This window comes from Poromitra crassiceps (assembly GCF_964638095.1).
Source record: "Poromitra crassiceps genome assembly, chromosome: 21".
NCBI classification, from domain to species: Eukaryota; Metazoa; Chordata; class Actinopteri; order Beryciformes; family Melamphaidae; genus Poromitra; species Poromitra crassiceps.
Window position 1 is genome coordinate 16240713 of NC_139638.1, and position 52500 is coordinate 16293212.

General features: G+C 43.5%; 3 protein-coding genes across 3 annotated transcripts in view; all 3 read left to right on the top strand.

The window, feature by feature from the left end:
* Positions 1-40, top strand: part of swi5 (SWI5 homologous recombination repair protein) — a gene marked incomplete at its 5' end in the record, with an annotated part of 21642 nt that extends 21602 nt beyond the window's left edge. Inside the window, one exon of the mRNA XM_083657345.1 lies at positions 1-40. This exon is cut by the window's left edge and continues 88 nt beyond it.
* Positions 41-6484: 6444 nt separating this feature from the next.
* On the top strand, positions 6485-39476 carry slc27a4 (solute carrier family 27 member 4; the record flags this gene model as incomplete). The annotated part of the gene is made up of 13 exons (XM_083657913.1): positions 6485-6645; positions 17961-18171; positions 21965-22148; positions 26873-27031; positions 30480-30549; positions 30661-30752; positions 31161-31270; positions 31436-31645; positions 34118-34244; positions 35382-35519; positions 35683-35847; positions 38674-38820; positions 39319-39476. The coding sequence occupies 13 exons, from the start codon at positions 6485-6487 to the stop codon at positions 39474-39476; spliced, it is 1932 nt and encodes a 643-aa protein (XP_083514039.1).
* Positions 39477-48910: 9434 nt separating this feature from the next.
* Positions 48911-52500, top strand: part of ptgdsa (prostaglandin D2 synthase a) — an 8091-nt gene continuing 4501 nt past the window's right edge. The window contains exon 1 of the mRNA XM_083657904.1: positions 48911-49070. Coding sequence (XP_083514030.1) covers positions 48975-49070 — 96 coding nt within the window. The 5' untranslated portion in view covers positions 48911-48974. The remainder of the gene's footprint in view (positions 49071-52500) is intronic.

A 52500-nucleotide genomic window follows, 5' to 3' on the forward strand; every position in this document is an offset into this window, starting at 1 on the left:
ACAGAGGAGTGAAGTTATTCCTCACAGCAAAGAGAGGCGGCGATACAGACAACTTGGGATTTGGACTAAAGATGTGACTACTGGTCCACTTGCTCCCTCAGAGATTGTGGTTTTGCCCTTTTTCTTGGTGATATTTGTGTGGATTAGCCCTTTACAGAGAAAGAGTGAAGAAGAGCAGCAGTGAGAAGAACAATGTGAAGAGGAAGATGTCAGCGAGCGCAGGAGGCGGAGCCTGATGTTTACACAAACCATTCACTTAAGCCTGGACCAGAACAGGAATGGAAGGAATGTTTGGACCACTCCTCTTCAACCCACCACCTATCTTGGCGGTACAAGAATGTAAATCATATTGAGACACTAAGCAGCTTTCATAGGACTTTAGTTTTGCATTGGAATGGAGCTAAATGGAGCATGCGTGATGTCTGTCTGTCTATTATTTCTCTGACTCTGAAATGTTATTTGACAGAAAAGAAGAAATGCTAGAATCTCAGCTTGAACGTAACGCCACCTGTTCTTATTTACTTTGTACACAGACAATAACATCTCAAATGCAAATAGACCCTTCTCACGGGGGCCATTTTGTGTCTAAAAGGCAGGGTAAACACAGGTGCAAGCAAAACACTAATGAGGGCTTCCAACTTCCATGATTGGAATTTGGAAACACACATTATTGTTTTGCTTGCACCTGTGTTTACCCTGCCTTTTAGACACAAAATGGCCCCCGTGAAAAGGGTCTATTGGTTAGTAGGTGTTGGGTCTGTATTCTTTGTTTTTTGTATGCTTCTCTCTTTCTGAAAGGTTCCACATGTTTTAACGAGAGAATGAAGACAAGAAGTGACAATACACTGGGTGTGTCGTTATTACAAGTTCCCATTTGACAGAGGATTTTATGCAAGATTTGAATACAGCACAAGCAAGGTTAGTCAGGAGGTAGTCTCACACAGTCAGAGCCACCGTCGACGTCAGCAAGCTTCCAGCGACTGAGGTAGATATCATCTACAGCTGGCACTGTGACACTAGTCAGGAGGGAGTGAAAGTAAGTGCCATAAGGCTCAGTTCTGATCCAACAGGACATAGGTCATACCAGGCAGTGCCTAGAGCAGTGCTACTCAACTTTGCCCTACTCACGAGCCACACTGACCAAAAAACAACTTTGCAAGAGCCACAATCCAAAAAAAAAGTCCCTTTCCTCCCATTATTTAATTAGATTTTTATTTCTTTCTTTCTTTTAAGTAGGACTTCAAAGAGCCACAACTACCCATAAAGGAGCCACATGTGGCTCTAGATCAGGGGTGGGCAACTGGCGGCCCGCGGGCCCCATGCGGCCCTCGACCTCAGTGACCCTGGGTCCATTTCCTTTTTTATTTTTTATTTTTTACAAGGCGGACGTTTTTGGTTAGTTAGACCACCAAAATCTGTGTTTTTATTTTACTGTACAACCCAGAACATGGCGCTAATGGCGTTAGCATTGTCCATCCACATACTGTTTAACATTAGCATTTGAGCTAACGCTATTGTAACAAACTATATCCCGCATGCACATGCAACATTACTAATCTGATTAATATCACATATTTTGGTGATGTACCCCATCAAATTGTTGTAGTGGGCTGTTTTAAAGCTAGAGAAAAGTGTCTGGTGTCATCTGAATGGAAGAATTACTAAATTTGAATATGAAAAATATAAATGTTAATATACTTTGATTACCAGTCCTTTTCATCAAATGAGTAGCTATAATTGGGAGTGATGGTGTTACAGTAGGCTACTGGTGGAAGTTCACGGTCACAATCTGGCCCTCTGGTAGCGAGTTTTTTTTTTGTGGCCCTCTATCATCAAAGTTGCCCATCCCTGCTCTAGAGCCTCCGGTTGAGTAGCACTGGCCTAGAGGCTTAGAAGGTTACACAGTCCATTTCCACTTATCTGTCTGACAATCACTGATAGTGTTTTGTCTTGAGCTGATAGCAGAAGAGCTTCACTGCCGTGATGATGCGCTCTGAGTTTAGGAGTGTCTTTACCTGAATGTTTAACCCAAAGTGCGTATGATGAAATGGACAGGTGTGTTATCTCCCTCCCACAGGTCAAAGATCATCCTGTGTCCTTATCCTAACCTAACCTTTACATCAGATATTCATGCACCAACACACGATGTTGTGGAGATAGTTTTTAGGATATAAATATGTTTGATCAATTAGAACAGACGAGCTGAACTGTGCAGCCAAACACTAAGGTGTAAAAAAAAGTTTAAAACAGCTGATAATTTGATCACTTACAATGGAAAGACACCATACTAGTACATGCTGATCAAGATACTCTCAGAGGTTCAACTGAAAGTCCATGTTGTAGTGAACAATCTAAAAGTTTAATAAAGGGGGGTGGTGAGTAGGTTTCATGTTACCCCACAACTTGTCCAGAAACAATAAGGGTAGTGCTAACAATTTGAACTCACAACCACATTTGGCAAATAAATTAAAATAACTTGTGTGCTGTTTTGTGATTGACCTACACCACAGTTTGTTTCAGTGAGTAGAGCGTCTGTAATCTGCCCTTTATTATGCAATATATTTCATGACATGTCATATTGTTGTCATGAACACTGTGTGAAATGTCAGACATTGCGCTATCCAAAAATAGCCCTATAGCTTATCCTTTGCCGGGTTGAGTTTAATTGTGGGCAGCCAGTCTGTCCAGCTCCAGGCTGAACATTGCTGCAATCAGTAGACCGAGAATTCTGTGAATTGAGTCCAGAGGGGCTGAAATGTGGCATAGCTTGGCACAGGTTTTACAGCTGTACTAAATAGTAAATTCACAAATAAATTCAACCAACATTCGTCCTATAAACTTGTGTGTATAAATGAATAAGTATTAATTGGCTAACCTATATTTTCAGGCAAAAGCTAATTGGTTTCCAATCATGTGCCCCTGACTGTTTTCATTTGAATAATAAACAAACCGGTCATGACCAAGGATGCTTTATGCAGGCACATGATGGGAAACCACTGCTCTAGTTTAGTCTACTGATCTCATGTTTTAAACCAGTGGTCAAAGTGGGGGTCTGGGGAGTGGTGGGGACCCCCAGGTGGGGGGTGTTGTTGTAGCGGGGGGGTTAACGCAATCAGTTCACCCACCACTTTGAAATGAGGCTGGTAGTTTACTCATCTATTTTCAATTAATGTTCACTATAATTCCATCCTTAACAGAATATGACTAATAATAGGCAGCCTACATAAAAATAAAGTCTTATCAGATACTCTAATTAATTTGTGTCAGTTAGGGCCGTTGACGTGGAAACAGTTAGCTGTTGCTGGCTGAGTGCAGACCATTGACTGTATATAGCGCAGAGCCATGAATGGAATGAATGTGGTGTGACACGCAGATTAGATCCACCCACACAGCCAGGCGCGCACGCCGAGGCAGCAGGGCCGCATCATCACTACCGGGTGCAAACAGGGTGCAAACCGCCGTGCTACTCGCGGGTGCTCGCCTCAGCAGCAGGGCCGCATTTGCTTCAGCAGTCCCCGCCCCTATCGGATACGCTGTGTAGTCTATGGCCAAAGAGTATTGACGAGTCGACTGCTTATTTTGACAACGGCACTGCCGCCATTTTGGCCTGGGGCTAATCGACCAACAGCCCAGAAATATGACAGCCAATCAGAGGCATGGCCTTCAGGCCAAAATGGCGGATGTTGCTGTGCGCGGATGTTGCGTTAGCTGTCACTTCTTATCAACGACAGTTCTTTGCTCTGTAGATATACGGGAAGGCGATTGGGCCTCGCACCCGTCCATCAGCGCTGACACTGTCGGATGCTAACGGTGGTGGGCGGGCGCAGCTAAGAAAATTATAAGGTCATTTGAATTACGCTGGCGAGCGAGCTTAACGGCTACAATGAAGCCAAAAACGATATCGGCGGTAACAAATGAACGGATGATGTTCACGGGGGCAAAGTCCAAGCGCGGGGCCAGGCGATTTTGACTCCAATCCCACCGGAGGAGGAGGAGGACGTTCTTCTATTCCAGGAGATCCCGGGCCGGGTGTGTGTGTGTGTGTGCGTCTGTGCGTTTCTGTCAAGCCAGGCGAGGAACAGGGGGACCTGGCTACTAGCCTATAAGCCGATCAAGGTGGAATCTCACAACACAACGAGGTTGACGTCTGGAGAGTCTCTGCGCACATCATACACAGCGTGACTGCAAGGTATGTGGAGCGACAATGGTCACTCACAACAACCCGCGCCGACTGTCAGTGCGCACTGTTTAGTTTACGGATGGGTCCAAGAGAGGAAGGCAGAGGCGAGCCTGAGCTCTCTTGTCCTCTGGCAACCTTGTTGTCAGTGACCAGCCTGTTGGACAGACTGGGGAAATCAGCGCATTCAGCATTGCCACCTCATCTGACTGAGAGGCTACTGCTGTAGCCTGTCACACCGACCATCCGCTCCCGCTATAAAGCCGATGCGCGCAATATAGGCTGCGCACCCAGCTGCCCAAGCGGTCCCTGCTGTCACCATAATGTCAGTGGGCCCGCTGTGATGGCAAGTGTTTAACCGAGTTATGTGTCTAAAGGGCCGCGGTCCTAAAAGCGCACATGGCCGCTGGTACTAGTGAGCTGTGAGGTGTAGCCCCAAAGCAGCAGCAGTGGGTTGAGCCTCTCTCGGTCCGTCCCAGCCAGGCACTACCGCAATATGATGCTAACGACGCGCCTTTACTAAATTTCCGGGTGTAACGTTTATAGCGGCAGCGAATGAAGCTATATGTTTTCCTATGAAGTGGCGTGATCTACCCTCTATAAATCAATTTGTTTCACTTAACGTTCTGACGTGTTGGCGATTTACTGTATTTAATGTCATTGAAACGTCTAAACGTGTGAGCGGGGGTCTGCATTTTAAATGAGTATTGCCAAGATATATATAGAGGCGCCGCTAGCCTATTCGTCGTTATTAAGCATGTGCGCAGAGCGATACTGCTGGGCTGTCATCTTGACTGTTATAATAATAATAACGGTCTGTAATCATAACACGACAATGGACAGTCATTTGTTCCTAATAGGCCGCTGCATCCTAGAAATAAGAAGTGTGCGGGTTTGTTTTACAATGTAATGAATAGATAATAGTCAAGCAGCCATCTAAAACCTATCGTTTACTGGTTATAGGCTCACCTTCCTATAGCTATCAGGTAGCACTGTGAACACCAAAGTCAACGTGCTGTGTCCTCTATGCTGTCAGCTGTGCCTGTAGGCTGCTGGCTTTGTGTCAGGATTTCCTCAAGGTTTCCTGGCTGCAAGGGCATTTTTCCATAAGTGAAAAAAAGATCAAGGGACTGACTTCATTTTATTCGTTTTAAACCATCGACATATAAATATATAAAAACATATAAAATATATAAATGTTTTAAACGCTGCTGCCCTGCCCTCATAGTAAACAGTATTGTAAAGAAGGCTGCAGCCGAGTCAGTGGATTGGGACAGGATGTGTGGAGACAAAATCATAACAGATCACATTCTTCTGTTAAGTGGCTGTCTGTGAACAGCAGCAGTGTGAAGATGCTGATTCATGACCTGTTTCGCTGACTTCACTACACTTAACCTTTCTCCTGATCAACTGCTGTTTGGTTTGTAACAGCCTGGTCACCACAATAAAACGTTGGCATTGGAAGTTTCTGTAATATCCACGTATACGTAGAATGAACCAAAACGCTTCTGAACAAAAATATGTTGCATCTCATTTCCAGTGTCGGCTATATCAACATGATAGAGTCTGCTATTGACATAGCAGCATGGTGGCCTACTGGCCTGTAACCTTGGGTGTTGTGGTCGGGTTGGATGGAGGACGTAAACACTTGCCTTCCTTTCACACCGGACGGAGAGCGTGTTCAAGGTTGACATTTTAGAAACATAAATGCAGACCTTTTGTAAAATGCAGATCTTTTGAGGCCATTTACACCTGGCGTTAACATGCGTTTTCTGCCATCAGATTGCAATCAGATTGTATTTTAACACTTCAGCCTGATTCCATTTACACCTGGCGTTAACATGCGTTCTCTGCAATCAGATTGCAGAAATGGTTGTCCTCTCAATCCGCATAAAGTTGCTGTATCCAGATGAGGACACATTGCATTTACACTTGTGTTCAATGTGTAACACAATGCATCCCTGACCACCTCCGGAGGTGGTTTGGCCGATCAGATTGCAATCCTTCTTCAATGCGTTTTGGGGGTGTTTACACCTGGCATTTCAAAATGCTGATAAAACACAATCTGATTGCAATCGGATCACAGAAAACGCATGTTAGCGCCAGGTGTAAATAGCCTCTTTGTTTAAAATGTACGTTGAGATTGTATGTATCCCTGGTTTGCAGACACGCAAAATGTCAACGTTTTATTCTGACGACGGGATTGGTAGTAAACATGAGAAACCAGGAGTTACATCCTCCAGCTTACACAATCTATTTCCTGTGTGTGTGTGTGTGTGTGTGTGTGCGTGTGTGTGCTGTTCCAGGATGATGCGTCTGGCGTGTTGCACAGCTCTCCTGTTTGTGCTGAAGCTGCTGGTGGGCTTGCCCTGGTTCCAGGTCCTCCCAGCCATCCTCATCTTCTACCTGGGATCTGGAGGATGGAGCTTCTTGAAGATCTTCGCGAAAACAATCGGCAGAGACCTACAGTAAGCAGGGGGGGTGTGATTTTGTTTGTGTGTGTGTGTGTGTGTGTGTGGGGGGGGGGGGGGGTAGGCATTCGTGTGTGTGTGTGTGTGTAGGTCATAATGTGGGTGCGTGTGTCACGAAAAGTCATGGAATTGAACATTGTGTCTAGGCCTGGAAAAGTCATGTGTCTTGAGTGATTACTGTGTTTGTCAGATGCTCAGTGTGTAGCTCTAAGTGTCTGCTGTTACATAATGTCTGCTAGTCTCTGCTGTTACAGTTTTAAGTGGCAATAGCCCAAAATAACATTGTGTCCTCATAAACAAAGTGGCTAGAGATGATAAATTGTAGTTACATTATAGCCATAACCCAAATCAACAAAAGTGTGACATACAACAGTATGCAGTTTTCACTGTCCGTGTAGGGTCAGGGCCGGGCAATAATACAATGATTATTTATTGTCTTTCAGTGCAATCATATGATGGTGAAATGATGTTGAGTTATCATGATTAGCCTACACAGTTCTGTTAATTAATGATAGAAAAGAAAACAGTAATTCAAATTTCACACAAAATTTGAGCTGGAACCTTAAGGAATGTTATTTGAAAATGAAAGTTTCATCAATCACTGTGATGATGAGCATCAATTTGATTACAGTAGTTTAAGTGTGATTTTGCATATTTTAAATAATTTGTTAGGATTATCGTGATGTTAATTTTGTCCATATCGCCCAGCCCAACGTAGAGGGAGGAATAATGTGCAGGCAAAGTAAGTGTGATGTGTGTGTATAAGCTTTCATCTTTGAAAGCAACTTTGAGGAATTCAGTGGTCAAGAAGACCTGAGTCTCGTCCTCAGATTGAGTTTGAATTAAATACCTACAGTCACAAACTAGACCTGAGTCTCCTCCTCAGATTGAGTTTAAAATACCTACAGTCATAAACTAGACCTGAGTCTTCTCCTCAGATTGAGTTTAAAATACCTACAGTCATAAACTAGACCTGAGTCTTCTCCTCAGATTGAGTTTAAAATACCTACAGTCACAAACTAGACCTGAGTCTCCTCCTCAGATTGAGTTTAAAATACCTACAGTCATAAACTAGACCTGAGTCTCCTCCTCAGATTGAGTTTGAAATACCTACAGTCATAAACTAGACCTGAGTCTCCTCCTCAGATTGAGTTTGAAATACCTACAGTCACAAACTAGACCTGAGTCTTCTCCTCAGATTGAGTTTAAAATACCTACAGTCACAAACTAGACCTGAGTCTTCTCCTCAGATTGAGTTTAAAATACCTACAGTCACAAACTAGACCTGAGTCTCCTCCTCAGATTGAGTTTAAAATACCTACAGTCATAAACTAGACCTGAGTCTTCTCCTCAGATTGAGTTTAAAATACCTACAGTCATAAACTAGACCTGAGTCTTCTCCTCAGATTGAGTTTAAAATACCTACAGTCACAAACTAGACCTGAGTCTCCTCCTCAGATTGAGTTTAAAATACCTACAGTCATAAACTAGACCTGAGTCTCCTCCTCAGATTGAGTTTGAAATACCTACAGTCATAAACTAGACCTGAGTCTCGTCCTCAGATTGAGTTTGAAATACCTACAGTCACAAACTAGACCTGAGTCTCCTCCTCAGATTGAGTTTAAAATACCTACAGTCACAAACTAGTGACTCTCTGTGAGGACAGGTAGACCTTCAGCCCTTGGACCTTCAGCCCTTGGTGAGGGCAGGTAGACCTTCAGCCCTTGGACCTTCAGCCCTTGGTGAGGGCAGGTAGGCCGAGGTTGAAATGCATTTTAGACAAAGGACAAAAGGAGTGTCGGGGGAGGGGCCCGAGGGGGTGGGCTAAAGCTAAAGCTAATATTTACACTTGGGGGTTTCCATGGTATTTGTTTTGTGGCCGACTTCCTTTTTCCCTCAACAGCGTTGTTAACGTTGTTAATGATAAAACAGGAAATAGTAAAATGCGGCCTCGTTTGACCCCTCCATGGGAAATGAGCTGCAGTGACCTGACAGACAGAAATGAGCTCAGAAAATGACAGTTTTTTTTCCATCATCCATGGCTTTAAAAAAGCCTCTGTCTTGATTGTCAAGTTTCTACTTAGCAAGTTCATATTTGAAAAAAGGGTCAGCTAATGAAAGTAGTGCAAAATGATTTATTATTTCTTCTTTACACCTACTGTTACTATGCATCATCAGCTAGCTTGTTGGGTGCACCTGCTCACAAACTCTGCTGCAGATGAGAGGACCCGGAACCTTAGATACAGTCAGTACATCCTGGACAGTTCTGATGATCAACTTTTCATACAGGGACAATGTTTGGCACAACTGACTGTGGAATATTCAGTGTATAAATAAATAAATAAATAGAAAAAAAATAATATATATATATATATATAATACACGTATATATACACACAAGGGATCAGCCGAGCAGCATTTTGGTAAACAAACCACGTCACTGGGTGGCAACGGCAATGGAACCCTATGGAGCGTGAGCTTGAGCGTCTGACTCTAGCCATCTGACTCTAGCCATCTGACTCTGTTTACATTTAAAAAACTGCGACAGTTCACACAACTTTAACACGACATGCATGCATTATACATCAAACTCTTGAGCTACTTCTGCTCTCACTCAGAATGTCAAAATATAAGCGATGTGATGTATGGTTTTTGAGATATTAACGTTTGTTTCGAACGACTCATACTAGTTAACTGCCGCGGTGTTCCGTATTTCTAGGTGGCTGTGACGTCACGCTGATTCGTCCTATATAAAGTGTATATATACTATTAGTCGGGGATCCACAGGCCCAAAAGCTCAAGAAAATGGGTTGAACCTGACATGGCATGCTATACTTTTTTTTTGTGTTTTATCTATTCATTTGGACATTAAGGTCCACTGAATGAGAGGTCTGCTCTGCCGGAAACCTCGCGAAAAAAAGTTGTGGCCATTTTTGGATATGAAGCCTTTATTTTTTGACCGAAAAATGTGAAAGAGTTTTTTTTCCTCAAAGTCCTCAGTGGGTTGCGTAGGCTGTCAATAAATGCATCCCAGGTACAACATGTGTGTTGACAACACCAAGTTAAGAAATACACTTACAAAACCTTTCCAAATGATTTATAGCCATTTTCTATTACAAAAAAGCACTCGTTTTTTGAATTTTCTCCATTATTTTCATCTTTACTTTGTTAGTAAGCAATTATATCCTGAAATATGACATCAGCCAATGTGTCATTCTTTTCAGCAGATATTATAGTCATTCCACACTAAAGATGATTAAAATCAACCCAAAATCAATGGATCTGTGTTGATTTTATTACCTTTATGCTCGAAATTCCTCAAGACATGTTTTTAGTTTTAACAAAACCCTGTACCCCAAAGACAATACTTGTAACACAAGAAATTCAAAACGACAAAATGATTTTAATCACAAAATGTACACTGCATGACAAGCCAAGAAAACAATTATTGTTATACAGCTTTGGATAGATTGTGACCAGTATCTAGAAAACATTAAATTAAACATTAGCTGAACAAAATTATTGAACACAACACATTAAAAAAAGAAAGAAAAAAGACTGGCAACAAGGTCTATAATATAACAAAATTAACTTTGCAATGAACAAAATAACTCAATCACTGTCACTGTCTTCAAGTGTGAGAAATAACTCAATCACTGTCACTGTCTTCAAGTGTGAGTTAATTCCTTGAACATTTGTTGGGGTCCCCATGTGCAGAGACATGCGGTGACACACTTGACATTGGCTCTCACACAAGAGCATCCTCGGGCAAACATGCTTTTCTTGCAGTGACAGTATTTGGTGTGTTTGAATTCTGCAGGTTTTGCCTCCTTCAGCATCATGGTTGCCATCAGCTTACCACTGACAAGCTCTCTGCCGAAGTCAGTGGCAACAGGGTAGGTTGGTTGAGACATGTGTACTCGCTTGCATACAGCCAACTGATGCAGGGCTCGGCAAAGGTGTAACTGGAACGAAGGCATCTTCGGTAGGTGGAAGGCAACGCATGTCTCCTTTGATATTGCCAAAGAGATGGGCTCGCAGTGCATCCAAATTACCACTGAAGTCACTCCTCTCATACAGTGACACCATGTACCGCCTAGCCGCTGTCACAACATCTTTTTTAACATCCAGGCTTTCCCCAGGGTTACCGTATCTGCACAGGGGCAGAAGGTCTTCCAGGTGATCAACGGCAGTTTTGTAGGCGTGCTTTTTTCCTCTTCTGTAGAGATAGCTCACTGTGTCACATCCAGTAGGTGCTGAGGAGCATGGAGGAAAGATCTGCAGCTTGAACATCATTGTTCACTGCCAGGGCGTTTGTGATTGCATGAGCAGGTAGATATCCATCTTCTTTACCCACAGCTCCTGCAGGCCATCCATGTGTGCAATGTAGTATATGCACATCATGATCACGTCTCTGTCAGTAGCCACCACTACAGCCCGTTTGTGGTGCAGATGTTGTAATGAGTATGCAATGTGGGCAAACATCCTGGTATCTGCCTCCTCATGCTTCTCACAGGATAGTTCTGGAAGCTCAACCTGACAATCTGCTTTTAACAGAACAGTGCGACCAGGATCACGGAAAATTACATGGATGGCCTGCAGGAGCTGTGGGTAAAGAAGATGCAATTGCAGACGCCCTGGCAGTGAACTATGATGTTCAAGCTGCAGATCTTTCCTCCATGCTCCTCAGCACCTACATATTGACTGGATTCAAGATTCAAGATTCAAGATTTTTATTGTCACTCCGTAGTACAAGTATCACGTGTGAAATTATTGTGCTGTAGGCTCCGTTACAACATAGTGCAGTATAACAGTGCAAAAACAGGGCATATAGATGCAAGCAATAACAGTAAACTTTTCCTTTTCTTTTCTAGCGTAGACACCTTAAAACATAAATAAACATTCTGTTTGCACAGGTGCAAATAACATAGGCATAATTATCATATGTAATGGTAGCAGCTGCTACATGATTGTTTATTTGTGTGTGTTAAGGAGTCTCGTGGCCTGCGGGAAGAAACTGTCCCTCAGGCGATTTGTTCCTGCTTTTGGGACCCTGTATCTCCTCCCTGAGGGTAACAGGGAGAACAGGCTGTTGTGGGGGTGGTATGTGTCCTTGATGATCTTCAGGGACCTCCTGAGGCACCGCTGATTGTACAGTTCCTGCAGTTCTGGTAGCTCACATCCTGTTACGTGCTGGGCCGCGCGCCTCACTCTTCTTAGTGCCCTGCGGTCCATGGTGGTACAGTTCCCGTACCAGGTGGTGAAGCAGCCAGTCAGCAGGCTTTCAATGATGCCTCTGTAGAAGTCCCTGAGGATTTTTGGCCTTAGCCCAAATTTCTTCAGGCGTCTGAGTCCGTGTAGTCGCTGTTGGTCCTTTTTGACAACAGTGGCGGTGTGGCTGGCCCATGTCAGGTCCTGGTGGATGTTGACTCCCAGGTACTTGAAGCTGTCCACCCACCACTGTGCCATTGATGGTGATTGGGGGGTGTGCACCCCCCCCCCCCCCCCCCTGTAGTCTACAATGATCTCCTTGGTCTTGGATACATTTAGAGAGAGGTGGTTGTCCTGGCACCATTGTTCCAGGGCCTCCACCTCCTTTCTGTAGGCCGTCTCTTCGCTCCTGGAGATCAGCCCCACGACTGCTGTGTCGTCTGCAAACTTCACGATGGTGTTCGAGGTTTGAGTCGCCACGCAGTCGTGGGTGTAGAGGTCGTACCAGAAGGGGCTGGAGACGCATCCCTGGGGCACTCCTATGCTGATGGTCAGTGGGGAGGAGGTGAGGTTGCCCACTCTCACCACCTGGCGGCGGTCTGTCAGAATGTCCAGGATCCAGTCACACATTGCTGTGTTTAGTCCCAGGACCTTGAGCTTGTGCTGTGACACAGTGAGCTATCTCTACAGCTAGCTCTACAGAAGAGGAAAAAAGCACGCCTACAAAACTGCCGTTGATCACCTGGAAGACCTTCTGCCCCTGTGCAGATACGGTAACCCTGGGGAAAGCCTGGATGTTAAAGAAGATGTTGTGACAGCGGCTAGGCGGTACATGGTGTCACTGTATGAGAGGAGTGACTTCAGTGGTAATTTGGATGCACTGCGAGCCCATCTCTTTGGCAATATCAAAGGAGACATGCGTTGCCTTCCACCTACCGAAGATGCCTTCGTTCCAGTTACACCTTCGCCGAGCCCTGCATCAGTTGGCTGTATGCATGCAAGCGAGTACACATGTCTCAACCAACCTACCCTGTTGCCATTGACTTCGGCAGAGAGCTTGTCAGTGGTAAGCTGATGGCAACCATGATGCTGAAGGAGGCAAAACCTGCAGAATTCAAACACACGAAATACTGTCACTGCAAGAAAAGCATGTGTGCCCGAGGATGCTCTTGTGTGAGAGCCAATGTCAAGTGTGTCATCGCATGTCTCTGCACATGGGGACCCCAACAAATGTTCAAGGAATTAACTCACACTTGAAGACAGTGACAGTGATTGAGTTATTTCTCACACTTGAAGACAGTGACAGTGATTGAGTTATTTTGTTCATTGCAAAGTTAATTTTGTTATATTATAGACCTTGTTGCCAGTCTTTTTTCTTTCTTTTTTTAATGTGTTGTGTTCAATAATTTTGTTCAGCTAATGTTTAATTTAATGTTTTCTAAATACTGGTCACAATCTATCCAAATTAAGCTGTATAACAATAATTGTTTTCTTGGCTTGTCATCCAGTGTACATTTTGTGATTAAAATCATGTTGTTGTTTTGAATTTCTTGTGTTACAAGTATTGTCTTTGGGGTACAGGGTTTTGTTAAAACTAAAAACATGTCTCGAGGAATTTCGAGCATAAAGGTAATAAAATCAACACAGATCCATTGATTTTGAGTTGATTTTAATCATCTTTAGTGTGGAATGACTATAATATCTGCTGAAAAGAATGACACATTGGCTGATGTCATATTTCAGGATATAATTGCTTGCTAACAAAGTAAAGATGAAAATAATGGAGAAAATTCAAAAAACGAGTGCTTTTTTGTAATAGAAAATGGCTATAAATCATTTGGAAAGGTTTTGTAAGTGTATTTCTTAACTTGGTGTTGTCAACACACATGTTCTGTGTACCTGGGATGCATTTATTGACAGCCTACGCAACCCACTGAGGACTTTGAGGAAAAAAAACTCTTTCACATTTTTCGGTCAAAAAATAAAGGCTTCATATCCAAAATTGGCCACAACTTTTTTTCGCAAGGTTTCCGGCAGAGCAGACCTCTCATTCAGTGGACCTTAATGTCCAAATGAATAGATAAAACACAAACAAAAAGTATAGCATGCCATGTCAGGTCCTCTCAAATTTTGGGTGACTGGATCCCTGACTATATGGTGATGGTGGTCATCTACAAATGGCAGCTATCATCACTGGTGGTTCAACGTGCATAAAATACGCGTTTGTTGTCCGTTCAACAATTGTAATTGCGTTTAGAAAAAAGTTGGATATTTCCTTAATGATGCAGGGCAGTTTGTTGCCAATAATCACCACTCAAGCAGGTAAATATAGAAAAACAATTTGAAATGCACGTATTAAATATTTTGAAATGCACGTATTAAATGTTAACAGTATATAATCAAAACCATTCTTTTATAATGGGCCTTCCCAAAGAACAGTAGGATAATAATAGGGCAAACTAATAATAGGTCTTATGAATAGCGAAATCAAAGAACTGAATAGCTTGGTTAAATCCATTTCATCCAGCTTTCCCATTGTAACACAAACAAAATAAGCCCAGAATAAACATGGTTGTTGGAGCATGTTGGCACAGTGCACAAAGCCTTTACTGGCCAAATGGCTTTGAGATAACCGCACGATGATAATATATCTGTTGGTCCTGGACCAGCACAAGTCTAATCTCTTGTGTAATGCATCAGATAAATATCATCCTAATCATGACGTAAGTCTCATCATTAAATGACTGTTTGCACAAAGATATTTCCGATCTTTCAGTTATCATTTAAAGCTTAATTGCTCGCTATCTTTTACACCATGCATCATAAATGTACTCTGTCAAGTGCGAGATTATGAAGAGATTTGAATAGTCGACTTTGCCCACTGGACCCACCCGTCCTTCTCTGTTGTAACTGTTTACAACCGCACACTGTGCCTCCTGCCATAATGTGTTGCACAGTATAGGCCTATCTAGTAGACTAAGTAGGCCTATGTAGTGTGCACTATGTAGGTCTATGTAGGATTATGTACTATGTAGGCCTGCACGATATGAGGAAAATCTGCAATGTGCGATAACATTGTTCAATATAGCGATGACGATACGACTTTTGATAAATAAACAAATATTAAAGTATGTATATTAGCTATACAGTTCCTATGTCTTTCTGCTTTAATAATGCTAACATAGACCCCAAACATAGCCTGTGCCCACTGAATAAAGAAATGAAATACACACTGACTCTAGCTGAAACTACACACAGCGTGTTTGGGCTTTGGCAGAGGGGCGGAGCGCACTGTTGCAAGGGAAAGGTGTACGCTGGATTTACAACACAAGACAAAATGATCAGATGCTGAGTGGGAATGCATGACGCATGTGAATAAAACCACTTTTGTTATTCATTGCGTTTCATGCAGTCTTTGCGATGTGTTTGTTGCACATGTTTATATTGCGATGACGATGAAAATACAATTAATTGTGCAGCCCTAGTACTATGTAGGTCTATGTACTATTATGTACTATGTAGGTCTATGTCATATCTGACCAACTGGAGCTGATATGCTTCAGCTTCCTTTAGCTTTGCTTACTGAGCAGTGTCTTTAAATGAGGTGTCTTAGCATTTAGCTCAAGAGGAAACAGCTTTTTGGCATCATTTGAACTGGCTGTTAAAGGAATAAAGTCTGATCATTACAAACTCACCTTGATGTCAGTTGAAACACTGGTGGACTTTGTATGTCAGTATATCACACAGAGCAGGTGAGCCGGCACAGCTTTTTAGCAGCCTTCTCCACAACAACTGGATTGAATGGTGACTATTTCTTTCTTCTTCCAAAAAGGGGAAAATTGCCATAAACGTACAGCAGACAGCATAATCCAAGTGTTCTGAAGCCAAATGCTTCAGCACTCTGGGTCCAGAAATCCAATATTTACCTCATTAGCTCCTAGATTCTCCACACTTGTTCTGCACTGTGCTGCCAACCGTCACTACAGCACCAAGCAGACGCTGCCTTCGAATGCTTGGGAGTAATGTAATTACAAGTAGAACTTTTGTGGCATGCATAACAACTTTTACCCAATGAATGTATTAAAATATCAATTACAAATTTTATAAAAATGTACAAATTAAACACTGATGTGAATATTCTCATCTTCATTCTGCCATGGCATTGGCAGCACAAAGTAACGCTGTACCACTTGGTTTCTAAAATAGTCACCAAAAATGTTGTTATTTCTGACTAAAAAGTATTTGACGACGTGGCAAAGTTGTATACTTTGTGCTCCAGCAATTACCTTTTTATTGACCGGCTACATAATGATTATTGATCATAAACGATGTAGCAATGGCATGGTGTGTGCTAGCTAGAGCACCTATCATTGTTTGACTGAGATTCCTCGCACACCGGTTGGGAACAGCTCACCCCTGTGGTGGTAACTGGTATTTGTATGACACTGTAAAAGTCAGAAGGACAAGGTGGCGACCAGATCAGTGTAGGGCGAGCAGAGCTCCGTGACTGACTGGGCAAAGTGGAGATCAGGGATACTCAACTTGCTTTGCCCAGGGGCCACCTTTGCAAAAATGACAGGAGGCCAGCGGCCAGTCAATAAACAAACGTTAATATTACGTTTTCTGTAGCGGATTCTAGGTTTTTGGGCTGTTAGCCGGAGTTTAGTCTCACAATGTTTTGCACACTGGATATTTAGTTAGTGAAGTTAAGTTAAGTTAGTTAAATACATATACTGTAAGTGCCTGGGTGGCGAGCAGACAGCCATATTTGACAATTTAGCTGGAAAATGGTCGAGAAGTACTTCTCCACTGGCTGCAAAAATAAGTCAGATTGCATAGAAGTCAATGGGACTTTGTTATCTTCCTACTTCTTATCTGTGTATATTGATGTGACCGCTACGCTGCATACAGACACTAAGACAAACTCCTCGTATGTAACTTGCATACTGTGGCAATAAAAGTGATTCTGATTCTGGAAAAAAGTGATTCTGATTCTGAAAATGACCCGACTTCTCACTTGGTTTATGACCTCAGTAAACACGTTCCTAATGAGTTGATGGTCTCGAGCGCAAGTTTCAAGTCTTCTTCAATACAGCCTGATGTTCATTTAGTCAATTATGGTCACATTTAGACTATAATAGATGACAAAGTGTCAGGGTTTTGGGGCGTGATTGACAGGTCGTCTGTCCAGTGATCGCACAGCTCGCCGATTGCGGACCAATAGCAGGTGACGCTGGGGCTCTGTGGGAAACCCCTGGTATCACACGAGCTGCTTCTGGCTCCAATTAACCAACATGGCGACAGTCAAAATGCCAAACTTTCCATATTTATTATTCACCTTATGTTCCAACACAGGGGTCAGCCAGTTACTTCCTATAGAGAGGCAAAGTTGAACGTCACTTCCTGCTTCAGCACTGTACCAGAGATTTTCATCCGCCATTTATTTTCCCATAGACAGTTCGCAAAATGATTATAAAATAGTTGTACTTCGTCAAACCAAACGGTTCAGCTAACGCTATAATCGGGAGAGACCATAGAACATTTCACTCGGACCAAAACTTAAAAAACAACATTGAAAAAATATTTTCTTTAAACCCGCATTTCTTTACGTTTTGGTCCCAGTGAAATGTTATGCGATCTCTCCTGTTTCTAAATATATCTGTACCGTTTGGTTGGACCCAGTAAAACTATTTTTATACGCATTTTACGAAATGTCTATGGGAAAATAAATGGCAAGCTGAACGTTCTCTGCTCTTCCTCCTCAGTGCGGCGTACGTTCTGCTGTGGGTCAAGCTGAACGTTCTCTGCTCTTCCTCCTCAGTGCGGCGTACGTTCTGCTGTGGGTCAAGCTGAACGTTCTCTGCTCTTTCTCCTCAGTGCGGCGTACGTTCTGCTGCAGGTCAAGCTGAACGTTCTCTGCTCTTTCTCCTCAGTGCGGCGTACGTTCTGCTGTGGGTCAAGCTGAACGTTCTCTGCTCTTTCTCCTCAGTGCGGCGTACGTTCTGCTGTGGGTCAAGCTGAACGTTCTCTGCTCTTTCTCCTCAGTGCGGCGTACGTTCTGCTGTGGGTCAAGCTGAACGTTCTCTGCTCTTTCTCCTCAGTGCGGCGTACGTTCTGCTGCGGGTCAAGCTGAACGTCAAGCGCCACCTCAGAGAGAAGAACACCATCCCCAAGATCTTTGCCGAGACAGTGCGGCGCTTTGGGGACAAAACAGCACTGATCTTCGAGGGGACCGGGGAGCGGTGGACCTTCCACCAGTTAGATGAATACACCAACAGAGTGGCTAACCTGCTGCTGGAGCGGGGCTTCAAGGTAGGCCTACAAAACCTAATATTACATGAGTATAGAAAAACACATGTTTGGCTGGAATCATGGTGGAGCCATTTTGGTGCCGATCGAATCTACTTTAGCTACTTTTTAGCTGTTGCTATATTGGTCTCTCTGTCGGTCTGTGTGTGTGTGTGTGTGGGTGTGGGTGTGTGAGTGTGTGTTCATCCAATCAATGCTGTTACTGTATGCTAATAGATAAGGAGTGAGGATAATAATACAGTACATGCTTTGAATGCCTTAGTTTTAGCTATGCAGTGTTCTAAGCAGACTGGATGACATGCAGGGATGCAGCAGATGATAGAACGCTCATCCATAAGAGACTTGAGACTTGACTTGGACTTGCCGCTCAAATAATTGATATTTGACTTGGACCTGAGCTCAAAGACTTGAGACTTGACTTGGACCTGAGCTCAAAGACTTGAGACTTGACTTGGACTTGCAAAAAATGACTTGTGAGCATCTCTGGTTCATGCCAATTGGTTAAAAGGGGGGATTTCAAAATGCAGGGTGACAGAGGCAGAGTAGGGTGGGCTGCCCCTGCCATCCTGCACTTTGGAAATCGGTCATATGTGGTCGCAGCAGCTAGTGCGAATTGCCACTTGTTTTGTCATCTCTTTGGTCCGGTCCTAACCTGACTCCGCCAGATGGGGCAGTGTTGAGTTCACGAGTTCACAACAAATAAATGTGAAGCAAACCCATCCATCTGGCAGCATCAGGTTAGTCCGGTCTAGTGTCCTCTAGAGGGAGAGTGGCGTCAGCGGAGGACCAAAATGCGAGACTCATTAGCCAATGAACAGCCAGGAATGGGTCTCGCACTGCTTTTTCATGCTAAAATAAAGCTGATAATGTACAATTTGATTCAAGGGATGAAAAACCCTTTCAAAGTACAACACAAACTGTCTATTTTGCTGCAACTCGACAGTGCTGCTTTTTTTACTCAAGAGTTCCAGGACCTTACTTCCTGGAAAAAAAACTGGTCCATTGGAGTGAATGGAGATATCGGAACTCTTCTATTATACGGCTCTGGTCCGGTCCAGTAAAAAAAAAAGTGTCTTTACTGCATAAGAAATGACCAAAACACTTCATGAATTAATCATCACCAGAAGGACAGAAAAATAATTTCCAAAGAATCATCTTTTTTTAGGGCTGTAGCTAATGTGGTGAAAGCCTATTATGAACAGGCTCCATATATCAATACGCTCTTTGGATAAAAGCATGCGATGTATTATTTATTTCAAAAGCTTCTCCGTTATTGGAAGCAATGTGAAATTGAATGAACTTTGATGATCCTTCAGTGTTCAAGTGTGTGTGACGGAATACTAAATCAAGTGGTGCGTCCATCCTGAAATACTCCTTCTCAGTGTTGTAGCCTGCTCTTCAAACTGAGGAAATTAACAAATTTAACATGAGAGGGAGGGGGTTGTGGGCACATTTACCACTGGTACAGGGTTGTGGCACGAGGCGAAGCCGAGTGCTATAAACCCTGTACCAGTGGTACAGGGTTTATAGCGTTGTTTTCTACAACGGCTACCAAATAATATAAAAAATACACAATTGTAACATCCAATTCATTTATTTATAATCATTACTGGTTTCAGAATACATTTATCCTTCCGCCACAGAATATAGTTCCATACACAAGATCAATGATTGCACTAAACATTTAGTTGCCTTTGAGCCAAAAAACAACTAACCTATTCCTTAACGGGATTCACAGTTATTGATACATTGCCTGTAAAAGTACAGTTATTTAAACAGTTATCTAAAGCAGCCCGTTTTGGTGGTGGTGTGTTGATATCTGGTGACGGCAGAGGGCGTTTGTTTGTTTGACAGTCCCAGGTTCGGGGTTCGGGCGCTAGTCCGACCTCCCGCTAGTCCGACCTCCCGCTAGTCCGAACTCGTGACAACTCAAGCTCAGCCAGTTCTCTCTCCCCAATTTCACCATGTCGTTCTTTGTTCACTTCACCTTCATCTTCATCTAACCACTGCTCAAAACTCAATCCACCCAGTAAATCAAACGTTACTACGAAATCGGACATTTCCTTGTGTTAGAGATCGGCCATTTCCTTGTTGAAGATTTGCAGACTGCAGGCTAACAGTGGGCGGAGTCAGCACAGGGAACGGAGTCAGCATCAGGGAGCGGAGTGATACTGCGGTTGGAGCCGAACTGTAGATTGTTGGCGTATTTACCACTGTTGCTAGCCAATCAGAATCCAGTATTCACTCATGCCGTTGTAGAAGTGCTACTTCTGTTCATTAAAGACGACACTTTCCAAGCGATATCAAAATGGAACTGATTTGACTCTCTCTTGTCACAGCCTTCTTGCGTGTTGTTTCCATCCAGGTAAGAAAAGAAAAGTTGTAAGATTAAAATCAGGGGAGTTCGGCAAAACTACAGCCACACTGATCGTTCGTCTGTCCGTCCATGTTCATTTCAATTCGTTTTCAATGGCAGCTGTCTGTTGTCCGGACAGAGCTGACGACACGTACAGAGAACTTTTTCTGGACGGGTAGATTCGTCACCATCTGTTTTGAGCCATTTCGAAGTGGTTTGTTAGAGGCGGTCCTACGTTTGTTTTGGAAGAAAATAATGGCAAACACAGAGACAGAGGTACGAGCAACACAATTAGGGATGCACGATATATCGGCAATCATATTGGTATCGGCCGATGTTAGTCATTTTTTAACATATCGGTATCGGTCCGATGTTGCAATGTTAATATCGGTTATCGGTATCAGCCAAATTCTTCACATTGAGATGAAATAATGCAGTAAATCTATGATTTATGGGCTTTTACAAATGTTTTTGAAATAAAGAAACATATAACTTTTTCAAATTCAGTGTTTACATGTGTTTTTCAGTATCTACAAAATTTTATTATCATAGAAATGTGTTTTTATACAGATCATATCCACATCGGTAAATATCGGTTATCGGCCATAACAGCAATCTTAATATCGGTTATCGACATCGGCCAAAATTTTCATATCGGTGCATCCCTAAACATAATGATAATGACAAGGTTACACAGAAGAACCATCTGATAACTCGTCCTTCCAAACTGTTTGGAAAACGGCAGGCACTTTCAAAAAATGCCTGGCAGGTAATTGGATGAACGATCTGTCTATCACCATCTATCACAGGCTAGTCTCGCTGGCCAGCCTCCTCTCCCTTCCGTCTGAGGAGTCTGGCGCCGCAGGTCTCCATAACTGGGATAAACCCTCCCCTGCTCTACTCTGCTCTCCCATTGGAGGCGTCGGTTTCAGACGCTGCCGGATGTCCGCTCCCCGCTTAAGAAGCTCTGTCATTGGCTCCGACCATGTCAATCAGAGCGGCTTCCGCTCCCTCCTCCCTGTGTGTCGCTGTAAATAGTGCCCTGCCCCCTCAGGGAAAACAACAACGCTAACTAGCTAGCAAGCTAACGGTAGAAACCTACATGCGGCAAGTTGTATTGTTTGAAACTATTTTCCAAGGGCACTGCCGCTAAGCGCCGCCCATCGCAATCCCACTATGGAGACCTGCGGCGCCAGACTCCTCGGATGGAAGGGAGAGGAGGCTGGCTAGCGAGACTAATCACGGGCTAACTTCAATCCCTTAGGACCGCCTCTTCATTCTACGGATGGTGATTGGTCCGCACCGCTGGTGGAGTTGAGCCAAACGCGTATCTGGCAGCACGGTGGGCGAGATTGTTTTCTCGCGTGATCGTGCTAGAAAGAAATTGATAGTTGTGTGACGTTCAAATTGACAAGATATTCCCTGTTGTTTTCCCTCCAGGAGGGCGATGTGGTGGCCCTGTTCATGGAGAACAGGTCCCAGTACGTGGGCCTCTGGCTGGGCATGGCCAAGATCGGAGTGGAGGCCGCTCTCATCAACTTCAACCTGAGACTGGAGGCCTTGGTCCACTGTGTCACCATCTCCAACGCCAAGGCGGTGGTGTTCGGCTCGGAGCTGACTGACGGTGAGAGAGGAGAGCTTGGAGGAGATGGAGAGGGAGAGGGAGGGGCAGAGGTGTAGAGAGAGGCATCATAAGGATGTGTTATCTTTTATTATTTAATGTCGAGGCTTTTACTAATTATGAGACCATCATTTAAATAGACCAGTGGTTCCCAAAGTGGGGGTCGAGACCCCCTGGGCGGTCGCGGGACGCAGATGGGTGTAATTGACCTAAATAATGTGTGAAATACACAATAGTAAAAACTATTAAAAATATCACATTCTAAACCATAATTGTGAGGTTTTGTTTGTTTTGTTGACTCTACTGTATTTAGTGCTTCAACCACCTCCGGGTGGAGTTGGGGGTCGCGAGCCTCTGGCACCATAGTCTCGGTTTCCAGACGTTTGGTGAGCGGCGCCAACAGCGCCACCTAACCACCAAACGTCTGGGAATTTCATTGTCAAAATCTGTCTCTTCGAGCCCGGCGAGAACGGCCGGCAGCAGACACGCCTACATTTATTATTAGAATTTTATTTGGTAGCGGCAATGCGATGTTTCATAGTTCCAATATAGAGCAAGACACTGATGTGCTGCAAAGAGAGTTTATTTTACAATAATTTGTCCTACCCGGAAGTGGTCCGCTTGCTACTGTGAAGTCATCAGCAGCCTCTGTAACGTTAGCCTCGGGAGTCAGGCTTATCGCTGGGGGGAAAGACCTCTAGCCACCGGGGCCGGATGAAACACGTCCTATGAACAGGTTATGTTTGTTTCTAAGTGATTCATATGTTTCTCCGCAAACGCGGCGATGTTTTGCGAGACACCGGTTCTGCATGAGCGTCACTGCCCCCAGAAAGCAGGCCCGCCCACAACACTCATGATTGGTTCTACGATGCAAGGCTTCCAACAGCACCACCTAACGTTATGCAAAGATTTAAATAGTAATATTCTCAGTCTTAAGGTAGTGAAACGGATTATGACTGAGAGCTGAGTCTACTGGCACCATTATTTTGGGGGGCGGGGGGCTGAAAAGTTTAAGAACCCTTGAAATAGACCTCCTTCTTATGAGAATGGATCGTGATTGGTGTGTGTAGAGGTAGCATGTAGCATGTGTTATTTCTTTGTTTTTCAGTTCAATTATATTTAAATTATATTTAAATTGAAAAGAAATCCAGTTTTTTCAAGTTCATTAAAATGCACGATGTTGCCAAAGTCAATGAAATAATCGGACCGGAACTATCTATTTTATAATGAATGCATAATCTACTAACCTACTGTGTGCTGTTGACTTTAGACTAGCTTAGGGCTTTAGGGCAGAAGCATGAGCTGTTGACTTTAGACTAGCTTAGGGCTTAGGACAGAAGCATGAACCTACTGTGTGCTGTTGACTTTAGACTAGCTTAGGGCTTAGGACAGAAGCATGAGAGCAGAGCTGTTGACTTTAGACTAGCTTAGGGCTTAGGACAGAAGCATGAGAGCAGAGCTGTTGACTTTAGACTAGCTTAGGGCTTAGGACAGAAGCATGAGAGCAGAGCGACCCAGGGATGACATCTGTTTGTAGGTCAACCCACAAGTTAGCATCTAAAGTTGGGTCGGAAGTTAGGTCTCACGTGCAAAAGAGGTTTCAACCTCAACCTGACTTCCTGGTTAAATAAAGGTTAAATCATTTTTTTAAAGCATCGACCGACCTGGGTTCCCTTGTCTCAGAGTCAATTGTTTTCTTTAATTGGATTTTGGTTATCGTAGTTGCTTGAAATAATGTCTGTGGTTAGCAAAAGTTTTATGATACTTAGAGGTTTTGTTCAGCGAGATAATTGTCACAAATGAACAACACTTTCATGGTTTTTGAAGCCTAAATGTGATTGCTCGAAATCGCTTCAAAAATCATAAACGTGGTGTTCGTTTGAGAAGATGATCTTACCTTAGAAGTATCATAACCTTTTGTTAACCACATCCCTTATTTCAGGCATCTAACCAAAAACCCACTGACCTCCAGACGAGGAGGAGACCCACGCTGACGCACTTCCTGACTCATTCCTGCCCCACACTCTAGTCACCTTTTGTAGCTCCGCCCACTTGTGTTCCGACTTCCTGTTCAAAACGCCGGCTGTTTTACCTGCTCAAAGCAGAGATCGTCTCTGGTCAAAGCTAGAGTGACTCACTGGAAGCGAGCTGCGGGGGATACGCTCTGCCACAGGAAGTGTCAACGTTGACACTTCCTGTTAGTCTCTCAAGCCAGACTGTCTCTTCGACATAAGGTGAATAGGCAGCAGTTTTTACAAAATTATCCCACATAAATTACACATTAATTACTGTTTTGGCTCCCCGCCCAAACGGAAAGCACCGATCCAAACTGCTTGGAGTTGGGCTGTCGGGTCGGTCCTGCCACCGATGCAACACATTCTGTATTGGACCCTACACGGTGTCACGTGCTCTGTGTCTTTAAGTAATTGGAAAGCCAGCTGCCTCGTTACTGAGTGGGAAGTGAAGTCAGTAACATTTAGTGCTGAGTCAGCAAAACACCAGGCTTTTAAATTAAGCTGCTCTGTCTGTTTGTAGGGGAAAATGTGAGCTTTTCTCTCTCTCTCTCTCTCTCTGTCTCTATCAGTGTCTCTCTCTCTTTCTCCTTCAATTTCACACAGTGCCAAGGTTACATTTGTATTCTCTTGTTTGCACTGTCCTCAATTTACTCTGTGTGGCTTTGATCTGGCTCTTATCTCACAGTACATGCACCTTTCCAATTCAATTTTATTTGTTCAATAGAGACAGTCCGCATGTGTGGGAACGCCCACAAAATGTTAAACGGCTGGCGCGCGAGTGGGGTAAAACCGCCCATATATCTCATGGGCTGACTCACCAAAAGACGGTGCTGCGGCTCTAAACTACAGGTTTGGGGGTTCTAGAGCAGAACACAAGACGTCTGCTCAGATGTGCGTTTACTGCGGTGGTTAAATCCCCGATCGTGTCTGCCTGGGCTGGGCTATCAGCTCAATTCTAACTTTGCTGAATGGATAGAACGGGGGAATTTACCCGACCCTGACCCCGCCCCCAGGCTAACCCAGCATCTATTGTGGGCGTTCCTAAAGCCTGTATGGGTGTTCCCAGACATGCGGACTGTCTCCATAGGGGACAGTGTACATTAATGAACATTTTAGCAAAATGTAAATGCACGACAATTTCAGTCACAAGACTGATTTACATTGTTAGTCCCTCTGCCAGAAGGTACAGGCCTTGTGTCCTGATAGGGAAAAAGTAACATGGTGCAAATATACAGGATTAAAATACCATCTTATCTCTAAAGACAAGTGCAGCAAGAGAAAGAGAGCTAGCTAATACACAAGTACACAATCAGAATAACTATACTCTTAAAAAAGTTTAAGATCTAGATATAGAGATTTAAACAACAAATATGAAAAGAAAGAAATGTAGTTAATGTACAGCATACTACCCACATAGCAATACAGTAGAACCATTCTAGTCCAAAGATGAAACTGTGTAGTGCAATGTAAGACCTGTGATTGGCCCGCATCATATTTTGCTCCTACCTGTATTTGGTTGATGCCAGAGCAATCTAGTAAGAGAGTGGCACCCGGCGGAGGTCCAAAATGCGTGACTCAGTAGCCAATGAACAGCCAGGAAGGGGTCTCGCCTCGCGATACGTTTGAATGCTAAAATAAAGCTGATAATATACAATTCTTTAAATGTCTGACCCTTTCAAAGTACATCACAAACGGTCCATTTTGCTGCAACTCGACAGCGCTGCTTAATCCAGAACCTTACTTCCTGGAACTTTTGTGAGGTAAAAAAAAACGGGTCCATTGGACTGAATGGAGATGATGCAGCTCTTCTATTATAAGGCTCTGGCTGATGCCATTCTTATTTGTATTGAGTGTGTTTACTTTGCCACATTGTGAATCATTTTGTATCCTTTGATATGATTGTAAATGGTGGGCCTACAGTAGGACTGTGTAGCCGGAGCTGCACTGCACTATTTTCCAATAAGCTTTTGCTGAGATGGCAGTGGAGTATTGAATGTCCGCCAGTAATGAAGACAAGATGGCGCAGATGGAAGAGAGACTAACCGAGGAGGTTCACGACTACATAGAGACACTGCATGAAATAGACCACACCCATCACGGGGGAAAAGCTCTGTTCATTTCCACACACCAGCGTCATTTTCCTTGAATTAAACATAGCTAAAAGCTGTTGTGTGGTGGGGCTCCGCAGACAACAAATGTAAAAAATCGCCAGTTAAAGTTTTTTTGTACTCCTGAGCAAAACAAGGAAGCCATTGAGAATTGGCGAGAAGAAAAATGTGGATCTAGCTGTCAAGGAAGTAAGTTGGAGTGTTCATCTTCCGTATATACGATCTTTTTGTGCAACACGCAACCATGCACGCGACATAGGAGAACGCCAAGATTGGAGGGGGGGGGTTCTGTTTTCCCCCATCTTGGGCGTGGCTTCTGAATGATGACGCGTTACGCAGTGTCTCTATACTGTAGAACATCTCATGTCCAAACTGGAAAGATGACCAGATGTCAGTTATTAATTTGACAATGTGTGGTGAGAAATATCCCAGGAAATGTGCTTCAGAGAATGTAAACACTACTTTGTCTCTTATTACCTCCATATGAACACAAAGCATGCCACTGTCATGGAGTGTTTCATTTGTAGAACTGTAAATGCTCTCGGTCACTAGTGAAGTTCACCTCATTTAATGTGATTCTGATGTCTCTCCCTCCCTCTCGTAGCGGTCTGTGAGGTCCACAGTTCTATGGGGAAGACGGTTCAGATGTTCTGCTCCGGAGAATGGGACCCCAAACGGGTTCCGCAGGGAACCGAGTGCCTAGAACCCCTGCTGGCCGCAGCCCAGACGCACCTGCCCAGCCGGCCGGACCTCTGCTTTACAGGTCGGAAACGCTTGTCCGTCAAATCACTCGTGATCAATCAAGCTGATTGATCACGCTTGATGACAAAGATCAGGATTCCCACACTCACTGATTTATTTTTATTTGTATACGGTGTCACCAGATGCTATAGGGTTCAACAGTCACGTGACTTTCCGTGATGTTCCCACCCCCGGAAGAGAGTTCCTCCATTCATCTCCTCCAGAGACATTTCGAAATATCCTTATAGGGTAGAACGAGTTTTAAGGCTGGAACCAAGCCAACCCGTGACCTACTGAATCGTGAGTGACCATCAAATATTTCACTTGGAGCAAAAACTCAAACTAAAATCAAAATCAAAAAATGTATTCCCCCCCCCCCCCCCGCTTATTTTTTGTTTTTGCTCCAACTGAAATGATTTATGGTCACTCATGATTCAGTAGGTCACAGGTTGGCTTGGTTCCAGCCTTCAAACTCCTATAAGGATTTTTCTCGAATGAATGGTGAGAAAATGAACGGGGAATTCTCTCTTCCAGGGCTGAAACATCACAGAAAGTCACATGACGGTTGCGCTCTTCTGCTGGCTCCAAAACCGTCCAGGCCTGTTGAAGGAAAATCAATTCAATTCAATTCAATTCAATTCAATTCAATTTATTTGTCCACAATGTGGAAATCTGTCTTCGGCTTCACAGGTTTGCTTGTGTGTACAGAGAGGAATACATTACATTTCAACATGGCAGACAAATACATTACATTTCAACAAACAAACACCAGGGTACACAGTACAGAACACAGGGATTGACAGGATGGAAACATAATACAACATGGCCGGTTGCTGACTGATTTTTGTTGACTGCGTTAAAATCATTTTAGAATCCCTGATTTTAAAGCGAAAAACAAACCAATTCTGAAATTTAGTGTAGTTGATGATGGTTGCTTTTTAATTCAGGCTCATTGAAATTTGGTCGTGGAAATGTGAAAAAGCATCAGGATCAGTTTTAGTAATTTCATCAGTAAAAAGTTGAAAATTGAATTACTGCCAATAGAGGGTATGCATGTGATGTCACAGAGGCAGAAGTCACTGTGGGGTCACGCCCACTGAGTCACAGCAAGACTGAGCTTGAATGCAGTAATCAGCCTAGATAACTGACACCTGCTGCTCAGGGAGGAACTTGACACTCATTTTGACACTCATTCCCGATTGAGGGGGCGTGTTCCAGTGGGTGTGCATACCCTCTATAACACATGCTGTCTCAGTAATCAGTAGTATGACTCAGTAACCTTTCCTTCCTCCTACAAAACATGCTTTTATCACAAACTCTGACCAAAGTTATCAGAAACCAGACTAGAAATAAATACATAAAAAGACACATTTTCACATTGCCAGAATGCTTGAGTTGATTATTTTGGAGTACACATTCTTAATTTATCAATTAGAAATCTAAACATGTGGACTGTTCCTGATAAAGTAATGAAGTCAACATTGTGTTGAAGTACGGTAACCATGTGGTGTACAGTAGGTAAGCTGCAGCATACAAGATACTGTCCAACTGACTCAAAATTTAAATCGAATTTGAGGTCAAAATGGACCAAAAATAACCTTCTCTCTCTGCTCTTACTGTTAGAGCTGTTGGGAGTTGCTTATGACTCATCATCACACAAGGTTTTATGGTCCACTTGTTTCCAAGCCAACCACACATGTGACAAAGGGAGAAACTGGTGAACCATAATAGCAATCAGCAGTTCATCTGTCAAATCATCTACTGACATAATATTCCAGTCATTTCAGTCAACAGCCAATTTTTATTCAGTTACTGTATACTCATAGCAAGGAATGGTTCGATCTATACAGCTATAATCAGATAACTGTTCATTTCTCTTTGCCATCCTGTCAAACACGTGTTCTATATATTTGCTTCTATTGAGCATTTTGGCGAGCATGTGTCTCATACAGAATGTGCACATCAAAGTTTTTTTTTTTATTGAAGTACATGAGTCTATGTGGATTGGAGGTACTTTTGAATTTACACTATGTTAATGTGGCCAAATGCTGCCCTCTGGAGGCGGTTGGGGGTGATGGGATCCTCAGTGCATCTGGTGGATTTCCAGTGGATTTGATGCATTTTGTCCTGACACAAGCACATCCGCTCATGCAGGAAGCACGTTAATGAAGGGTGTTCAGGGCTCCCAGATCTGTTCTCTTGCTTTGATTTCTATTTCATTGCTTCTTTAAATAATCAACATAGCAAAAATAACTCAAATCTGATTGATTTGGAAATGGATTGTTTTTCTTTGTCATTTTCTTTGTCATTTTGCATTTTTATGCAATGGGGCTGATGCTCTGATCCAGAGCAACATGCAGTGAGTGAGTGAGCAGGTAGCGGCCAGTTTCCTCCTCAAGGACACTTTGACAGGTCATGTGACCGCTGATATAGATGATGACCTATGACCTTTCAGTGATGGACAGTCTCTCTAACGAGGTACATCACAAGGCCACACTGCCACCCTCTGCTTACATACAGTATCGCACCCCCAAGAGCCCTGGTACTTGGATGAGAATTGGTCATTTTCCTGGTCTTTAGAAAGTGTCGCCGCCTCTGGTGATCATTGAATGCTGTAACGTCATAACGAGCTGGCTATCAAAACAGTGAATGGGCATTTACACTCTTGTTCAGCAAAGCCCAGCCAAACAGAAATGAGCATGTGACATCAAAATGTTTGTCAAATAAAATATAAATATAAAAGATTTGAAACTGCAGATTTACAAACCTCAATTACCGGTACTCAGATATACAGTATAGACCTTATTCGCTAACCCCGGACAGCGCCATATTGTGGACATACCGTCCTGCAGCTGACAAGTAGTAACGGCCTTATTGTCGTTTCTGTTCCATTACAAAATAGCGATAGTTATGACAGCAATAAAAAACCCAGAGTTGTTGTTTGTATGCTGCCGTTAATGCCTGTAATAATAAACAAAAGAAAAAACGAGGTGAACAGACTTTGCTGTGAGGAGCTGTCAGAAAGTTTCACCTGTCTCTCCTAACTATCCACACATCTCCTGTGCTGCTGACGTATCCTCCGTCTCGCTCCCTTCACGTCTGTGGACGGTAGAGATAGAAACAAACCACGGGGACTTTATTGCTGTCATTACTACAGCCATGCCTAACGCAGGTCACCATCCGAACACAATTGGAACGATACAGGTAACGCTAACGGTGGCTAGCTTCCTATAAACGCTGCTCTCACATAGGTTGTCACATAGAGCTGCAGCGTTATGTCGAGAACATAGCGGCGGTGGGCGTGCCTGTATGTGAGTGACGTCAATCGAATAAGGTCTATACTGGGGATTAAAAACCAATAATGCAACATTTATATATATTTATATTATATGTATGTGTATATACGACACATATAGTTAATGCACCAAATGTTGATTGGATGTATATTGTTTCTCTCTCCTGTGTTTCAGATCGCCTGTTCTACATCTACACGTCAGGGACCACTGGGATGCCTAAAGCTGCCATTGTTGTGCACAGCAGGTAGGAACTACTGTAGGAACGAACCAAAAGACACGAAAACGTTTTGTTAAAGTTTGATCTCAACTTTTATCACTTTTCTCGCCAACTCCTCCCCCCCCCCTTCTTTCTCAGGTACTACCGCATGGCAGCCTTGGTATATTATGGCTTTGAGATGACGTCTGATGACGTGTTGTATGATTGCCTTCCTCTCTACCACTCTGCAGGTATAACTGTTACTGCTAGGTGTGTGTGTGTGTGTGTGTGTGTGTGTGTGTGTGTGTGTGTGTGTGTGTGTGTGTGTGTGTGTGTGTGTGTGTGTGTGTGTGTGTGTGTGTGTGTGTGTGTGTGTGTGTGTGTGTGTGGCCGTGTGGCCGTGTGGCCCTAGCTCACAGCTGGTCTTGCTCACAGCAAAAGTATAAAAGCAAAAATATAAACCCCAAAACATCCCGAAAACTTTTTTTGAAAAGCCAATTTCAGGGACTTAGGCATGTTCACACACAGTCACGGAACGACTGCTAATGTATAATATATTCTGTTTCTTGTTACTTTAATATTTAAATATGATCTCTGTGCATATTTCCATATGCTCGTACTGTATGACGCTAACGCACCTCCTACTTCTCTGTCTGCAGGTAACATAGTGGGAGTGGGCCAGTGTTTAATACATGGCATGACTGTAGTCATCAAGAAGAAGTTCTCTGCTTCGCGTTTCTGGGACGACTGTGCCAAGTACAACTGCACTGTGAGCTGATTCCCGTCCATCAATCCCATGTCATTGTTGTAGGCTCGGCTTAACTAACCTTAGACTTCTGTCCATGTCAATTAAATCAATATAGTAACAAGTTTTTCCTCTTCCCTCTGATCTGTTCTATGTTCTCCCACCACCCCTCGCCCCGTCCTCCTCCAGATTGTGCAGTACATTGGAGAGATCTGTCGGTACCTGCTGAACCAGCCGGTCCGGGACACCGAGCGGCAACATCGGGTGCGCATGGCACTGGGCAACGGTCTGCGCCAGTCCATCTGGGAGGAGTTCACCAACCGCTTCAACGTGCGGCAGATTGCCGAGTTCTACGGAGCCACAGAGTGCAACTGTAGCCTGGGCAACTTTGACAACAAGGTGGGCGATCGTTTTAGTCTTCACCTGTACGAAGTAAATATATCATGAGATTTCATATCACTCTAAAACTGCGTTCACACCGACCTATTCAAGTTTTTCGCTGGCATCGAGTTTACATACAAAGTCAATGCAAACGAGCGATTGAGCGTATATTCGCCCGGGAGAAAAATCGCTGGGCGTCCGAGCGACAGAGACAGAGCGATAGGGAGAAAATGATGAAATATGAGATGAAATATCCCAACTCGAGCGAAAATACGCTGGCATCAGTCGCTCGCTGTTCAACGCTGATTGGCTGCCGTGTGAGAGTGAGTCAAGGATCACACTGGCTTGAAAACAAACCGCTGGTTTATTGTGTGGCAACAAACCGCATTGACAGCTGATTGACAGGCTGACAGCTGACATGAAGTGAAGTCTGTACTACCGGTATAGAGCTTGCGTTAGGAGCACGCTGATAGGCTTAGCTTGTAAACAACTACGGTGGCTCGTAGTGGACAAATATCATGACATTGCATAACGTTATAGCCCCCAGATGTCCGTCAATTATTGTGCCTGTTGACGAGCGATTTAAACAGAACGACAGAGCGATTCCAAAGGGTTGAATCGAGCGACAGAGAGAAAAATAAATATCTCGGTGTGAACACAGCTTAACTCATTCTCTGCCAAAGACGTACTCGGACGTACTTTTTACAATGGCGTTCTGTGCCAAGGACGTACTCGGACGTACTTTCATGTTTTGCTTGTTTACATTAGATCAGACCCTTTCCCAGCCTGTGACATTGTTTCAAGTCAAACTGATGAAAGGAAGCGATAAATCACGTTTAGTATTTATAGTATAGTCACCCATTTAGCAGTAAACAGAGTCCGTTAGTGAGTGACGATCATGAGCGGCCATTTGTGCATTGAGCAGCATTTGCGGCCATTGAGCAGCTGCCTGTGATTCCTGTGTGCGTGTGTGTGAGACTCGAGAGAGAGAGAGAGAGAGAGAGAGAGAGAGAGAGAGAGAGAGAGAGAGAGAGAGAGCGAGAGCGAGAGAGAAAGCGAGAGAGAGAGCGAGAGAGAGAGAGAGAGAGAGAGAGCATAAGGGTTAATTTGGTCCGTCCGGACTATCTGGTAAATAAGTTCCAGGAAGTAAAAGTCCGTAAAAACTTTTTTTTATTTTTATTTTTATTTCTTTGGGGAAAACAAATACTGTATATGTCTGATGTGTCACTGAGGCAAAAAATAAAAGGCTCAAAAGAGAGTTCTGCTTGAAACGGTGTCGTTCACTAAAAACCTATTTTTCTCCTATTTCTGTTACAAAGGAGGGCATTTTCAGTGAAAACAAGCTAACTTCCACTGCTTGTAACTAAACAAGGAAACATGGTCGAGTTTCAGTTTTTTACAAGGGGTAAGAAGAGAGTCTCTGCTTTATTGTGAGATATGTTGTGTAATTTTATTCCTAGCACAGAATATTCTGTGGGTCCTGGAAGATCAGGAAATATGCTCAAAATCCTGGCACTGGGAGCACACAAACCGAAATGACCCTGGCAGAGAATGAGTTAAGATGAAGACTTTGGGGTTTTGTTTTGTGAAGTAAGCAATTTAAAAACACATCATTTCAGGCTGGTAAATTGTGTCATCTGTCATTATTTTTGACATTTTATAGACTAAATGATCAATTGATTGATCATATCCTGCAATTGATGCGCAAAACAACATTGATGATGGTGATAAGCTTTCACTGTCTCTGCCTAGATGTTCCCAGCCAGCCCAGCTGTTTGTTTTAATCAACAACCTTCTGCTCAAATAACCTACATTTAAAACACTCAGTCATGTCACATGAGACAACTTCAACTATCCATATGCCAGATCTGTTTTTGTCCTCTTCGTTCAAGTATTATTAAAATATATACAGTATTTATATTTTCTCAATTTTGGGAATTAAAGAGCTTATGTCCTCAAATCTCCCAGCAAGTTGTATGTTGTGATGCCATTTGGACAGAGGTTGATAATCAGACACTGGTTACAAAACTGGGGTATGCCTTACCACTAGGGGTACTTGGAGGTACTACAGCGGCTACTTGAGAGAAAGGGGGAAATGGAAAAATGTAAGAATAAATCATGAAAATAAATTAAACGTTAAAATAATAAATCTGCTCAGGAGGCAGTAGTTGCAACTCTTTCACTCCATTTCTTATTTTGTAATGTCATATTCTTCATAAGTTGTGTTATCGTTCACTCATTGCATCATTATGCTATAGTTTTCTCTTGCAGTTTTCTAAGCAAAATGCTGTAGTCGGGTAAAGGGGATACTTATCCATACTGAAGCCCAAACTGTTTGAGAACCATTTTGTAAATGCATATGTGGTCACAGCAGCTATTGTGAATTCGAGTTTGTTTGTTTGCTGTTCTGATTGGTTTAAACCCTGCTTTCCACCTCCCCTGTCAGACTGACAGCTTTGTGCTGGTTGTTCTTGTGTGTCTCCACTCCAGACTGGAGCGTGTGGCTTCAACAGTCAGATCCTACCCTTCATCTACCCCATCAGACTGGTGAAGGTCGATGAGGAGACCATGGAGCTCATCAGAGGGCCTGATGGAGTCTGCATCCCCTGCAAACCTGGTAGGTGATGATGTTAGGCATGTCCTGTTTGTCAGCACACTGGCAAGAATTAATCACTTTTATGTTAACAAACAAGCATAAAGAGTTATCTCTACCCCATAACTACCCAGATGGTCCATATGTCTCTATACATGATCTATCTGCCACTCATGGTATAGTGTAATAGTTTACTCCAGAGAAATTTAAATTAAACGTTAAATGGTTGAGTTATGTTGCCAAAACCAAAGCTCCTGAAACGTAAGGTGGGTTAATAGGCTAACAACAGGACATCGTTTTATTTAGTTAGACAATAAAATAGCCATTAACACCAACAGAATCAATTTAGTGTCGTGACAAAAGCTCTTTAAAAATTTGGGAGAGAAATAGCCTCAAAAGCACAGCTTTATTGTAGCTAATCTCATCAGAAAGGCAGAGAGCCTGCAGCACCCTACAAACCTATATTCATATTAAAAGGGGAAAACACTAAAGCAGCTCTTCTCGTAGCAAAAATAAAAAGAACGCTTTATTGCTTGGCTAGTTCATTTGCCAATATTAAAATCATTTGCAGACGTTAAAAAAAATATATATATATATATATATATGTATATATATATAAATATATATATATATAAATATATATAATAAAAATTATGAAGGCGTGTGTTGGCCGAAACATGTATTTTTTCTTTTTCTTTTTCTTTTCTTTTCTATTTCTCTGCAAATGACTTTAATTTTCTGCATATGAACTAGCCAAGCAATAAAGGATTTTCTTTTATTTTTGCGACCAGAAGAGCTGTCTTAGTGTTTTCCTACTAAAGAGCAGGTTCACTGTTCACTATTCATCAGGTACCTGCTGCAGTGCTCGGCTTGCAGCCTACTGTATGCAAGCGCTCATACTGGCTCCTCTCCCAATCACCCGAGGGAACTCAAATACCATCCTCCACTTACTGTATTTGTTATGCAAACAGATAATTAAATATCACATGAATAAAATTATAAATTAGTTCATACACACTTTTTTTCTCTGCCTCTCTGTCTGTCTGTCTGTCTCTCTCTCTCTCTCTCTCTCTCTCTCTGTCTGTCTCTCTTTCTCTCTCTCTGTCTGTCTCTCTTTCTCTCTCTCTCTCTCTCTCTGTCTCCCACCATCTCTCTCTCTAGGCGAGCCTGGCCAACTGGTAGGCAGAATTATTCAGAATGATCCCCTGCGGAGGTTCGATGGCTACGTCAACCAGTCAGCAACCAGCAAGAAGATCTCCCAGAGTGTCTTCAAGAAGGGAGACACGGCCTATCTCTCTGGTGAGAACCCGAGCCCTGTGCTGTGCTCAGGGGGTACCAGGGGAGGGGAGGGGGCATAAAGTCTTTATTTGTGGGGGCTTTTGCGTCTCGTTGAAAAGACACATTGATGATTTTGTTAGTTTCCGTTACCGACAGTAACCTTGCTGCCTCCTCATCTCACCAGGTGATGTGCTGATCATGGACGAGTGTGGCTACATGTACTTCAAGGATCGCACGGGAGACACTTTCCGCTGGAAAGGAGAGAACGTCTCCACCACCGAGGTGGAAGGAACCCTGAGCAGACTGCTGGACATGAAGGACGTGGTCGTCTATGGAGTGGAAGTACCAGGTGAAATCATCTGACCTCACAGACTACTAGACTCATTTGTTTTCATCTGAGAGTAAAGATTAACTTTGAGGTAGAAGATGTTTCAATTCAAAGCACTTCAGTTCATGAAAGCAACATCTAACCATTTATTTCAAAGAATAAAACTACATCGATAGAGGTTTCTACAGTGTATAGAGAAATCAAGGGAATACTGAACAGATGCAGTAGAGCAGGGGTGGCCAAACCTTTGTGGTTGTGGGCCGTATACAGAAGAATATAAGAAGTCGTGGGCCAAACAATATTAAGCGTGGCAGTTTTCGCGGGGGAAAAAATTGGACCAGAAAACCCTTGTGCCATCAAAAATTTAATCTCTACCTAAATAAATATGACACCTAGTTTATTGATGTGCTCACCTATTACAATGGGTATTTCTGTATGTTTTCAAATTTTCTTTTCCTGTGCCAACAGGTTAAGACAGATAATTTAACATAACATTACTATTAAACATTCATTCAGTATTAAAAATGTTTAAACATAAATAGACCAGGTCAGGGTACCCAAGTATAACCAATTTTCAATGGTTTTAAATTGAAAAAACGAAATGGGGGGAATCAGTTTTTGTTTTTCCGTTTCAAACTTTCAAACCGAAAAACGTTTTTAGCAACAACAACACTAAATTCATGGCGGGCCACTTAAAAACGGGCAGCGGGCCGCAGTTGGCCCGCGGGCCGTAGTTTGGCCACCCCTGCAGTAGAGGCATTAGTGTGTTGACTGAATGTGACAGGCAATTAATGATCCGATTGTGAAGTGTCAGAACAGGGTTGAGGTGGTTGAGGTGTAGTGTAGGGGAGATTGTGCAGACATGAAAACCAAAGCACATTCCTAAGGTGGATAACAGAGTACGCCTGCACCTCTCTAACCTTAAACCCCCCCTGACTCTACGGTGGATAACAGAGTACGCCTGCACCTCTCTAACCTTAAACCCCCCCTGACTCTGCCTCTCTAACCTTAAACCCCCCCTGACTCTAAGGTGGATAACAGAGTACGCCTGCACCTCTCTAACCTTAAACCCCCCCTGACTCTACGGTGGATAACAGAGTACACCTGTGCCTCTCTAACCTTAAACCCCCCCCTGACTCTGCCTCTCTAACCTTAAACCCCCCCTGACTCTAAGGCTTCGTTCACACCGACGACCCAAGCCTTGCCTATGCCTTGCCTTTACCCACGCTTTTAAATAGGCGTCCGTTTTAGTCAACGAGGCTGTGTACACCGGCCGCCTGAGCGTGAACCCTGCGTGTACCCACGCCTTGCCTGTGCCTTGCCGATTTTATCGAATAGGCGAGAGTTCTATTTTCACGCCGACAAGGCGCGTGCAGGCAGGCTTTTCTGTCAAGCCATGAAAGAAAAACGCGACAATATCTGTGGGAACTGGCAAAGTCAACTGAATTTCAAAATAAAATGGAGTTTCTACAACAGTATTGAGCAGAGAGAGAGAGCGAGAGAGAGATTGACAGGTGGCTATCACGTGGGGCTTTCTCCCTGTCGGCAAACAAATCTTCATGAGAGAGAATAGCGACCGAAGAAGCAAGATGGACAATGTTGTTGTGCCAGCACATATCCTTGCAAGATCACCTCTCTAAAATGTCCGACTATAGTCAGACCTGGTTATACATATCCAGCATCAATAGAACATTAAATATATCAGATTTATTTTACCTAGAGGCTACCCATGACAATTCTGGACAACACGTGAAAAAATACAGTCGGGAGAGAGGAGAGGCGCTTGTGACTCGGCTCCAGGTTCGGCGTGCAAAAGGCGTGCGGTGTGATCGCAAAAGCGTGTAACAGGTTCACGCCCAGCTCGGCGTAGGCGTGGGTTGAGGCAAGGCAAGGCGTAGCTTGTCTGTGTGATATTATGTACTGTCAATGGTGTGAACTAAGCGTAAGGTGGATAACAGAGTACGCCTGCACCTCTCTAACCTTAAACCCCCCCTGACTCCGCCTCTCTAACCTTAAACCCCCCCTGACTCTACGGTGGATAACAGAGTACGCCTGCACCTCTCTAACCTTAAACCCCCCCTGACTCTAAGGTGGATAACAGAGTACGCCTGCGCCTCTCTAAGCTTAAACCCCCCCTGACTCTAAGGTGGATAACAGAGTATGCCTGCGCCTCTCTAACCTTAAACCCCCCCTGACTCTAAGGTGGATAACAGAGTATGCCTGCACCTCTCTAACCTTAAACCCCCCCTGACTCTAAGGTGGATAACAGAGTACGCCTGCACCTCTCTAACCTTAAACCCCCCCTGACTCTAAGGTGGATAACAGAGTACGCCTGCACCTCTCTAACCTTAAACCCCCCCTGACTCTAAGGTGGATAACAGAGTACGCCTGCACCTCTCTAACCTTAAACCCCCCCTGACCCCGCCTCTCTAACCTTAAACCCCCCCTGACTCCGCCTCTCTAACCTTAAACCCCCCCTGACTCCGTCTCTCTACCCTTAAACCCCCCCTGACTCCGCCTCTCTAACCTTAAACCCCCCCTGACTCCGCCTCTCTAACCTTAAACCCCCCCCTGACTCCGCCTCTCTAACCTTAAACCCCCCCTGACTCCGCCTCTCTAACCTTAAACCCCCCCTGACTCCGCCTCTCTAACCTTAAACCCCCCCTGACTCCGCCTCTCTAACCTTAAACCCCCCTGACTCTGCCTCTCTAACCTTAAACCCCCCCTGACTCCGCCTCTCTAACCTTAAACCCCCCCTGACTCCGCCTCTCTAACCTTAAACCCCCCCTGACTCCGCCTCTCTAACCTTAAACCCCCCTCCTGACTCTGTCATTTCTGTGCGCGCAGGAGCCGAGGGCAAGGCCGGAATGGCGGCCATCGCTGATCCCTCTGAAACGAGCGACCTGGAGAAGTTCATGAAGGACATGGAGAAGGCTCTTCCTCCGTATGCCAGACCTGTCTTCCTCCGTTTCCTTCCGGAGGTCAACAAGACAGGTGGGTGGAGAGAGGCCATCTTCTGAATGTGTCTGTCTGGATGTCATGTATGTATGTGTCTCTGATGTCTGTCCTCTTTGTGACGTTGTGGACGGAGCTGCTGTGATGCAAAAGACAAATGTCACTTGTTCTGACAATAAAGTATCATCGCATCACGTCTGTGTCAAACATCACAGCTCAGCTTTTCACCTTTCTCCTTTAATAACATCTCTGTCTCTCTCTCTCTCGTCTCTCTCTCTCTCTCTCTCTCATCTCTCTCTCTCTCTCTCTCTCTGTCTCTCTGTCTCTCTCTCTCTCGTCTCTCTCTCTCTCTCTCTCTCTCTCATCTCTCTCTCTCTCTCTCTCTGTCTCTCTGTCTCTCTCTCTCTCGTCTCTCTCTCTCTCTCCCTCTCTGTGTGTCTCTCTCTCTGTCTCTCCTTCTCTGTCTCTCTCTCCCTCTCTGTGTGTGTGTGTGTGTGTGTGTGTGTGTGTGTGTGTGTGTCTCTCTCTCTCTCTCAGGAACATACAAGTTTCAGAAGACGGAGATGCGTCAGGAGGGCTTTGACCCCAGCTTGGTGTCAGACAGACTATACTTCCTGGACCCCAGCAGGGGGCGCTTTGTGGAGCTGGACGAGGAGCTGCACCGCGCCATCGTCTCAGGGAAACAGAAATTGTGATGACCAGGGCTGGTCGCCACATCTACACACACACACACACACGTGTACAATGACGTGCAAATACACACACACACACACACACACACACACACACAGAAACACACACAGGAAAGAAGGACAAACCTTGATGCCAGGATAGAAGAATGCAGATCTGTGTCCCCGCATACACAAACAAACAGATACCTATAATGTTATAGCCATACACACTCCTGCACCCATACAACACACTCCTGCACCCATACAACACACTCCCTGCACCCATACAACACACTCCCTGCACCCATACAACACGCTGGCTGTCTCACAAAACTACCTTGCTCCTCAATCTCTAAAAGCAAAGTTGAACCTCCCCCTCCCTCCCTCCCTCCCTTACCTCTCTCTCTCTCACACACACACGCATACCGCGCCATCCCTTCTGAAATCACCCAGGCCACGCCTCTCGCTACCTCAGCAAACACAGAGAGAGAGGCAGCAACCCAGTAACCAGCTCTCATTAGGTCTCACGCCAGTCGGCCATCTTGAAACTTGAAACAACCCCACCATCGCCACACGATCCCTCTCCTCACGGACCTCCAACCGCACCCCCCCCTAGTCCAACCTGGAGTGGACCTCCAAACCTGGAGTGGACCTCCAAACCTGGAGTGGACCTCCAAACCTGGAGTGGACCTCCAAACACCACTGGCAGAGAGGAGGAGTAATGGGGGAGGGTGCCTGGCATCCCAAATGCTAAAACTAGGAAGTACAGATAACTACAAACCCAATGGATGTCGAAGGAGGAACATGGACATAGTACATACAGTACAATATGTGGCACAATGGAGGAACCTTGGAGGACCTACACTGACCTTGGAGGACCTACACTGACCTTGGAGGACCTACACTGACCTTGGAGGACCTACACTGACCTTGGAGGACCTACACTGTCTTTGTGTTTGTCGTTCTGTGGGTGAGATTGTTTTGTGAAGAGACTGGAGGTCACAACGTAAGACTTAACCTGCACAATCAGCCAGCAGCCACACAGAGACACTGAGAGATTCAATTTCAAATGTGTTTCCTTGCTTTTGAAAAGGGAACATTCATTTGTGAGAATGCGACAGATTTTTGGAAAGACTTTTCACATCTATCTAACCCACCACGGTCAGAGAAGTTCAGCCAGACCAGCGGGTCGAGGCTGAAAGATGGAAAGAAGTGCAATAGGGCTCCAGCGTTCGCGGTGCAATAATCAGCCACACCGAGAGCTGATGTAAAACAAAGCTTTCTATTTAAATATGTCTTGCATTGCACCAAATATATTTAAGTTGTAGTCGTCGTTTTTCTTTTAAACATATTTAAGAAAGTGTGAGTGATTTTATGTTCTTGTTGTTGTAAACATCAAAAGCTTTCCCTCGTGTTGTAGTGCAAAATGTATCAGGTTATTGTGTTTCTGCTCGGCATGTAACGCCACTCGCACTCTGGAAGCACTCTGGAGTCCTCAACAGTGAAGCTGAAAGATGCAATATGGATATGAGCCACTGGAGGGCAGAGTGATCTGACCATTTTTCAAACCTGGGTTAATGATGTGAAGCGACTTCCATAAACGGGGCTTTGAGCCTAGACTTAACCCACGTGTTTAAATGAAGATCTCGGCTAAACGTATTTCTTCTACAGTGGGAGTTCCTCCTTGCTTATGGAGCTGATAGTTGGTTCTCTGGGTGCATTGTGCAGGTTCTGTCCCAAACGGTTGACCTCACCTACTGTAAGGTGTGATTCTTCTTCTGGACCACATGATGAAGACGACCGGACTGAAGAGAGCGAGAGAGATAGAAGCACCAATCAGCTGATCTGCGAGGACTCTCTTTTTCAACGAATACGATATTCTGGTGCTATAACAAGGGATAGTCTGCCGGATTCACGAGAGCCAAACGATCCAAAGATTCACACACAAAAGGGAGGAGCGGGAGGAGGGAGCGATGTGGATATTGACGAGCGATAAGAAGGGAAAATACACTTTGTCATCAATGTTTGTATCTGGTTTGTGGTCGTTGTCATCAGAGGTTGTAGCAGCATAACGAGCATCGTCAACTACAAGCAGAGCACTGTGCCTTACTGTGAGTTCACCTCCCAGATTCACAGGCCCTGGCCCACACGTAAGATCACCTCCCAGATTCACAGGCACTGGCGATATGGAATTATTTACCTATCATAATGCAAGAGGTTGTTCAAGAAATTTGAGAGCATGATTGATCAATTTCACGTTCCGATTTTGGACCCTTAGACTCAAAAAGCCCCCGCGTGTGCTCAGATTTACTCTGCTTGTCCTCAAACTTTACGCTCGTGCTCAAAACTTTTCTTTATCAGAATCAGAATCAGAAAGACTTTAATGTTCCCCGGGGGGAAATTGTGATTGGAAATTATGGACAGATTTCATGCACTCACACTCAAATATCCCCTGCTCACGCTTAGATTTTCTCTGTGCTTCCATTCAAATGTTTCCCCTCTCCATTCAAGTGTGCTCTCTCTTGGAATTTCTCCTCTTGGATCTTTTGTCTGCGCTTGGATTTTCTGTGACACAACCCTATCAGAAATCTACAACCAATAGAATGTCAGGATATTGTCACATGATCCCCGAGCCAGCGATCATGTGACACTATCCTGGCATTCTATTGGCTGTGGATTTCTGACAGGATCGTTGCACAACAAATCTGAGAGAAGAGATCCAAGAGCAGAACTTTCAAGAGCGCACAGAAGCAGTTTGAAGGGGGAGGGGAGGACATTTACATGCAGGCACAGAGTTTGAGTGCGAACAGAGGAAATGTAAGCGCGAGCAGAGGATTTTTGAGTGCGAGTGCAGGAAATCTGTCCAAGCAGAACACTTTTGAGTGTGAGCGTACAGTTTGAGGACAAGCAGAGCGAATGTAAGCACACGCAGGGGCTTTTTGAGTCCAAGGGTCCAAAATCTGAACGTGAAATTGATAAATCATGCTCTCAAATTGCTTGAACGACCTCTTGCATTTAGATAGGTAAATAATTCCATATAGCCCACACCTAGTATCCCAAGTGGCGCCCCCTGCGTCTGGCCCCGGTTTAGTTCCTCTGCATTTAGCGTCTAGCTACAGTACCACAGCATTTCATTTGTTTGTCTTGTAGTACCCTCTCACAGCCCTCCATGTTATTCTGCTTCTTCTGCGTTAGCTCTCAGAGAAATAAAGGTGCTCCGAAGTGATGCCGCAGAAGAACCGTTTCGGGTTCCGCAAAGTTCTGTTAAAGAACCGTTCCTGCACTCCTCTGCTTAGACACCTGCACTGTGTTTTTGTTGATCTGCCCTTGTTTCTCATTTGCAATTGCACAATATATACCATGGAGGGCGCTAGTTATTTTCCACATTTATGCCATCAGCCACCATCCAATGACTAAGAGTTAAGAGCCTGTTAATATTCCAGAACTTTGGAGGTATTGAAAGGTTCTTCCTCGGTTCTTTGTGGAAGGAGAAATGCTTCTTCTATGGCTTTATTTTTGATTCACTTCCGGGTCAAGAGATGTGTCACGTGACTCTTCAGCTCTATGGAGAAATGAATGGGAAATTCACTTCCTGGAAGCGGAGCTGTTCAAAAGTGGGCGGTCACTGTTGCGCTCTATTACTTCCTGGCTGCGTTCCGATCAGCTCATAGTTCCCAGCAAAGTGGACTGCACAGGGTCTTCAGCCATATAACTGAACATGGCTGAAAACACTGCGCAGTGTCCACTTCTCTGGGAACGAAGTAGCGGATCCAAACGCAGCAATAGTTTTTTCCCGTTTCCTTGGACCTTACCTTCCTCACTTCCTCCCCAGTAATTGTAACCTTCCTTGTTCTTCTAGTTTCTTACTCCTCAGACTTACTTGGCTTGTCTCATATATATATTTTGCCCAAGTCTCCATGAGCTCAGCACCTTACTTTGATAGTCAAGTCAAGACTACCAACCTTCTAGCCTTCATAGTCATTCTGCCAACCTTCTCAGCCCCTTCCCCTTCTCTAACGCTCTTTCTTCTCATCCCTCGTTTCTCTCTCTCTCTGAACCCGGGCCTCCATCGCTTTGACCAGGCACCTCTGTTTGATCCTCGTAGTCTCTGTCTGGTACCGATCATCATGCCATGTCTGCTTCATCTTGCTACGCTAACGTTGACCCAGACATTGATTTAAAGAAAAGAAACAATTGTGGTGGAATACATTTCTTTCTTTCTTTCCGATTCATGCAGTTTGTCGAAGTGTTTGATGTACGTTTGATCTGGGAGGTTTTGTGTTTGAGCCGGGAGGTTTTGTGTCCGGTTTTGAGATTGTCCGGGTGGTCTGGTGACATAAATCAAGCGCACCTCAAACTACTCAAAACTGTTCTGAAGTATCGTTTTGATGATGATGTATGTTGTGTGTGTGTGTGTACTCTACCATCACCCCTTGATTGACTTCTCCCTTACCGTGTAAGACTACTAGGCCACGGCCCAAGTCACCTACACTGCAGCAGTCATCACAAGTCACCTACACTGCAGCAGTCATCAACAAAGCAAGTATATTTCATGGAGATGTATGTTTGCTCCAATATCAAGCACTGAGATGTGACTGTCTGCAGTGAAGAGGACTTGTTATTCCACACAGTGAAGATGACTTGTTATTCCACACAGTGAAGAGGACTTGTTACTCCACACAGTGAAGATGACTTGTTATTCCACACAGTGAAGATGACTTGTTATTACACACAGTGAAGATGACTTGTTATTCCACACAGTGAAGATGACTTGTTATTCCACACAGTGAAGATGACTTGTTATTCCACACAGTGAAGAGGACTTGTTGTTCCACACAGTGAAGATGACTTGTTATTCCACACAGTGAAGAGGACTTGTTATTCCACACAGTGAAGATGACTTGTTATTCCACACAGTGAAGATGACTTGTTATTCCACACAGTGAAGAGGACTTGTTGTTCCACACAGTGAAGATGACTTGTTATTCCACACAGTGTGTTATTACACACAGTGAAGATGACTTGTTATTCCACACAGTGTGTTATTACACACAGTGAAGAGGACTTGTTATTCCACACAGTGTGTTATTGCACACAGTGAAGAGGACTTGTTATTCCACACAGTGTGTTATTACACACAGTGAAGATGACTTGTTATTCCACACAGTGAAGAGGACTTGTTATTCCACACAGTGAAGATGACTTGTTATTCCACACAGTGAAGATGACTTGTTATTCCACACAGTGAAGATGACTTGTTATTCCACACAGTGAAGATGACTTGTTATTCCACACAGTGAAGATGACTTGTTATTCCACACAGTGAAGATGACTTGTTGTTCCACACAGTGAAGAGGACTTGTTATTCCACACAGTGAAGATGACTTGTTATTCCACACAGTGAAGATGACTTGTTGTTCCACACAGTGAAGAGGACTTGTTATTCCACACAGTGAAGATGACTTGTTATTCCACACAGTGAAGATGACTTGTTATTCCACACAGTGAAGAGGACTTGTTGTTCCACACAGTGAAGATGACTTGTTATTCCACACAGTGAAGATGACTTGTTATTCCACACAGTGAAGAGGACTTGTTATTCCACACAGTGAAGATGACTTGTTATTCCACACAGTGAAGATGAATTGTTATTCCACACAGTGAATATGACTTGTTATTCCACACAGTGAAGATGACTTGTTATTCCACACAGTGAAGAGGACTTGTTATTCCACACAGTGAAGATGACTTGTTATTCCACACAGTGAAGATGACTTGTTATTCCACACAGTGAAGAGGACTTGTTACTCCACACAGTGAAGATGACTTGTTACTCCACACAGTGAAGATGACTTGTTATTCCACACAGTGAAGAGGACTTGTTACTCCACACAGTGAAGATGACTTGTTATTCCACACAGTGAAGATGACTTGTTATTCCACACAGTGAAGATGACTTGTTATTCCACACAGTGAAGATGACTTGTTATTCCACACAGTGAAGAGGACTTGTTATTCCACACAGTGAAGATGACTTGTTATTCCACACACTGAAGAGGACTTGTTATTCCACACAGTGAAGATGACTTGTGAAACAGTTGAGTTGACCTCGACAGGTGCAATCTGATTCCTGACGGTGATCGTCCACATTGCTGTCCCCCTTAAGAGCACTGTCTGTTTGTTCAAATGATATTTAAAGAAGAACAACAGAGCCTTTTTCTTTCTTTCTTTTTTACTGAAATTGAGATTCATTCCTCTGTACACACACCTGACAAAGCAGGTGGTCTTAGTTGTCTCTCTCACTGTATTTTATTCTTCAGGAGTGTGACATTTTCTCACGAATGTTTCAAAAACAAATGTGTGACCAATGTTGTAAACTAAAGAGTGATTTACGTATCTAGGCGGTTTGGCTGATATGATGCTTCGGACTCTGAGGGTTGCACTTGTCAATCCTGACCACCAGGGGGGCGGGGCGCGTGACTAAACAGCCCCACAGCAGAGCAATCTGAATTATTATGTTTCCATTTTCACTTTTTTTTTTTTTATAACTTTAAATTATTTTTAAAGAAATGTTAATTATAGTTTGATTGTCTCACAACTATATTATGTTTGTTGTTTTCTATGCGTGAAGTCATGGCTTTGTGACCGTTGTATGAAGGACAATCGAGAGCAGCCATTATAATCAAGTTTGGATTGTAATGAAAAGGCAATTGGTTTTCTCGACCTTCATAAAAGCTCTTCCGTTTCTGGGGGATATTACCTGTAGATGCTGATCTGGAGCCAGTTTGCTGTTTTCTCGCTAACAGATAATGTTTTGGAAAGCAGATGGGAAGCTGGACTCATGTCAGCACTCGGCACTAAAAAAAACAGCTGAGGGCCTCCAGGGAGTGAATGGGTGTTGAGGTTTTGAGTCACCTGTTTGACCAGAGGGGGGCACTGTTTCCCCACTGATCATTGTAATGTGTTGGACTTCCTTGGGCAAAGGGGTGTCTGACATTCGTATACAAGTTGACATACTGTACCCATTGCATTACCATGATAATGAAATGGCCAAGAAGAAGAATGCATGATCACGACTAAAGCTTTTAATCACTGCAGATGCAAATGTAATGCTCATGTTATAAGAATTTTATTTCAAAATGCAGAATGCCCCCCCCCCCATAAGTAAAACTGATTTAAAATGTGCTTGTTTCACTGACCTTTAGACATGTCAGTGGGTTAAAATCACTCGACCCGATTTATTTTAAAACCTTTCAACCAAGCCATGCTGACCAAGATATCAATTAAGATTTATTTATTTTTGACATTGTAATCTGACATATTAAACTGATTTAAGGTCGGCCCTCACTACATTCAGACCATGGTTGTTGATGTGATGAGAGGAGATACCTTTATTCTAATTCTATTATAGTGGATAATTCATTCCTGTCATTCAAAGATATCAGTATGTTATCTGATTGTTTCACATCAGTTGTCTGGTACCATTCAAGCTGAATGAACCAGGGAACCATTTTGTAACAAATTGAGAAATCCAGTATTATCCTTCATTCAGGAACAACTCTGATTGTGATCATGATTGTGTGATTCAAGATCATTTCCACCCAGATCATGACCAGTAGATCACTGAAGACTTGTGTCTTTAAACTCATGTGTGTGTGTCTCTCTGGTCTCTCATGCCTGAGCCCCATTTCTCACCCTGCTGGCTGCTCACATTATTGCACTTTTTGTTTGGTCTTTTTTCCCCCTGTTGTGGTACTCAGGAACATCAGCATCAAGCAGCGTGCGTGACGGAGAGGAGTTTGTTTACTGTATGTGTGTGCGCGTGTGAAAGGGATGACATTGTTTTTGTTTGTTTTTTCTTCTTCTTTGGTTCCGCAGGTGGCAGCTCTAAGCATGTGCAGAGTGTGTAGGGGAGGTCTGTGATGTGTGTGTGTGACACACACACTGATGTCCTCTTGTCCACTGATGGCTCGCTATACATCATGCTTTACAAGAAAACTGAAATTAAAAAGCAATGCTGCAAATGGCAAAAATTATTATTAATAAAAAACTATTTCAATTGTTGACTTTGGGTCTAGGTTGAAATGCTTTTTTCTTATGATCAAGACGATTTCATTCTCTGATTATATTTTGATTGGAATAAGACTGCTGTGCTTTTTGGCTGAAATTGTGCTGGCAATATCCCAGCTGTATGCTGATACCAAGGCCACTTACTCTTTAAAAAAAGGCTGGGATTTTGTTGTACCAAGTTCATTTTGGGTCATTTTGTTTGGCTGGCTCCATGGTACTCTCTCTGCAGGTCATGTAAGAAAACAGCCGGATCAGAGCCAGAGAATCAGAATAATACTACATGTTGAAATAAAGATACAACTGGGGCAGTGGTGGCCCAACGGTTAGAGAAGCGAGCTTGTTACCTGGAAGGTCGTCGGTTCAATCCCCGGGACCGGCAGGATAAATCTGGGTGGGGAAAGTGAAAAGGCAGCGCTTGCCCCTCCCTCATTACCACCACTGAGGTGCCCTTGAGCAAGGCCCTTAACCCCAACCGCTCCAGTGGAGCTGCTCAGTGGCCAACAGATCAGACTGTGGTTGTACTGGTCAGCTTCCAGGTATGAATGTGTGCGTGAATGTGAACAGGGCACTCCTGAAAAAGAGAGCATTGCTCTCAGTGAGACTCCCCCTGTATAAATAAAGGTTAAATAAAACAAAAGTAAAAAAACTTGTGACATTTGGTGCACAGATGCATAGTGACAGTTGACAGAGTTTCACAGTCAAATCTGACAATGTAAGGAACATAGGTCATAAGTTCATACAGTGTCAACACGCCTTTCTTTAAAACAGCACCTACAGAAGGTTCAAGTTCTCGTGTCCTGCAAAGACCAGACCCAGTCTCAAGCAATGATGACTATTAGTTGATGGTTGTGCAACTTGTCCATAGACGCCATGATGCTCCTCAAACATCTCACTCAGTCTCACTGTCAGACCTGTGAGGCACAACGTACTGACCCTTCAAACATCTCCCTCAGTCTCACTGTCAGACCTGTGAGGCACAAGGTACTGACCCTTCTAGGCTTGTTGTTCCCCTTGCTGTTTACTCCAGTATGGGACAAAATACCCAAAGTCTCGTCTTGTATGGGGATATAAGAATAGCAGCTGATTCTAATAAACATGTCATCTTCGCAGACTGCGGCAAGCTTAATATAATCACGCAGATGGGCCTTCCCGGGTTTACGAGACCTATTCCAGTACCCGAGGGTAAGTTCAGGCTAAGTCTGGGTTGTTTTGGAAGCAGTTTGTCACACGTCTTAACTCGTACCTTCAACAGTTGACTACTGTCCTCGAGGCCTTAGCCATGATTGGCTAACAACCAGGTGGGTGGGTCGGGAGAAAAACAAACATTGCCACAGACATTGCCAGTCTGTGCCTGTCTGCTCCCTGCTTACACTTCACTTTAGGATTGAGACAGATACCCGCGCTCTCGATCTTCCATTCCATCCATCTCGTCCTCCTTGTCCACACGCAGCCATGAGGATCACCGTGGTCACCGTTGTCATGGTGATACTGTGTGTGATGATGGTGCACGCAGACATCCAGCCACAGAGAGATTTCAACCTGCAGAGGGTAAGATGCAGAGACACACACACGTTCAGCTGTCCACTAAGTTGTACCGTAAATGTATTTGAATAGAACAGTTAAAATATATATATATTATGTTAAGGAGGTTTTTAGAATGAGTGGTTTTTTTTTTAACTATAGGTGAGTGTGTCAGGGTGCACTTCTTGTTTGAGTTGTCACAGTCATGCTGCTTCTCTGTCGCCTCCCCTGACCTCATTATCTGATGTTTAACAGGTGACTGGTTCTCAGAGGGAACACTGTGTTCTGATCACTGACATACTGTAGTCAAATAGAGTTCAGATCAATTTAATGTTACTCCATTATATATATTAAATATATATTATATATATATATAGGCTGAAATAATTTCACAACTATGATTTTTTTAACATGCTCGACCAAACGGTTGAATTGCCCTTTAGTGATGCAAAGATAATACATTTATTTATGAAATAAAAAATACTTCACTGTTGTTAATCTCATATATTTAATGTTATTACATTATATATATATATATATATATATATATATATATATATATACATTATATATGATGAAAAAATTATACCGGTGTGATTTTTCACCATTTCTGGGATGTTTTCAAAATGTAAATTTGGTATCTAGAATAAATAGGTTGAAATAATACTATAGGCTACTGGTAATTTTCCATGGTAGCAAATTTACATGTTGGTATCCTAACACATTACTAGCATTATAACAGTACATTTAATTGTTACAGTATTATTGCATAATTATGAACTATATACATACACATATTACACTGTAGATACTTTTACTGATTATGACGTCACATTTACACGGTACCAGGATGCCCCAACATTATAATCTTCTTATCTATCTTCAATATCTCCTGCAAAAGCCAGAGAAACTGCAACAGATGTTTTTTTTGTTTTTTTTTAGACATTAATAAGCTTATTGGCCCCAGGAGAATGTGGGATGTTATTTCTCTTATCTCTGCACTTTGCTACCACTGATCTGTGGAGATGAAGACTGGTGGAGTAAGGATGAAAGATGCCTCATCAGGAACCAGGATCCCTCCATCCAGTCTGTCTCAGAGGCTATGGTCCATTGATGGAAGCCTTTGTAGAATATCGTGACATTATGTGACATTAGTAATGTCACATGAAGCAACATTGTTCGGATGTCACCTGCAATTACCACTCATAGGTGTCACCCAAAATAACAAAGCTGAAATCTTAGAGATTATCACTTTAAACTCAGAACTAAAAAAGAAAAAAAATAAGCTCTAATCATCTTCGGTAGTATTAAATTGGGTCTGGTGTTAAAAGAAAAAGAAGAAGAAATCAGGCGAGCTTATTTGAATTCCAGGCGACCCCACTTAGGGTCGTGACCCTAAGGTTGGGAACCACTGAATTCTAGCTCCATCCAGTCTGTGTCAGAGGATCTAGGAACGGATATGAGGAAATGCTGTGGCTCAGTGGTTAGATCATGGCACTAACACTGCCCACTTGTTTTCCCACGGGGGCCATTCATGCTAAAAATAAAAAATAAACATCAACTCTAAAGTGCTCTGGGTAAAAACATCCACTAAATGCTATACGTTAGCTAAATGAAGAGAGGAAACACATCTGTACATAATATTATGCTAGGATACAGACAGCTGATTATTTTAACCCTCCTAATTGATGTTAAAATTAACTCATGTTGTTTATGCTTTGGGCTCAGATTGACCCCAGAAATTCAAACCTTTCAAAAAATGATTTAATCGAACGTTTGCCCGAGTTTAGGTCTCGGCTGCTTTGTATCTACTGACTGTCTTAAAGGAACAGTTCACCCAAAAATGAAAATTCTGTCACATCTACTCGTCATCATGCCAGTTGAAACACAGGTTAAGTTTGTCCATACTGTATAACATGCAGGGAGGTTGCCAACACAAATCTTTAGCAGCCTTCTTCAAAACAACAGAAGTTGTGAGACCAGTTCTTAAAGGAACACTCCGCCCATTTTCAACCAGCTTTGTTTCATTAGAACATCAGTAGTATATCAGAAAACTGTAAACGGTTTTGAAGTCTGTCATTTAATTTGACAGTTATTGAGTGTTAAAGTGTGGACCAGTGACATCACTGGTCCACACTAACTCAAATAATAACTCATTAACTCAAATCAACTCTCAATAACTGTCAAACTATTCATCATTCATCTAGTTTGACAGTTATTGAGAGTTGATTTGAGTTAATGAGTTATTAATTTGAGTTAGTGTGGACCAGTGATGTCACTGGTCCACACTTTAACACTCAATAACTGTCAAATTAAATGACAGACTTCAAAACCGTTTACAGTTTTCTGATATACTACTGATGTTCTAATGATACAAAGCTGGTTGAAAATGGGCAGAGTGTTCCTTCCAAAAAAGACCTTTACCATCATTTTAGTGCAAATCTGAACTACAAGCTGATTGCTTTGTGACAGTATGTACTGTAGGCTATAGGTCTTTCTAGTCACAGTGTGATTATTGGGCTGTTTTGGTTTTGGACCTGTAAAGAACTCGTCCGCATTAACGTTAGTTGTTTTGGAGACGGCTGCTATGGCGTTGTGCCGGCAACCTCCCAGTGTGTCGTATGGACAAACAAACCCATTTCACCTGTGTTTCCTTTCGCATGAGGGTATAGATGAGGACAGGATGTTTATTTTTGGGTGAACTATTCCTTTAATAGTTTTGTCTTACTAAGTAGTGATTAATGATTAGACAAAATGCTATTTACCGCTCATAGTTGTTTTACAGTGTTTTTTTTTACAGTGTTTTTCCAGTCAGTCAGAGTTGCAGCAGGTCACGCTCAATTGGTGACTAGTGTTTGCATTTGGCGTGGATCATGTGTGTCTGTCTGTGTGTACATTGTGTGTCCGGTCCGGTGTGTATGTGTGTGCTGCATGTGTGTTTGACAGGTTGAGCCGCTCATTTCTGAATCCTGATGATGGTGTGTGTGTGTGTGTGTGTGTGTGTGTGCGTGCGCGCGTGTGTGTGCGAGTGTGTGCGTGTGCGTGTGTGTGATTGATTGATTGAATGATTTTCTTTATTTAAGTGTCATGCTTCGAATGAAGCCCAGCCCACATGGGCTTACAGGACACTTTGACTGTTCATCATTTAAACAAACAATGATCAAAGCATAAAACCAACAGAAACACCCAAAATACATACGGTAAAGTTGTACAGCATGAAAACCACCACCTGAACCTACTTAAAGAGCTGTGCTTGCCTTCTATTCCAGGCCCTAGAGATAAAGTTAGCAGTCTTAAATACCTCAGTCTTAAACAACCACTCCAACTTCTGGCCATCATCTGCCCAGAAGAGCTCAGGTCTTTGCTTTTGCATTTCGTCAATGTGTGTGTGTGTGTGTGTGTGTGTGTGTGTGTGTGTGTGTGTGTGTGTGTGTGTGTGTGTGTGTGTGTGTGTGTG